Genomic DNA, 64,090 nt, shown 5'->3' with positions numbered 1-64,090 from the left:
GAAAGTTTGTACGTCTGTCTGTTTGTTTCTTACCTATTCACGTCTAAACCGCTGAACCGATTAAGATGAAATTCAGTATACAGATAGTTTGAGTTCCGGGGAATCACATAGGATAATTTTTATCCCGAGAAATTGCATAGTCCAATAGGTAGTAACGAAATAATTATTGTTCCAGAAACCATGGCGTTGATGTACCTTCTCCTACTGCTGCCAGCATTGGCCCTGGCTCGCATTCAAGTCGGTGTGACCGGAACATACGAAGAACCAGCCTCCGACATGAATGTCAACTACTCCGGCGACCAGATCGACATCATCTCCGACAAGGAAAGAGACAGCTTTGGTCTCTCGGACAGCAAAGTGAAGGACGGGGTCAAAAACTACTTCGGGGAGCGCCCTGATGATGCCTACCTTCGTAGTCCTACCCCTTGGGGAGATCTGTACCAGAGTAACGGCTGGAGCCAAGTCGCCAGGACTTTGACACCGAGAAGCGGAAAGATTCTGAGCATCAACTCCAAACCTTTGATCGTCATGAGACAGGTTTTTGAAAACAACAGCACTAAGGAAGCTACCTTCAACGTGGCCATTACAACCGCAGTAGATAACACTGTATCCTCATCCTGGAGCAAGAGTGGCGAGCTGACTGTTTCCCAGGAAATCAACTACGGCTTTGACATCGAGCTCGTGAACATGGGAGGTTCAACTACCTTCAGCTACACTTCTGGTTGGGGCCAGAACACGGAGAAGATTCAGTCGGTAACAATCGGAACTACTTCTGCTCTGGAAATTCTTCTGAAGCCTGGTGAATCTGTGGTTGCTGAGCTCCACGCCACCAAAGCTGTCGTCGAAGTTGAAGTGGAGTACGAAGCCAGTTTGGACGGAGCTGTTGCTGTGAACTACAGCGACCGCTACAAGGATCATTACTTCTGGGCGTTGGGTATTAACCCTGTGATGTCTAGCGCTGGGCTTCAACAAACCATCGTGTCCAAGGAGGTGATTGAGATCGACTTCTACGCCCAATCGAAGGTCGTGGTTCGCGATGGCAAGAACGGCAATCAACTGATCAAACTCGCTTTGTAATTTGACGTTGGAAAATAAATGTGTGTTAGTAAACTTTTTTTAATTTGGTGGTCACCCCTTATTAGTTGCACAATAACTAAAGTAACAGTGTTTTTTCTAACTCATGTGCCAATGCGCCAATTAAATGTCTTAGCCAGGTTGCATACATTTCTATTGTATGTATTACTTACATACTGGCCGATTTTCTCTCAGTTTGATTTTCTCGTATAAAAATGGGAAAGCGCAATCAACAAGTACAAATTACTATTAGTGAGGAATTACAAATAAAGTAGAATTACTGACTTAGCAAAACATATGAATAAATTTTGAATTATTAAGGCATTAGAAAGGAAATACATACCATAAACTAACATAAATAAAATAAAAATAAAAACTCTTGATATGTCTGAAATTTTCAGTGTACGAGTAGGTATTAATTAACAACTTGTATAATTTTCTGACGGTTTTCTGTGTGGTCGCGTCTCAGTGCAATTTAAGAAAAACGAACGGGAAGTCTGTCAAATTAACACTGAAATTGGAAAGTAAATTTCTGATTAACTCAACTATTTATCTAAATAATTATACAATTTAACAGACACCATGAAGATACAATGCGAATAAAAATTAAAGTAGGAACCTACCTTTATTTGAACAAACATAATATAGTATAAAAAGAAAAGTATTAATCAATTACTAGATAAAAAATATCTAAACCCTGTATCTCTCCTACCCGGGGCATCGTGCCAAGTATGCTTGCGGCATTCCCTCCTGCATGGCTAAGCTCAGTCTCTGGGCGAAAAAGACCATTCTATATGCCAATTATGACTTCTTCTACATGGGTTATTTGAAAAATGAATTAATAAATAAGAAATAAAACAATATTTTATTTATAAAACACACTGTTTAAAAATGCTACTAAATAAGCTAAAACATGCGAGTGCCTTACTTGAACTAAATTATTTTTACATTAAAATAGAGACGCATTTTATTTCAATAAATTATTCGCACTAAAAGTAATAAATAAAACTATCTGTATTAATAATATGACTATGATTTGGTTTTATTTAAAAAAGAACGTTGACAAACTATACGTTTACTTACTTATAATCGATTTGAAACTTTAAACACAAATAGGTTTGTAGTTTTATAAAAATTGGGTGAAATCAAATACAATTGGAAGATATATAAAATGCATTTTTTTCAAAAACAGTGAAATTTTAGTAGGCATTTCATTCTGGAAGCCATGTTTTTTCTTATAAAATGAAGCGAAACAGAAGTCAAAATCTTTAGTAATACGTGATATCTTTTATTTACTTAATTATTCCACATTAATTTACTCATATTGTTGAAACATGAAAATAAAAACATACCCCAGCAAACAATGGGAGATTAATTTTATTTACATTTTAAATTTGTATTTATTATACTTAAACGAATAGTAGAAGATCCGAACTAGAAAAGATCTTTACCGGTCTGATAATAGAATGTATTTTGCTAAAAAAATCCTGAACAGGCATTTTTTTAAATTATTAAATGCAGACAAACCCTAAGTATATCAACGTATTCATAATAAAACAGCGCTTACGTTGATATACAATTTGTTCTATTAAGTATCTAATCAAGTGTCTAACTGGCATCGACATAACTGTTTAAGTTTATACCTGGCAAAACAGTAGTTCGTCCAGGTAAACAATAGCAAACCCAACGCCTACATATTCTATAGGTTTCTTTAAGTCAATATAAAATTTTCTTTTTATCTCGATGATGCAACAAAAATTTATTAAAAATATATTTTTTTAAAACCCGACCACAATTTTTAAAAGCCGACTCAAAAAGTGGCTTCTGGAAAACGTATTTTATAACTATACTGAGTTCTTCGAGTAACCACTCGCACTATAGTGTAATAATAACACTTAGTAACATAAGTAATAATTAAAAAAAACATTTCATTTTCATTTCATTTGAATAATTAAAAATAGCCTGTCCAGGATTTTTTAACAAATCCATTTCTAATATACTAAATTTATTATAAAATTGGTTTCATTCTGTTATCAGACCGGTGAAAATCTTTTAAAGTTCGGATCTTGGACCAGAAATGCTTGATTAAACATTTCTAATATGGTTTCTGTGACATACTAGATGGCGCTAGTATCGCGAGATTAAGACTATCTTCAATCGGACCTCTCTATACTAACGACATCTAGCGATATTTCATCTAACAAGAACCTCTCATTGATGTAACGGCATTGAATTCAACCGCCTACCCACTGAGTCTCATAATAATTCTGGTACAGTACACTTCGGCCAATGTTACATTAACTACAAAAGTCACTTTGTATACAGTACAACTAGAAAGTTAATGTCTCTCAGGGCTCGTCGGTGTTTCTGTTTTCCTGTAGATTCAAAGGACAAAGAAAAGAAAACCGTTTGCTCTTCGAGTTTCGAAAGACATTAACGAACTAGTACAGCAATGTCTTTCAACAATTTTTTAGGGTTCGTGCTCTCATTGTTCGTTCACTATTACCTTTCATATTTATTTCGTTTTCTGAAATTTTTATTTTAAATAGAATATAAAATGGTTATGTACAAGGAACAAGGGAGCATTTGCTATACATATTTTTTGCAAGCCCCTAGGCAATATGTAGCGGCAATTTTTCCAAAATAGGCATAAGTTTAGCCACACATGGGCATATTTTGCAACCAGTCGAGGTGGCTTAGTGGGTTGATCTACCCCTCTCAAGCAGAGGATCGTGGACTCAAATGTAGGCTCGGAACTTTTAAGTTTTTCGGAATTCTTCCCACATTTACTTTTGAAATTTTCATCACACTTGCTCGTAAACAGTGTCGTAACATGCAGGCTACCTTAGTTGCAACCCCCCAAATAAAACCCTCGACCTTAATGTGTTTGTCATGAAACCCGTGGTCGGTAAATGAGTCATTGCGCGTACAAATTTTCTTGTCATGAAGCCCAAGGTCGATAAGTGAGTCGGTGCCGTACACATGTCTTGTCATGAAGCCCAAGGTCGGTCAATGAGTCAATGTGCATACTGATACTGCTGCGCGCGCTGCTGCAGGACCACATGCACACGCACGTTGCGGCGCATGCCGAAGGAGGGGGAGGGCGACGCTGCCAAGAGCACAGCCTAAGGTATCGCCAATATTTGGAACAATTATATTTTTTCTTTTACAAATATAAAATTTTACTTGCAAATGTGATGAAAAACATTGTATGTCGCACGGGCGGTACTATAATTACGAACATCGACTCATTAAAGCCCTCAGTCTTCGACTTCGGGCTTCTAATAGACTCTCGTTCGTAATTCCTTATTTACCGCCCTTAAGACACAATGTACTATTACACGAGCTTTTCGGTGAAGAAAAACAACGGTGTTTGTGAAGTTTGACTGGTCATACAGCCTATAGAGACTAGAGCGGCTGCAGCGCGAACTAGTAGTGTTGATGCCTGTAGTCACTTTGCCAGTAGTGTTTTAGTTGCCTGTAGTCACTTTGCCAGTAGTGTTTTAGTTGCCTGTAGTCACTTTGCCAGTAGTGTTTTAGTTGCCTGTAGTCACTTTGCCAGTAGTGTTTTAGTTGCCTGTAGTCACTTTGCCAGTAGTGTTTTAGTTGCCTGTAGTCACTCTGCCAGTAGTATTGCTGCTGGCAGTGTTGTCACGTGTTTTGGTAGAGCAGATGTAAAGGGTGGTCGTAAAGCAAGTAGGAAGGTAGCAAGTCGTCGCGGTGGTGGCCTAGTGGTTTGACCTATCGCCTCTCAAGCAGAGGATCGTGGGTTCAAACCCCGGCTTACATTTGAAATTTACCACGAGCTTTGCGGTAAAGGAAAACTTCGTGAGGAAACCTGCACTAACCTGCGAAACAATTCAATGGTGCGTGTGAAGTTCCCAATACGCACTGGGCCCGTGTGGGAACTATGGCCCAAGCACTCTTGTTCTGAGAGGAGGCCTGTGCCGAGCAGTGGGACGTATATAGGCTGGGCTGGAAAGCAAGTAGAGCGGTTGCGGCGCGTGCTAGCAAGTAGTGTTGTTGCCTGTAGTTAGTGTGCCAGTGGTGTTGTTGTTGCATGTAGTCACTGCCCGTGTTGTTGCTAGCAGTGCGGTCACGTGTGCCGGTAGTGTAGATGTAGAGGGTGGTCGTAGAGCGGGTAGAGCGGCTGCGGCGCGTGGCCGGGCAGGGCGTGCGCGGGCGCCGCGTCGCTGTCCTCGTCTGATGAAGAGTCTAGCTGCTTCTCGTTGGGGTTGCCGCTGAAAGAAAGAGATGGATGATGAGTGACTGTAGAGAATAACTCAAAGTCAGAGTCGAAGTCAAAATACCTTTATTCAATAGGCTATATGCCTACTACACCGGTTCGGAAAAACCTCTATTGAGAAGAATCCGGTAAGAAACTCAACGATGTATTTTTTTGAAACAGATTAACAATGTTACAAGTTAATCATTTACATCCTATGAACTAGGTACTTTTTTAACACAGTAGGCACACTATTTTAAGTAAGTGATCGCTAGCGGATCTGAATTATTTCTAAATATGTCGAGTGACCTTGTGCGTACGATTGGACTAAGTCACCTCGATAGCTGAGAGCAGCAGGGCTACTACGAAACTCGAAACTCTTCTTCATCATCTTCAACATGGTAGCAGAGCTTTTAGTATAAAAGAAGTGAAAAACAAGTAAGTCGTAAATATGAGTAATAATATCGTAATACCAATTTTTGACGGAACGGATTATGCCAATTGGAAAATTCGGCTATTGAAATTTCTTGAATTTAAGAAATGTAAGGAAGTAGCTATTAGAATAAAAACTGAAAAAGAAGATGCTACTAAGTGGGATGAGATGGATATTCAAGCTACAAATTATATATACAGTGCGATTACCAACCAACAGTTGGAATACATTAGCGAGCTAGAGTCAGCATACAAATTATATTAAAATTCGACGAAATGTATTTGAAGCAATCTACAGCATTGCAAATTGTATGCAGAAACAATTTAGAAAATATAAAACTAGCGAAATATTCCGATGTTAACATTTTCTTCGACGAATTCGAACGATCTGTCAACGATTTGAAAAAAGCCGGCGCCATGATGTCGGAAAGTGAAAAATTAAATTATATGTTAAAGCATTGCCCGGAAATTACAGTTATATTGGTGATTTAATAGATGTTTTGCCAGAAAAAGATAGAACCGTCGAATATTTAAAAAGTAAAATAAGAATGAAGAAAATCCAAAGTGTAGACGAAGAAATGCCGGGTACCTCGAACGCTTTTAAAGTAGAATCTGAGAACAAACATACATGTTTTACGTGCGGAAAAGATGGGCATATACAAAGAGACTGTTGGCACGGACACCGAGGTCGTGGTCGTGGACATTATGCTCGAAGTCGTGGTCGTGGACGTGGTCACTACAATTTCGGACCGAACAGAGGCAGAGGAAATTACTATAATACGGAATACTATAAAAAGAGCTTTCACACATGCGTTGTGAACAATTCGACGATTAATGAAGATACTCCTCTTAAGCCAGGACAAATAAATTGGCTTTTAGACAGTGGATGTACAGACCACATAATAAATACCGACGAATACTTCGATAAATATGTAACATTGAAAGAACCAATAAATGTCAAGGTTGGTGATGGAAGAATATTGAAAGCGACAAAGGTTGGAAGCATTAAAACTTATTTTCCTGTTTATGAAAACAGAAACAAAGTGATAATAGACAATGTATTTTACGTAAAAGAGATGAAAGCTAACTTATTAAGCTATTCGAAGATAACAGATAATCACACAATAGTTTCGACGGATATTTAACGAAGATATATAACAAGAATAGAGAATTGATTGCAATTGCGAAGAAAGATGAGAGACTCTACAAAATAACCAGTTTTGTCTGTAAGGAAATAGGCGTAAATACAGCAAGTTGTATATGACTTTGAAAGAAAAGCTGCACCGAACATTTGGTCATATAAATTTCAATTATCTTGACATGATGTGTAAAAATCAAATATTAGATGGATTACCTAAACAAATAGAAACGGATTATATGAAGTGTGCTATATGCGTCGAAAATAAAATGCACAATTTGCCATTTAGCAATAATAGAACAAAGGCAGAAGATATATTAGATATTGTACACACGGATGTTAACGGACCACATAGAGCTACAGGATATCGAGGAGAAAAATATTTCTTTGACATTCATAGATGATTATAGCAAGATAGCTAGAGTGTATTGTATTCAATCAAAGGAACAAGTGTATGAATGCTTCGAAGAATATGTCAATCAAATGCAAAATATTACAGGTAAAATGATCAAAGAACTAAGATGTGATAATGGGAAAGAATACATAAATAGCAGAATATTTAATTTCGCAAGAGCAAAAGGAATAATGATTAAGCCTTGTCCAGCATACGTACATGAGTTAAATGGTACAGCAGAAAGATATAATAGATTATTAATGGATATGGCACGATGCCTCTTAGCTGAAGCAAAGGTTGATAGATGTTATTGGCCAGAAGCTATTAAGACCGCTGCTTATTTAAAAAAACCGTATAATGACAAATACCCAGAAAGAAAGACGCCATTTTGAATTATTTTTTCATGAAAAACCAACTGCAAAATATTTGAGAATGTACGGTAGTAAAGTTTATGTAAGAGTACCTGAAGAAAAAAGAGTATAAAATGGGACAAAAAAGCGGAGATGGGAATTTTACTAGGATATACAGATGTTGGATACAGAGTACTAATCAACAATAGAGTTGTCATTGCAAGACACGTGGATATAATTGAGGAAGATGTTAAGCTTATTGCATTTGATGATAATGAAGAAGATAATAATATAGATGAAGAAAAATGGGAAGATTCCTAGATAGAATTGAAACAGAAGACATGGTACCGAATAATAACGCCAGAAGAACCTCAAAGAGACAAATAAAGCACCACACCGTTTTGATGAAGAATTTGGCTACTATTGTATAACTGCTAATTATTGTGATGCGATGATTCCAGATACTTTTCAGGAGGCGACTACGTGTGACGAGGCTGATGAATGGAAAGAGGCTATGGACCGAGAGATGAACAGCCTAGTAAAAAACGATACTTGGACCTTAGTAAATGCACCACAGGAAAAAGAGGTACTAGATGTAAAATGGGTTTACAAAAAGAAGTCCGCTGATCTTTATAAAGCCAGGTTAGTGTTAGAGGGTTTCAACAAACCACTAATATTGATGATACGTATTCACCTGTTGCTAGGATGCATACTTTAAAATTACTGCTATCGTATTGCTGCCAATTTAATTTACATGTACATCAAATGGATGTAGAGACTGCTTTTCTAAACGGTAAAGTTTTATCAGAAGTGTATGTCAAACAGCCTCTTGGTTATGAAGACGGTACTGACAAAGTATATAAACTGTATAAATCTCTTTATGGTTTAAAAGAAAGCCCGCGAGCTTGGTACGAATGTTTTAATGATTTTGTAACAACTATTGGTTTTCAAAGGAGCCGATATGACTATTGTCTTTATGTCAAAACAGATGATAACTGTACTGTATATATTTTAGTATATGTCGATGATTTATTGATAGCTTGCAAAAATGAGCACACGGTTGCTATAATTAAAATAAATTAAGTAACCATTTTAGAATGAAGGACTTGGGAAAGGTTAGGAACTACATAGGTATTGATGTAGAGTATGACTATGCAAAAGCTAATATTTTTGACCTTAAGCCAGGAAAATACATAGAGTCGTTAGCAAAAAAATATGAAATTGAGAATTCTAAATTATTTAAAACCCCTATGGAGATTAATGCCAAACTTGAGAAATGTGAATTACTAAATGATGATATTAAATACAGAACTTGATTGGAGCTTTTTATACATTAGTTCTGGTACTCACTCGACCAGACATTGCCTTTTGTGTCAATTACTTGAGCAGATTTCAGAACTGCTATGGTGAAATTCATTTCAAATATGCATTGCGTGTTTAAAAATATTTGTATTTGACTAAAAATCTCAAGCTCACATATTATCAAATTTAAAAAGCTACTATATGGATTGTTACGTAGATGCCGATTGGGCCGGAGATATAGTAGACCGTAAGTCTACTACTGGTTTTGTGATTCGATTATTTGGTAATGCTGTGTACCTGGAAGTCAAAGAAACAAATGACTGTGACAAAATCTTCCACTTTTGCTGAATACATAGCGTTGTCAGAAGCTGTAACTGAAATAAGCACTACGAGTATACTTCATGATGTTTTTATAACGCTTCATGCTCCTGTAAACATTTATGAAGATAATTCAGGTGCTGTAGCTATTGCTAAGTATGGTAATTTCACAAAGAATTCGAAGCACATTGAAGTGCATTTCAACTATGTTCCGAGAATGTTAAGAATGGAACTATTGATATCGTTAAGTTGATTCAGAAGATAACGTTGCAGATATTTTTACCAAAGCGTTAGGAAACATTAAATTCTTTAAATTCAGGCAATTGTTAAATATAACTTGATTTGAATATTGCCCATACTTGCAATGTTTAACAATGTTAATTAGTGTTGCCATATTAAAATATAAATCTAAGGAGGCGTGTTGAGGTTGTAAACCTTTGTAGATTTATATTGGCCGCTTACACTTTAACTATGGTTTGAATATGTCTAGTTTAGCTGTCTATCGATATGTGTCTTAGTTCGTATTGTTATGGAAATATAATGTTTTAATTATAAATAATCGTCTTCTTCATCATCTTCAACACTTATATATTTATACGAGAGCGAGAGAGGCGGTACGATACGAACTTCGAGTTTCGAGTTTCGTAGTAGCCCTGCAGCTTTCGTTTATATTTTGTCAAGGAAATGTCATTATATTGAAAATATGAACATCTCGTTGAAGATAAACCAAAAAAATTGTAATCGATTCATAAATGATAGATCTAAAGCAAAAAAAAACTAATTTAAACCTTTTTTTAATTCTGTTAAAAAAGGCTAATCGTAAAGTGATTTTTCAAAAGATTTCTATGTATTACGGCAAGTTTATCAAATCGCGTGTAAAATTCTTGACCCTTTAAGGGCCCTTTTTATATTTGGATGAAGTGATCGTCACGCGCTATACAAACAAACGTACCTACCATGATATAAAATAACAAATGGATAAGCCATTACGAAAATGATTCGTAATATAGTTTTCACTTCATGCTCGTAAAGTTCGTGTTTATGTAGGATCTAGGCGACATAAAATCACTTTTTATGCACAAGTGCATAAAGTAAAATCTTCGTCTAAGACCAAGGTAATCAATCAGGTGTCAACAGCCACAAACAAAAAAGTTTATACATATCTTATATAATAATTTCTAATTTATTAAAACTAAAAATCATATATCAATAAAACTAAAAAATATAATATATAATAATGCATGAAAAATAAAAGGTATGCAGTGAAAAGCAGAGTGTAAAACTCGAGCATTAAACCCATTTTCCCCTCGACGTGTCTATCCACCCTCGCCGTGCCGGCTCGGGTGGCTATATGTACATATTGGGTAAAATGGCTCGTTTTATACTCGTCACAAACACCGTAACACGAGACGAGAGTTTAACCCCGACACGTAAAGAGGGGTGTTAGAAGTTTCAAGTCAATATCTGTCTGTCTGTGTGTGCCATCGTAGCTCTCAAACGGATGAACCGATTTAGGTAGGTTTTTTTTAAATTAAAGGTTTCCTTGCGGTGATTTCTAGCTATATTTATTTAAAATCGGTTTGTCAACTTTTCTAAGTTGGTTATTTATTCTCTTGCGTAAATACAAAAGCGACACAAATAAAAAATAAACAAAGTTTTTTTAATACAAAAATCATATTTCAAATAGCATCAAAAATGCGATTTTTGCTGTAAAAAACTTTTTTTTCTTTCGCTTTTGTGTTTAAGCAGCGATATATCCTCCTGGGCTCTGACTTTTTTTAAGAGACGTACACATACCTAGTACTAAAGACCTAGACGTGGTTCACCCGCTTTGTTATTTTGGACATTATTTGAAATACTTAAAATGCTTTATTCAGTGAACTTTTTGTACTTCATAAAGTACATTCGTGCCGTTATTCTTAGTGTTAATTGGTCTTTCATAAAGTACGCGAGGGCCCACGAGGGAGGATATACGTAGATATACATGAAACTTGAATAGAATTTCTTCATACAACCTAAAAAAAAAACAAGCTAATTTTTTTCTCCGTCTGACTGGGGCAAAGGAACTGGCTCATGCATACATGTTTATTGAACGTTTGGGCTCCACAGAAAACCAGCGTTGCTGCACATAATGTGCGGCAACACATGCTGAGTGGAGACCCTTTTTGGTATCCTGCCGTGTCACCACATAACATAGTAAAGTTTTAGTGCTAGTTTTAGTCTTAGTTTTATGAGGTACTTTTGGAGCCAAAATAAACCTTTCTTTCTTTCTAAATGTATCTTTTGGAAGTAAAATCCTCGAGTTCAATTCAATAGTTTGTTTGCCAAGCCACTGGTAAAGACTATAGTATAAAGTATAGTATATTATACTAGCCACAATAGTTATCCAATGAGGCAGACGGACGCTGACAGTCCCTAAGTAACCCGACACCGGCTCGGCGGAGCGAGAGCGGCTGCGCGGTTTTTACCTTTTTTTTTATTAAAAAAAATGTAATAGATTTTGTTTATGGTTGATCGAAATTTCGAGAAGCTGATTAATTAAGGTTAGATCAATTTGATTTAGATGAAGAGATGTTAACATCAAAATTTGCGATTTTTAATGGCAATGTCACAGTCAATTACAAAAAGTTCTATGTATGGCTGAAGTTACAAAAATTATGTATGTGTGTACTGTGTATGTATACACGACCTTAATGTTGAGTTATTAGTGTATAGATATTTTTGTATCTTTGACTGTACCTGTCGATAAGGTAGAACTTACAAAAGTTATGTGAGCATTTGCATGAAAAGTTATGAAGTAAATTAAAAATTTTGAGAATCACACGAAAAATAGTCCTTTATAAAAGAAGTAATGGCCGGACAGAATAATCTTTGTTATTTTTTAAGCCTTTTAGTCAACATAACATAATTTAGGAAGCTTACTATTTATCTCGGTCTTTACTATACGTAACAGAAAAAAAATTACGGCGCTTGTTCCGTTTTCTTTTAAATTTCGGATTTAGTCTAAGATTTAGCTTTACATGACCTAAATGCTAGTCAGAAACGTAAATATATGCTTACTAGCTTTTGCCCGCGGCTTCGCCCGCGTGTAATTCAGTTATCGCGCGCTGTTCCCTCGGGAACTGTGCATTTATCCGGGATAAATAGTAGCCTATTTATGTCACTCTTGGGCCCATAAACTATCTCTATGCCAAAAATCACGACGATCCGTCGCTCCGTTTCGAAGTGAAAGACGGACAAACATACAAACACACACACTTTCGCATTTATAATATTAGTATGGATGTAAATCAAATGTATTTCTATCTCGCTCTATGTCTATGGCCCAAGTCCGGTCGAACCCAATTTTGTCAAACTTTTTTTAAATAGTCCTTCGGCAAAAGTCCGACGCTTCCTTCCACATCATCAGGCACAACAGGATCCGGGGATTATGCCTTTTTGCACATCGAAAAAAAAAACCGGTTATAATGAAACGTCAATAACTACTTGTGTCATACGATACTTTGAAATGTAAAGCGATATTTTTTTTGTGATCGGAACCTTTGTTAGAATTAAATGAAGTTTTAATTGGTAAGGTTGTTGCTTTGTAGCTATTATTTAAAGGTTTTTGTACCTACCTACATTAATTATAAAAATATCTCTGATACTAACTAATTTTTTATGCGATGTGAAATAAATATATCGTTTGCGAAACTAAACGCTTAATAAACGTAACTAAACGAAGTTTTCGTTTCATAAACAATAGACAAATGAAAACCGTATTTGTTACTATAACTCTTATAAACTTATATAAATCTAAATCTAAAAGTACAAGTAATTCAAATGCAATCTATTTAAAATATTAAACACCCCCTTTTACGATGACATTAATATAATATTGTTAATAAAATGCGTATTATAAAAATAATCAAATAAACAATAAGACCAAATGCGGCCCTGTCCGCTTTTACAAACGCAGATGTGGCGGTGTCAGGTTACATAGCACCGTCCCGCTTTTCTGCGTGGCACGCTCTCGCTCTCTCGCGCCAAACACTTGCTAGAGGGGGATTGTGTTCGGTATTTTTGCTATCTAGTAGAATCTAAAAATTAGGTAATATTTTTATTGAAATATAGTTATTTTAAATATTTTTGAAAGTAACTTAAATTTATTCAGTCAAATAAACATAATTCAAATACATATTACAACTGTTAGTTTAATAATAGTGTTATTTGCGTAAGTTTTAAATCGTGACAGTTAATAATATAGTGGATATATTGACTCGCTTGGTCGAATGATCTAACCATACTAATATTAATAAATAAGAACGTTACTCTATCTGTTGGTCTACTCATTAGTTTTTCACGCTTACACCTTAAACCGAAATAGATGAAATTTAGTAATGTGGAAATATTTTAAGATCCTGAGAATTTTCATAGTTCCCACAAGGTATCACGCAGCCGAAGTCGTGGGCAACATAACATCTAGTTTAACATATGAGTTATCATTGTTATACGAAATATCACTTGCAATGTAAATTAAAAATAATAAATAATTTTTATTATTTTCGGTTTACTAATGTTTCGGCGAATAACGTTTGGCAACCTGTTTCATTTCGCAACTTTTCATTTCATTAATATTTTGATTGAATTGTGTTCCAATGTTTTCTTATTTTTTTTATCAAATTTTATTTTAATCTGTGACAATTTCATTTAATTTTTTTTTTTAGTACCAAATTTTTAACATTGTAATGGACATCTCGCATTTATGGTCAATGACATGTGCTCCGTAATTGTCATGTATATCGGAATAAAGTACCTTTAAATAGTTTATAATATGGCTCAAATTGTAATATACATGATGTGGATGTACTTTCTAAATAAATAAATATTTCTGAAACTGTAAATATTTCAGGATTTTTATAAAACTAACCTAACCTAACCTAAAGGGTTCTACACGATGGCCCTGATATAAATCCTGAAATATTTACAGTTTTACAGCCTTATTCATAAAAGTTAGAGCCTCCTTGAAGGCTCCTTGAAGGCCCGATGCTAAAAAACATGATTCATAAACGTCTGTTAGCGCTAATCAGTCGATCAAGGCTCTGCTAAAGTTAGCGGACCGTAGACCCTCCTTTATCTGCCTGCTAAGTCACAAAATGGCCGCCACAAGTTTGAACAGCTGACTTTGACAAGAGCAAAAACCATACCGAAGATATTTTAGTGAAGGGTGAAGTTACGCAAAGATTAAAAAAAAACCAGGAAAAAATATTTTCAGGAATTTGTATTTAAAAATCCTCTAAATTAGCAGCAATAAATTAACAATAAGTATGAAAAAAAAAATAGGATGATTAACACAATTATGGCTTTTTGCACAACATAAACATGCGGATCGGAAATGGCGGGAAAACAAACTTCTCGCTTTTTATTTTTTTTCCTGCAAATTTGCTGTCACTGCTGTCAACTTTTTTTTTTTAATTATTGATTAGGCCATTTTTGTCTTTGATTTGTCAAGGTGGCCAACATAACGAGTCTAATCAGTCTATCAGCGGCTCAACAACTAGCAGACTGCTAGCAAGCGTTTATGAATCATACTTCTTGACAACCGTCTAACAAGCTTAATCAGTCTGCTAAGTAACAGACCGATCAAACCTCAATTAAGGATTTTTTATGAATAAGGCTGTTAGAGTTTGCGAAATGAAAAGTTGCGAAATGAAACAGGTTGCCAAACGTTACGTTGCGAAAAGGCAGTACTCGATTATTTTCAATAACTTTCTTACAAATTAAAAATAATGATTGGTTTTTTGGAGTCTTTTTGTATTTTTTATTTCAACTCCAAATTTGTTATTTTTACGGTTATCCCGTGGAAACCATATCGAAAATACCAACTGAGACATGGATGCACAGAAAAACCAGAAAAAGAGACCTGTCATCCATAGAAACCAATTATTATTTGATTGCTTAGTAGCGACATCTCTTGTCTGGGTGAGCGGTTAGTTCCGTGAGGTCTCTCGATGAGAGCGAAACATAGATGTCGCTAGTGCTGCTGCTTAAGTAGCGTAGTAGAAAAAAGATAAATACTCAAAGGTGTGCATAGGAGAAATTTGTGTCTAGACTCCTGTCCAGCGGTGGTGTAGTGGTATAGCACGTAGCACGGATTGCTGAAAACCTGGGTTCGATTCCCTGGTCTCTTTTTCTGGTTTTTCTGTGCACCCATGCCTCAGTTTGTATTTTCGAAATTAAAAATAAAATCGAAAACTATGTTCTCAATTTTACGTCCTAGTTACCACAAATTAAAGACCTGCGCGAAACAAAAGACTAACGGGGCACAGTTAAAAATAAACCTTAACGCTTCACCTTTATAGTTCACTTTATTTTAGCGCAAACGTTACATTTTATATTCTTGGGTTTATATTTTGAACCTTACCGTTTGAGATATAGGGGTGAAAATTGTTTGTAAATAAAATAAAGGTATCAGGTTACTCGGTAGAGGGCAAAGTAAATGGATAGACAAACAGATATAGGATGTATATGTGTATCTATGTTGTTGGTACGAGCTACATAAAATTTTATATGTCTTGTCTAACTCTATCTACTGCAGATAATAAGGCCAGCCGTAACCAACATAGTATTGATTAGATTTTTTTTGCAAAAATAACCTCCAAGCGGCATTCATTAATTTTTGTCTCTTTAAATATTACTATTATAATTACGTTAAAATTAGTTCGCCAGTTAGATTTACAAAAATTATCGGACACATCTTTCCTTTTGTCAATGAGGGCTAAAAGACAGGCGAAATATCGCTAGATGGCGTTAGTATCGTGAGGTTTTTTTTGACATTACGGTCTTGCTTGCGATTGGCATTTAGTTATTAGCCAATGAGGGCTATCGCGTATGAATTCGCCACTAGAGGCGCTAGTGTAGCGTGAGGTCTCCGAAATGTCAAATCTCATAGTTTTTGGGTGAGCTACGCGGGTTTATTTATAATTAGAATAATTTTGTGAATATTTTGCAATATCTGAAATTAATTATGGCAAATATGCGTTCCGGGGCAATGAATGTCTGTGTTTTGAGACAATTTTGTCTTTCGGAAACCTTTGTCCTCCCTTTTTTCCGAACAAAACGGGGACTATGCAACACTGTGGCATGCTCGATATTTTTATGGCACGGTTTTAAGGCGTATTAAATATGATTTTAATCTAAACTTTGTTTTCACGCCCGTAATAACAGACTTTGAAAGCCATACTGAAAAACCTCACGCAACAGTGCGCCATCTAGTGAGACAAAAAACGATAGCCCTCATTGTGAGCAAGACCGTAACGCCAAAAAAACCTCACGATACTAACGCCATCTGGCGATATTTTACCTGTCTTTTAGCTTTCATTAAACAAAAAAATATGGACATCATAGCCGGTTAAAGATCCGTGTGACGTCACACCTACGTACACTTTTTACTAAGGAGTGATATCACAGACCCTCACTGACGCGTTTAATTGTTTTTTTTGACTGAGAGAAAAATCACGTTTCATAAGTTTCTGATAATTTAACTTATAATTTGATAAAATATTTTTACCAAATTATTAATTTCCCAACTTTTACATGTGGATCAACGATTTTTTGTTTGGTGGTACAGTCACCAGCACCAATATCTGACACAACAAGCGTGCTTAAATATCTGATTCGACTCTATTTCTAGGGCCGGAAGGACGTGTCAGATATTTTTGCACGTTCCGCTGTGGCAGATATTAATGCTGGTGACTGTACTTCAGGAGAAAACTAACCTAACCTTACATACAAGGTGGGCCAGGGCTGCTACAGGTAGCAGGAGCAAAAAATTAAACCACAGCTTCCACTCTTCATCTTGAGCTAACAGTTCTACAACTTTTGAAAATAACTTGTATTATGATTTTATTTATGCGAAATCTGTCATTTTGTTACGTGACAGGCGTCATTTAGGCTATTGGATGCCGTACATTGAAAATTCCAATTAATTTGTTTGGAATAAACATAATTACTTAATTTTTGAAAGTTGCAGAAATAAAGTAGTTCCGTTTGAGTAGCAGAAGCCGTGTTTTAATTTTTTGCTCCTGTTACAGGGCCCACCCGGTATAGGTTTCTAGTAGAAATCATTGATGATAGTTTACAGTTTCAGAAAAAAATGTTTTTCCTGAAACATTTGGGAAAAATATTTTCGGCGAAAGTCAGGATCCCATTAAACGCGTTACACTCCTTTCGGATGCGCCGGAGTCGGCTACAAAAACAATAGCCGTGCCTTGCTTGTTGAAGCAAACCGAACCTTTTTTCCCGAGCCCGGGTCTTCCGTGCCAGTGAACCGGCAGTGATGGGATTGTCCACTAAGATGCGGTCCGATTTTAAAGATAGGTTCTGGGAGCTTGAGGCACTTGTCCCACCGCCGACGATGAGCGAGAAGCGAGCAGAGCGAGTAACTAGAAACGAGTGGGCGAGCAGTGAATAGCGAGTGTTCGAGCACGACGGGCGATTACTCGCTCCACTCGCTCGAGCCGGGCGGCCGCCAAGCTAACAGCGCTGAGCGAGTATCGCTGAGCTAGTTTCATAGCTCAGCGAGTTTTATAGCTCTTGTCGCTGCGACAAAAGATGTAAAGCGAGTTCTCGCCGGCAGTGTGAACCGCCAGCGATCAACTATTAATATATATGTCTCTTTTACTCACACAGGATCTTATATCTTTTGTTCGTTTCTTGAGCGAGAAAATAGTCGATAGCCAATCGTTTCCTCGCCGGCGGTGAGACAACTGCCTGACTGTGAGCGTATATAGTTTTAAGATTTCGTTTTCAATGTTACACTGGTGTGAGTGAGATGTTATTATATTACCAGTGTTGCCAGATGGGTTTTAAGTTCCGTTACGCGCAGCTTTTAAAAATAGTACGCAAATTCAAGTTTGAGTACCCAGTACAATATTTATTGACAAACTGTGCTTTATGCAGCTGGTGCATAAACAAACACCTAAAAAAAAACAGCCAAGTGCGAGACTGACTCGCGCACCGCGGGTTCCGTGCAAACTTTCACTTGTCCAATTTTAACTCACTTTTAGTTTAGGTCACTTGGCCGGATCCGGTTTAGTTTGCACCCACTGTTTGCACCTAGTATCAATTATATGTTCGATTTTGGTGAATTTGTAAACTAGCTTGGCCATTGTCTGTCAGATTTGTCAGTGTCACTTGCTTGTCAGTGCGACAGCCACAGATAACCTATAGAAGTATTAGTAGTTTACATTTTTTGGGTGCGTTCCTAAATAATATAAATCGGAAAACCTAAAAAATATATTTCTGTCAAGTGGAGTAACAGCTAGGCTTTCAGGTTCTAAAATATAAAAATAGTACGCAAATCGACCGATGAGTACGCGAATACGCAAGACCATAAAATAGTACGCCGTGCGTACTACTGCGTACCCATCGGGCAACGCTGGTTATTATTCCAATTTTATAATGGAAAGTATTTTTTTTAGCAGCAACTAGCTTTTGTCGGGGGTAGGTACTTCGTGATTTTCGGGGACAGAACCTAGCCTATGTTCTTTTCAAGGTCTCAAACTATCTTCATATCAAATTTCGTTTAAATCAGTTCAGCAATTTAAGCGTGAAGAGGTTACATGCAGAAAGACATACTTTTGCATTTATACCTAATATTAGTAAGGGTATAGAAGTGGTACGGTCAAACCAAATTGGTCTTCTACACTACATATTAATAAAATATTCAAAATGATCTTACCTATCTTTATGTTCGGCTTGCCTATCACGTTGTCGCCTGTTTTTGAACCAATTTGAAACCTGAAAGTTGTAAATAACATTTTAAAAGACTACTTAACTGTTTATTAATGTTAATTAATCTTAATTATGAAAATGTCACATTTTGCCGATTGCTAAATACTGGACTACTAATGAATAGATTAGATTAGATTTATTTATTACCTTTTGAAAAAATACATTAAAAACACATGTCAGTTAATTACAAGAAATTCACAAAAGGATCGTCAAAATGTATACAAAAAATAAATCATATTACAATAAATTGTCAGTCAAAAATAAAAAAATAGAATTTAGAATGTCAAATTAGAGTTCAATTCTAGGTATAAATCTAAGTCAAATTTATGCAATAGAAACAATTAGGCTAAGGCTGGTAACACACTAATGACTCTCCTTGAGTTGTTAGTACTCATCAGTATTGATAATTGCCCATAAGATAACCCACTTGCTTGTTTGCCTTCTTATATCAAATAATAATAAAAAATACTAATTTATTTTTGGTTTTTGGTTTTGCCCATCACACATGCAAGTTTTATACCTAGGAATGGAATGAAGGCGCAATTTTGTGATAAGGAGGCGATCAATTTTCATTTATTTCTGCGCGGACGAAGCCATAAGTTAAAGCTAGTTTGTCACTAATGTCACGGTCCGCCAGTTCGAAGAGTTCAATCATACCTAAATACCTAAAGTAAATATTGATCAGCGACCAACTACCGTTGGTAATAAGACACCGCGCGTTCGAGGAAGCGGTGTCAGATAACCGCTGCGGTGTGCCCACCGGTGGGAATGAGTGGGACAGGGTGAATATTCATCATCATCATCATCATATCAGCCATAGGACGTCCACTATTGGACATAGGCCTCCCCATTAGACCTCCAGTTGCCTCGGTTGGAAGCGGCCTGCATCCACCGTGAACCCGCGGTTTTAACCAGGTCATCGGTCATCTCGTTGGTGGACGTCCTACGCTGCGCTTGCCGATCCGCGGTCTCCACTCGAGAACCTTTCGGCCCCAACGACCATCTGTTCTCCGTGCTCTATGGCCTGCCCATTGCCACTTCAACGAGCTAATTCGCTTGGCTAGGTATGTCGGCGACCCTTATTCTTCTACGTATCCCTTCATTTCTGGGTGAATATTAGAGCGTTTTTATGTAGCTAAACGTCATTGCATTGCCATCCCACACCACAAATAACAACGGAAGGACAAGTCGTAACAACTTTGATCAATTAACTAAAGAACTAAAATAATAATTTGCCACCCCCGACCGATAAAGCTACGTTTATGCATGAAATAATGTGCGTTCATGCAGTTCTCTACCTCCACACTGCAAGAACTCACACAAATCAGAGAAACTTATCAGTCACCACCACCACACTACACTGACGCGGTTCGAACTCAATCAGAGCTCATCTTCAGAGCAACGCAACTGTTTCACCATGCTACCAGATGTTAGACTCAAACAATTTTCTTGCATAAACGTAGCTATCGTAAAGTTGCGGGTGAGCAAAGTAATTAATTGTTTTAGTTCATTAATATCGATAAATTAAACTTTGATCAATATTTCGTTTACCTAATCTATATTTCGCTTTCATAAAAAGTTAATTCAAATCCCGAACCCTCTAAGTATCATCTCTTTGAACTGAACAATATTCGATGAGAATGTAATTTTTCTAATATATATATAACCATTATGGTACAGCCTCTATATGCTGATGACAGCCATGCTGTAATGCATACTTATTTTATTTTTATTTTTTTCCATCTAATGTATTTTTATGTGTATCGAATATGTGTAAATAAATGTTTCTCTCTCTGTCTCTCTCTCTTTCTTATGGTATTTAACTTCACATGTCAGGCAAAAATATATTCTTTGTATATGAGACTATCCCCACTAGGACGTTTCGTACGTAACCAGCCGCCGCCGTCGCATTGTATGCGTTTGACATTCCGTTTGACACGTTCCTATTACGCTCATGATATGATACGGGTGTGTCGTTTACCTGTACAGTGGTGAGGCCGGTGGTCTCGGCGAGTTCCCGCTTCTCCCGCGGTGAGGGGTACGGGTTGTGGATGTACCAGTCCCGAAGAACTGACCGGGATTTTTCCTGCAAAAGACTTTAGTTGTAGGTAGTCTGACTGTACTTTCGGTTTCGAGGAAATTGTAGTTTATAGTTTTGGTTTGGGCAGAAATCGGCTGAAACTAAGAACGAAATCGAAACCGCACTTTTAGAGCTTCATAATCTTTGTCATAATGTATTATTTTTCATAACTCTTTTTTCTCTAAATCCACTAATTGTCCAGAATTGTTATAAAACAAACCTAACCTAACCTTTACAGTTCTACAAGATAACCATGAAATAATCTCTAAAACAAAATATGGTTTCGACAAGAAAAAAATATGAATAACAAAAATTATGACAAACATTACATTATGACTTCCGAAACTTATGAGAGTAAATCCGCACCAAGACTGAGATTGTACCTTGAAGCAGTAAGAGGTCTCCTCGCCGTCCCAAATGGTGCGCGGGAGTGGGAACTTGCGCCGCACGCGGTACTTGCCGACTGCGCCGAGCGGCCGCCCGCGCAGCCTCTCGGCCTCCATATAGTGTGCTACAACAACGAAAATAGCATTAAGTAAAATCTTCGTCTAAGTAATCAGGTATTAACAGCCACAAACAAAAAAGCTTCTAAGTATACATTATTTTAATAAGTTATAATTTATATATAACTAAAAATTAATGAAATAAATCAACAAAAATAAATATTTAAAATTATATTTGCAATGCATGAAAAATAAAAGTACTTAAGTGAACATTTCACTATTGTTATTTCATCTCGCAATCGAAGTGAAAAGCAGAGTGTAAAACTCGAGCATTAAACCCATTTTCTCCTCGACGTGTCTATCCACCCTCGCCGTACCAGCTTGGGTGGTTATATGAACGTCTCGGGTAAAATGGCTTGTTTTATGCTTTTGTTGTACAATTTACTATTTGATCGGCTTCGCATCGATAGGTTTGGGGAGACCATTTCCAGTAGTTTTTTGCTGGGCTATTCTCTAAAATCAAGGTACACGAATTTAAATCATAAAATTACTCGCACGGTATCTAGAGCAAAAATGATCGCTGCTGTTCTCTCGGCGTGAGTTCAGACTGTCAAAAGAATATTGGAGATGGAGATGCAATGTATACACATAATTTCTTTCAGTCACGCAAAATGAGATTATTCCCATCTAATTCTGTGTCACAAAAAAAAAAGCTAGTAAATGTAGCGAGCGACCGCACGTTAGACAATACAGCTCAAACGTGTGCGTTTGCACACCGCGTTTTTAGTAAACGTGACGTCAACACGTGTTTGTATCAAAGTATCAAATCAAAACAGACGCTATACACACGCGAGTTGTACATATAGCTGCTCTATGGAATAACCTAGCCAACAAAAAGTTGGAAAACCCCCGACTTTGTCACTCCAAAGCTCAATATCTCAAAAACGGCTGAACCGATTTTGATAAAACATATCTTAGAACCATCGCTAGAAAACCTGCTTTCAAATAAAAAAAACCGCATTCAAATCGGTCCACCCGTTTAAGAGCTACGGTGCCACAAACAGACACATAGCGGTCAAACTTATAACACCCCTCTTTTTGCGTCGGGGGTTAGTAAAATTAATCAATGGGTGGTGAAACCGGCCATTAATATTGCTGTACCTTTAAGCCAAAGGCCTTGCAGCTTGGCGTGGTTATGCGCGCTAAAGGTATGCGACTCCAACAGCCGGTAGAGCTCCTTGAAGTTGCCGCGGTGGAACGCCACCATGGCCTTGGCTTTGAGGACTGACTCGTGCGCGTGGAGACGCTCGCACGCCGGCAGGGACCACAGGAAACGGCCGAGGCGCTCGATATTGCCAGCTTGTTGCAGGACCTGGCGACAATAATAAAATCATTTATTGCCACAGACATAAGACAGGACTACACAAATAATAGTACATTACTGTAGAGGCCGGGAAGTAGGGGGTTGCCGCCCAAGCAGATATAGACGATATGGATAGGGATGCGAGGCTGGCAACCCAAGGTTCCGGCCGAGGCTTGTATAGTGCTTTTCTCAAAAATTACATGAAATAAAATAAAAAAAACAATAAATAAAGCTGGAGGGACGTTAGTCTGGTCGCCCTGTTGTGTGGCTGCTGGCGGCGGGCGGCTGCGGGCGGTGTTGCTGGGCGTGGGCCGCGTGCGTGTCGCAGAGCGCGCGTTGAAACAAAAGACGGTCGCATTGCCGGCCAGCGGCCTGTGCCCTTAGTGTAAGTTTTCGGTTACAAAATACGTCTCGATCGCGTTCACGTTAAAATCTCAATTTGTATGCAAAGACGAACAGCGCCTCTAGCGGAACGTTTGCGATGTTCGTGTTTCCATACGAATTGAGATTTTAACGCGAACGCGATCGAGACGTGTTTTGTAACGAAAACTTACACTAAGGGCACTGCAAGGTTGTATGAAATCTCTTTGCAGGCCGCTAGAGTGACCGCGCGCACGCAGCTGAGCCGCAGCGCCTGCAGCGCGATACTTCTCGGCCTATTATTTGTAACACAACGTCAATATTTCATGTCAAGTTTGAGAAAAATCATTCATTGCCACAGACATAAGACAGGACTACACAAATAAAATACAATTACATAAGCAGGTGGCAATGGGCTCAGGCTCAGCATAAGCTGCGAGCAAAAGAAAAAAAAACTTGCAGCGCTGATTTTCAGCCTGCGCCCGTCACACAGCGTATAATTTAACTCTAGAGCCGGGTAAGGCTGCATTGTTGCTAGTTTTCGTTACTATCAAAAATATACCAGCAATATACTTTTTTATAAACATAGAAAAAAAAATTGTAATAAAAGGTAAAAAAAAAATTATTCGACTGGAGGGCAAACGAGCAAGTGGGTCTCCTGATGGTAAGAGATCACCACCGCCCATAAACATCTGCAACACCAGGGGTATTGCAGATGCGTTGCCAACCTAGAGGCCTACGTTTTTAAGTTAGGTAGTTAGTTTATAGTTCAGTTTTATATGGTTATTTTTTCTTAAATTCTTGTATTTATGTGAATAAAAGTTAATTTAGTAGAATTTAGTAGGAGGTAGTTTTTATTTTAACTGCCGAATTCAATGTAGCGACGTGTAAAGCCGCGAGTAAACACGAGTATCAACATAAACCGCGGATTGCAAAAGCTAGAGCAAGTATTAAAAATTACAAGCTAACCCTTCAAATGCTGGATCGCTTACACCATTAGCGGGGGTTGCCAGCGTAAATAATGAGTAGAATTATCACAGGTGAATTACAGTTTGGATTACTCGGGGGATCATTTCTACCGTAATTAATTATATGTGGCACGCGTAGATGGGATTAATTTACCCTAATATTTTGGTAACAAAAAAGAAGCAGTGTTAATATCTAAGATGTACAGTCACCAGCACCAATATCTGATACAACAAGCGTGCATTAATATCTGATACGACTCTATTTCTAGGGCCGGAAGGACGTGTCAGATATTTTTGCACGCTCCGCTGTGGCAGATATTAATGCTGGTGACTGTACTGAGAACGCAATTGGGATCAATTGACAATGACAATGGTCTGCCATGGTAAAACTGCCTTTATTTCTTATGTGCGTTTATTTGTCTCATTATAAGATATCGTTTTACCAAATTTTAAGCCTGAAATCCTCTTGGTTTAGAAAAAAAAGGTTTTTTTAGCCAAAGCAATGGTTGGATTTCTTTGAAATTTGGATATAATACGTACATACGTAAAATAAGATGTATTTATTAAGTATAGATTTTAAAATAACTTAATTACTATGTAAAAAGTACAGAAAGTGAAATAAAACAGGCTTCCTCTTTTATTTAAAAATAATAATTTCTCAAAAAAAAAACAGGTTTTGAACTCATTTCAAAACGCTACAAATCGACTGTTTTTTTTTCACTTCTTAAGAGAGGGAGACAGGTTATAATTTCAAGTCGATGCCATTAACCATTGAGGAGTCCCCTCCCGCGGAGACGATCCTGGCTGAACCACCAAGATGCCACCAGATTTACATAAGTATACCAACAAGTCAAACCGACTACACTGGAAGTGGGTCTAATTTATCTTCAAAGATTCGACCCCATACCTACTAATATACTAACAGGGCAAATTAAAAAAATGCTTGTAATTAGTTTTTGGTAAAAAAATCATTTTTAATACAAGTTTTTTTGCCGACTGTACTTTTTGTTGAATGTACTTGTATTGTCATCCAAACTACACTTGCATATATACCAAATTTTAAGTCAATTCCGTTAGCCGTTGAAGAGTTCCGTCCTGTGGAGACGATCCTCGCCGGACGACCAGGATGTCACTACCAGATTATTGTATTGTCACGCAATTTACATAAGTATACCAAATTCCAAGTCAATCCAACTACTGAAAGTTGGTCGAATTTTACTTGCAAGATTTGATTACAGACAGAGAGACAGACAGACATGTGTATACAACGGGGCAGATGAAACTAAATAATATCTTGTACAAAATAGATGAAGTGGCGAGCAACAGCTAGTCTATTTAATAAATACAATATAACAAAACAAAATTCACCGTCAACACCCTTTATCAGTGTAATATCTCCAATACTCCCTGCACCCTCTCAATCCCATTATGGACCCCTCAATTACTGCAGGTAACCGATATACCATTAGAGGGAGACCTCATGCAATCATTATAGAACATTCTACTTATCCTAGCTCTTCCGTTCTGCATATATTGTTTTCGGGCATTATTCGATATGTTTTTGTTAAAAAAAAACTTAAAAAAATCTTTACTTATAATTTCATACTTATAATATACATTTGTCTAGGTAATAAGACTTATGTCAATTGCAGGAAAAAAAGCTGTACGTAGCATTAGTTCTCTTTTACTATAATTAAGGTTGAGGTGCGAACTAGATCAGAATGCACTCTAGTTAAATTCAGAAGCTATGCAAAACTAAATAAAGATATAAAAATATAGATTTCGCTTCGCCTTTCAAAAAAATATACTATTTTCTGCAATTTTCAAACTATGAGCTGGCTGCAAACCTTTGCTGCAAACTTATGCCTCTTCAAACTTTTTATTTAAAAAATTACTGGCCGCAAAGACTTCGAACGCCGCAAATTGAAATTCGAAAATTAAACATGATTTTGCTTGTCATTTTGTTTATTTATCTTCACATATAAACCCAATCCTGCCGTTAATGAGGGCTATCGCGAATGAATTTGCCACTAGAGACGCTAGTGTAGCGTGAGGTCTCCGAAATGTCAAATCTCATTTTTTTTGGGTGAGCTACGCGGGTTTATTTATAATTAGAATAATTTTGTGAATATTTTGCAATATCTGTAATTAATTATGGCAAATATGCGTTCCGGGGCAATGAATGTCTGTGTTTTGAGACAGTTTTGTCTTTCGGAAACCTTTGTCCTCCCGTTTTTCCGAACAAAACGGGAACATGCAACACTGTGGCATGCTCGATATTTATATGGTACGGTTTTAAGGTGTATTAAATATGATTTTAATCTAAACTTTGTTTCCACGCCCGTAATAACAGACTTTCAAAACCATACTTAAAAACCTCACGCAACAGTGCGCCATCTAGTGAGACAAAAAACGATAGCCCTCATTGCAGGAAAAAAAGCTGTACGTAGCATTAGTTCTCTTTTCTGCAATTTACAAACTATGAGCTGGCTGCAAACCTTTGCTGCAAACTTATGCCTCTTCCAACTTTTTATTTAAAAAATTACTGGCCGCAAAGACTTCGAACGCCGCAAATTGAAATTCGAAAATTAAACATAATTTTGCTTGTCATTTTGTTTATTTATCTTCACATATAAACCCAAACCTGCCGTTAATTCGTGAGTGGTTAGTTAAATTTTGCAATTTGTGTAATTCACAGTAGGTGAAATCATAAGGCAAATCAGAGTCCGAGGTTCGAGCGAGTATCAGAAAAAAACTAATTTCACCACTTTCCTGAAAATTTCGAATCGCCCTTGACGATTTTTAACGCTTTTAAAAATATTACAAACAGAAATAATTTTAAATTTTAAATCTTCTAGTATTGGGACTATCGTTCTCAAATTTGGCCACAGACAGCACCCACTTTCGCATGTTTGTCCAGCCAGACCTCATGCTCGTTGGCACGTCCGGTTTCTATCCTAAATAAATACCAAAATGGCGACTGGTGGAGTGTTCAGGCAACACGAAACTTGCTAAATTTTGAGGAACTTGAAACGACAGTCAGTGTATTTATGTGTGTACCACGAACAGGGATTGCTGAGCCTCTTGTTCATAATTTAACTGAGTTATACGAGTTTCGATAAAAAATTGGTCAATCATACATTTACATACCATGCAATTTGCTGCTGGAATCAAAGGGAGACATACATTTAGCATACTCGTACACTAAGTGGTGTAGGGAAAAGTTTCTCTGGTAAAAGCCTACTGGTTTGACCTATGGCCTCTCAAGATCGATCGGATCGTGGGTTCAAGTCCGGACTCGCACGTTTGAGTTCATTGAATTTCTTCACAGGTGTGTGCAGGTTTCACGATGTTTTCCGTTGAACATGGTTAATTTCAAATGTTATTTTGCATAAAAAATCGGATAAGCTCAGTGGTCCGGTGCTAGATCAGACTAGAACCCACAACCCTCTTCTTGAGACTTGAGAGGGTCGTGGGTTAGGTCAAACTACTATACTAAGCTAGTTCGACTATTGGGACGTAAAGTAATCATTTTCATATTTACAAATGGCTACTATTTTCCGATTATAACCGGCTGGAACCGCTTTTAACTGCCCCTAGCGGATCCGGATCCATTTCCAATTTATCCGGAACCCCCAAAACAAACAGTCGTCATGGCGACGGCCGGATATCCGGTTACGGGGCGGAGCCTTATCTCTGAGGGTGGGACACGCCCATACTTGAATCGGTAAATTACCGGTTTTTTTATAAACCTACTTTTTTTATTTGAAACGTTTCGAAGCTGCGAAACTTGGTTTAAAAAGAAAGAAAGAAAGAAAGAAAGAAACATTTATTCGTGACATTAAAAAGACAGCAACAATAATAAAATAAAATAAAAATTGTTACGTATGCATGTGCATGTTTAAAACTTAAATTGTTCATCACCGTCATCATATTAGCCGTCGGACGTCCACTGTTGGACATAGGCCTCTCCCATATACCTCCAGTTGCTTCGATTAGAAGCGGCCTGCATTCACCGTGAAATTATGCCTTTATTAACCAAGTCATCCGTCCATCTCGTTGGTGGACGTCCTGCGCTGCGCTTCCCGATCAGCGGTCTTCATTCGAATACTTTTCCGCCCCAACACGACAAGTTAATTCAATAATTTAAGAATCGAATCTGAATTAAGTCATCGACATACTCAAGACTATGTCGATGACAATTCTGATTCGATTCTTAAATTATTAATAATATAATACTCCTGCTCCGACAAAACAGTACTCAGGCTTCCTAGAAGACCCACAGCGAATATAATAACATGTAAGTCAGCACACTGCGTCGTAATATTTTGTTTATACTTCGGAAGCTCTATGAATAGAGGGCGTGAGGGCGATGCAGAACGATTCTGGATTAAAACGTGATGTAGTAAAAATTCAAATATACCCAAAGGATTGGCTTGACACAGCGTAAGAATGGTTGTGGAGGTTGTCAGCAGTAAGACTCTACTTGGACTCTACATAGGCTAAATATCAATTTCCTCTCGCGCTTTGACAGGAGACATGTCAAAATGACAGCTAGATTGGCTTTGAAAAATAGTAGTAACAATAACGTACATATTAAGCCGAAAGGGCTGGCAGCTCTGCAATGCACGGAGCCTCGGCGCTGATTTTCAGTTGCTGCTGCTACCAAAATATATGTGAAAAAAAGAACACACCTTTTTTTAATGGCTTTCACTGTTGCTGTCTAAGCAAGACGTATTTTGCCATTGTCAATGTTGAGAGATTACAAAGAACACACCTATTTGACACCTTAAGAAATATGTAACAGTTTTATATTATGTGCTGTTTAACGTTTCAAACTTTCGTTATTCTCACTCATAGTCAAAATACCATGAACGGGACTTATCACGCTATTTTCTTCTTTTTTTTGTTAAGTCCCGTTTAGGGTATTTTGATTATGTGCTGTTTGTTTGGTAGAGATTCTGTAAAACTCAATGTGAGTGGAAACTAAGGTAAATAGTATACTTTATTTAGAAACTAAATAACATTGTGTATATTGTATTTAATATTTTCATGTGTTTTTCTGTATTTTTTTTATTTATTTTTTTATTTGTGTTAATTTGGCTGTATATGTGTGTCTTCTGTGTTAGTGAATAAATGTCTTCTTTCTTCTTTATTTCTTTCAAATGGTGATGCTTTTGTTATTTACGCATTGAATAAATAAATGATTAGATAGCTCTTTATAATTCGACAGCAATTGCAATCACAACTTCTCTGTTTTCTGTGACACATTGACGCTGTCGATAATTCCCCAAATGACGTGGCCATCCGAAAAGCAAATGGCGCTCTCGCTCATTTATCGTTGGCCTCTCTTAAAATTGACTTTTTACGACGCCTAACAGCAATTCTTCCGGGTCTATATCATATCGCCGAATGATTGGTTATCCTATTATTATTATTTATTTAAAATATGGCTTCTGTCCTATTTTAGGACAATTTCGCCAGTGTCGAAGTAAGCTCTCTTTGGGAGCGACGTTGTACGGTGATTGTAGTTTTTGCAACTTGATAGTAAAATTCCAAAACCACGTGGAGACAACTTGAGCATTAAAAAATGACAGACACGAGAGTAATATATAATTTTGTGATCACTGTTCACTGTTAAGGTTAATCGCCGCATAAAAACACTATCAAAATTATACTTCAACTAGCCAAAGAAACCAGAAATACCAAAATTAGATACTGTCTACATCCGCCATGTTCGAATGCTACAAATCGAATCCCGATTGGTTGTCCTAATGTAATATTTGTTTTATTGACAATTGTCATAATTCTTAATTACGAGTATACTGTACCACTACCATGAGTTACAGTGACCGTACTCGATAGCGACGGCGTAAATTATTTGTAGAGGCGCTGTACAATTTTCCATACGCCGTGTCGCTATCAAGTACGGTCACTGTAAACTCATGGTAGTGGTACTGAAGACATTTGCGTGGCACTCGTGATTCGATAAATATCTATAGAGCCAATCGCAAGCAAGACCTGTAAGGTCAAACAGACCTCACTATACTACCGCCATCTAGCGATATATATTTCGCCTGTCGAAAAACTCATTGTCTCATAGGCTAAGGCTCGTCTTAAGCCGCGTATCCACTATAGGCAGCCTCGGGCCGAGCGGCTGCCTCGCTCCGAGGCCGCGCAAGTGGAGACGCTGCCAAAGGCACGGCTCAGACTGAGGCTCCTTTGAGCACGGCCAAAAACCGACAAAATATGGCTCGGCTCGCGGTGCTCGACCTGAGGCTGCTCTAATGGATACGCGGCTTTAGGTATTCCTCACGCGCCTTTAAAGTGCCTTTTTTTTCAAAGAGACTGTTGCTTTCCCAGCTTGCCGAAGAGAGTGCGAATTAAGGAGGCAATTTACTTAGGGCCTTAACCTACCCACTGCGTTTTTTAAGCGCACCGTCAACGCGCATTAGTATCGATACAAACGCTATACGCACGCGAGTTGTACAGTTGTTCTATGGAGGAAAACGCGCTATCAACGCGTGTTTTTAAAACGTCGACGGTGCGTTTAAAATACGTGCTGTGCAAAGCATAGCAAAGGGTGCTCCTATTGAGCCTACCTTGGGCTTTGGACGCTAAGGGATCGTTAAATAACGTTTTCAATTGCAGTCCCAGGACCAATCCTATACCAACTCGGTGAATCATGGACCAGCGTTTTGTAGCAGTAGGTAATTAGTAGGGCCCGGAATTTTGCGTGCGGCTATTGACAGATTGTAAGCCGTGGTGGCCTCTCAAGCAGAGGGTCGTGGGTTCAAACCCCGGCTCGCACCTCTGAGTTTTTCGAAATTCATGTGCGGAGTTACATTTGAAATTTACCACGAGCTTTGCGGTGAAGGAAAACATCGGGAGGAAACCTGCACAAACCTGCGAAGCAATTCAATGGTGTGTGTGAAGTTCCCAATCCGCACTGGGCCCGCGTGGGAACTATGGCCCAAGCCCTCTCATTCTGAGGGGAGGCCTGTGCCCTGCAGTGGGACGTATATAGGCTGGGATGATGATGATTGACAGATTGTAGGGAGAGAGCACCGCTTTTTATCGATATTATCAAATCCAACTATTATGAATGCGGTTAATTTATCTAAATAAAATAACACTTGCAAGCAAATACCTACTTAGGTTATCAACTCTTTATATATATTTAATGACGGTGGAAGCATTCTACACTTCCACTGAACGTAGATATAGTTTAGATATAGTTAGTGTTTAGTATTGTAACTAAGGGACCCCATACATCCCTGTATTTCTTTATTATTATTTTTTGTATTTTTTTTTCTTTAATTGTATAATATAGTTTTTAAGTATTTTATTTGTAATTATATTTTTATGAAAAAATGACTTTCTGCCAAGTTTCTTGCGGCGCATTCTTCTTGGCAATGATGGTCTTTCCGAAAGCGCTGGTAGTTTAAAAAAATTACGTGTAAAAGTGCCCATTGCGGCCTATTTACTGAATAAATCATTTGAATTTTGTTTTTTTTTTTAATTTTGAATTTTAATATGTATTCGTATTTATAGTGATTTCAATAAGGCAATTTAAACGGATTAAACTTTCCGATAGGTATTTCGATCTTTTTTCATCGTTGATCGCTGAAAAAAGTATAGTCATAAAGTTGAATCATGGCCCAGGGTAGAACCTTTTAATAATCAATTTCACTATGATTTCCTTGACAACATATGAGATGTCAACATGACATAGTAGCACAAAGGTTCCACCCTGCCTGGGTTTTCAATTTGTTCGACTGTACGTATCATCGGAAAGTTTGAGGTTTTATTTAACAGAAAAATCAATAAAAAAATGACGATTTGTCGATAACATCGATAAAAAGCGGTGCTCTCGCCTTATCATCCAAAATTCCGCCCTAGTAATTAGTGACAATCTCGGTTAATTGGCATTGCCATATGACGAGAAAACGCTTCCAGGATCCCTATGCTATAATTAGCTGACAAGATGCGTGGCTGGATGCGTGGTGAGTCAGGATGAGTGTTGTGCAGAGCAGCTCGAACTGCGCATCTTCTTTGAACGGTTACAATTACAAAGCTGTCACATCCTCGCAGCATAGAATCATAGCACACCTCTGATAGAAAGGCAGCCTATACATATAGAATAAAACAACTGCTGTCTCAATAACACTAATAATTCGTAACCCGTCTTTTAAAAAACAATAACATATTATCTGTGTTTTATCGCTGCATATGACCAACATCGAAACAAAAAAAGTAAAAAACAAAGTAAAACCACACACGAACAAACTCACCTCGCATACGCAGGCGACCTGCTCCTGTGTGAAGCCAAAACTCGGCAGGGGAGCATCTCTAGGGGGGGTGGCCTCCCGCTGCCCCCACTCGGGGCCCCCCAGCATATCCAAATGCTCGTCTCCGGCCACTTTGACACAACAAATTAGCACCACTAAATGGTGCTAAATAAAATTCACTTCTTAAACAATGGCCAGCCTTATTTATTTGAATTTCGAATTCGATTTTGACACGCACTTAGCTGCATTTGTTTGAGGCGTTTTTATTAGTTTTAAATGCAATCGTGTTTTCGTTCACCGTTTTGTTTTCTAAAGTCTTAAAAGGCAGCTTTACAAACAGGCGAAGGCAGCAGTCCCAAAAATGTTTGAACAAAAGCGAGCACCTTGAATCGGTAATTATTTGTTTTCGGATTTCGAAAAGCGCCGAAGTTTGTTCGAATCCGAGTTGATTTTTCTTTGTACCGGTAAATAAAATCAATATTTGTTCACTTCAAATGTTATTTTTATTTTTTTTCGGTCATTAGAACCCAGTCTCTGTCTGGTGTTGTGTCCACTACACTTGTTTTTTATTATTAAATGCTTTCATTAAATGTAAGTTTTAATCGTTTTGCGACTTGTTTTTTCTCTTCTTTCTCATTTTAGTCTTGGCGGGAAAGTGACCTGCAACAAAAGAAAAAACGTTTTACTACTTCCGGTCAATGTCACAATTTTACAATAAACTATCCATCTACTCGTATCTATACTGATACATATATCATAAATAGGTACGAAAATAACTCTGCCTGCTGTGGTACTTCTTCACGCTTAGTTTACTGAATCTGATATTTCCAAAAATAATTATATTTTCCCAGATAGAGTCGCGGTCAACATAAATTTCAAACATACAAAACTCATTTCATAGTCTGGAATATATTAATCATTTAATGTGAATATCGTCTCATTAATTCGGTTTGTGATGACGTCATTAAAATGGTTATGATATATTGCAAACATCTGTTCAACGCAACGCAACACTATGTTACTTAAAAAGTTACATAAATAATGTTTTGCTAGATATTCCAAAAACTTCCGTTCTAATCGAGAGAATGACGTACAAACGAATTGTAATACAGATTCAAAAAACAATACACTTATTTAAATTTGGAGTGTCAAATAAAATGATAATAGGAATTCCTTAATATTTTCTATTAAATTCCGCTTCGTTTCCTCACTTTGTAATTGGCACAATCGTCTGTTCTAACCGAACTTGTATATTGCCACAAAAAAAAACTAGACCACCAATATATTTTTTATGAAATGACTTTTGTCCAATGGGACTCAATTTTACCAGTATCAAAGTTGAGAGCTACAGATTATCTGGCCCTATATAACGAAGTGCAAAATTCGAACTTCGTATCTTGCTGTCCCGCTGACGCTAAATTAATATTATTTCGAGTGTGAGAGGGACGGTACATACAATACGAACTTTGCTTTTCGAATTTCGTAGTAGCCTCCTGGCCCTATATTGTATAGGTACTAAGTATACTAAGAAGTGCGAAAAGGGCAGGGTCCCGATTCCAATCGAATAGGTATTTCTAGATCCGAATAACCTCGTATCCGATAAGTCAGTTATACTCGTACCTACCTACGTCAAAAACTTAAACAAAAAAAAATTAAAGACATTTTTTAAGATTATGAAAAGTCAACCTTACCTACATCCTTTTAAATGTCACTATTTTTTTTATTATATTTTTTTCGAGAAAAGATTTTTTTTTTTTTAAACTTTGCATTGGTTCCTATTGCAAAGCCACATTTTTTTTGTTTTGTTTTACAATAAATATCAATTGTGATATTTCTAGATAAATTTGCCTATGAACTCAAGAGCGGTTCTACATAGACCTCTGTTTTTGTTTTAATTACCTAAATTTGACGTTAGACCACCGTTAGACTAAGAAAAGTCTACTAATTTCGTAACGGAGTCAAAAACAAAGTTTGTGTCACTCTCTAACATTAATCACACCAAACACAATCGCACTCAAATCAGTAAAGGGGTCACCATCATTTAATATTTTAACAGAAATACCATCACGCACTGTGAAATCCGTGAATCATTACAAAGATCCACTGACAAGAATAAAAGATTTACTATAAAACTTAATATAATAAAAAGACGCAAACCAAAAAAAGACAGAATTAAAACCAGTACTGTTTCAAACTTGACACTTGACATTAAAAATCCAATTTGACTGAACCCATTTGGCGTTTAAGCCTGTTTTTAGTTTGAGTGGGAACGATTTGTATCATTATCTATCTCTTTTGTTTATAACATGAATGTGGGTGTGGAAGAGGGACAGATGGGGGCAAGATGTTAAATGTTTGGTGTTTTAAGTAATTTTTATCGACGACACGATCTAGGGGGCTGATGTATGGAGCTGACGGATTAATAGTGATGAGACGAGGTCGATAAAAATCGTTTTCAGTGCCAGATAGATGTATGAGCTGTTACAGACAAACTGCTTTCCAACTGCAATATGAAAAAACCGGCCAAGAGCGTGTCGGACACGCCCAAAATAGGGTTCCGTAGCCATTACGAAAAAATTAAGTAATATTTTTCTAAGGATTTCGTATTTTATACGGAATCTTCCAAGTTTAGGTATATTTTATACCTTAGGCTGCTATTTACTCATGAAGTACTACTAATAATTCTCAAGCAAACTTAGCCGTTATAGTTTTTCTTGAAAGTTTGATATACTTACTACCATCCTGATTTTTTTCAAATTTTTCCACCCACCGGTTTAGATTTTAGAGGGGGGCACGCTCGATTTTAATGAAAATTTGCACTTTAAAATTGAACATTTCACAAAAAAATCACTGAATCGAAAAGTAGTTCTAGCAACCCCCTAATGGTTTTAAAAGACCTATCCAGCGATACCCCACACAATAGGGTTGGATGAGAAAAAAAATCGCCCCCATTTTACGTCTATGGGAGGAACCCTAAAAAAAATTTGCATTGATAGTCCCTGAGCAAAGCCGCGACGGACAGACAGACAGACAGACAGACATGGCGAAACTATAAGGGTTCCGTTTTTGCCATTTTGGTTCCGGAACCCTGAAAACTGTAACGAAAAATGTGTTGGCAGTCTGTATTTGGCAACAAACTGCCCATTCTTTTCAGTATTTTCACATTCAGCAAAACTGCTTACGAGCTGCACCCTTGCCCAGCAGTGGCACACGCATTAGACTAAAAAATAATATTCTTACTAAAACATTAAAACTTTGAAATTTCTCTTCGATTCCCATAAACTGACTGCCTCTCGAAAATTCTCACATAATCTCATGTGCTAGAACATTTTGTCACACTGCCAACGTAGTGTCTGTGTAATGTAAACAAAAACACATACAGGCAAACCTAAATTGATCTTGGTTCCAAAAGCATAAGCAAAAATCAATGAACTCTACAAGGAAAAGGAACCTAAATGAAAAAAGAAAAAACTCTTTGTGTTAATACTTTCATTGAAACAGAATAATTATGATTATTACTTACTGCCAGCACTTTAACCGACAGTAAATTATGAAACATTCACTATTCAACGTTCATAACACCCATAAGCCTCACTCAGAGCATAAACTAAAATAACACATTCCATTTTACGAACTGGTATACCAATAAAAATACATTTTAATGAAATACGACACTCGATATCGGCACACGGCACATCACTATTACCCCACGTGGCGCGATGCTTATCGAGCACACCAGCTGTAAAACACAAGATTTATCGACAGATTACCGATTCACGATACAGTACAAATCACCTCACTATTAGCGATTTGAATTTCGAAGGCATTCGAAAAACGCCGTTGTGGGTGCGAACGGATTTGTTGAGTTTAATTATTCCGTTTAAATTTATTCTTTTGAAAGGGGTAAACGATCTATAGTTCGGATGATGGTAAGTACTTAATCTAATCACTTTTGTGATACTGATAAGACTACATATAATTGCCAGATTGTCTCAGGAACAGATGAGCGTCGACTGATTTCTGACCCAAACTTTCGCATAGTAAGTTTTCGTTGGATGACATGAAACTAGGAATTTAGCAGTTACGAGAGGTACCTTTGGTGTCTGTGGTGGAAAATATTGACGTCTTTACTTTCTAGGCTTAGTTTTTATTATTGTTAATAGTATGTTAATAAGAAAGAAATAAGAAAATCTGTCATTTATTCACAACAATATATTATTAGACTAATAATATATTAGACTAGCCGTTACCCAAAACTCCGTTCGCGTAGTGTTTGGTTATCGCTATCCCTCAGGAACTTAATTTTCCAGGATAAAAACTATCCTATGATCCGGGACTCAAACTATGTATATCGAATTTCATCTAAATCGGATCAGTGGTTTAGACGTGATGAAGTAACAAACAAAGTAACAAACAAACAGAAGAAGTATTTGTAAAGTAAAGGGCTGTCGATGGTGAGAGATCAAGTCACCTAAGATTCGCGGATGACATCGCACTGATTACGGACAACGTCGACGACATGGTGGTCATGATTGATGAGCTATGTACAATGATATTCAGCCAGCACCGTCGGTGACACTCGGACCGCTTAACAGATATTACTACGCACTTATAACTAGACGACATGAATAGAACTAGGAAAATATTTATCCAGCATGAAAAACTAACAAAACAGTCAATCTTTAAAATAACAAAAACGAAACGCGTAACAAGTAATTTTCCAAACAAAAATTCCACTAATTAAACAACAACATATAAGCAGGCATTCCAAATTCGAAACCACCAATAAAAATAATCGTTAATTTGAAATCACCAATTAAGCAAACAGATTGAAATAGGCCTAAATCCTGATGCTATCTGTGGTACATAAAAAGGGTTTTTTATAGTGTCGCCTGCGGGGGGTTAATTAATGGGCTTGTACAGCCATATTACGCTAGAGTTACGGTTGCTGGCCACTAATAAACTTTGATACATTCGAGACATGTGTTTTTCTGATAATATTATTTTATTGGTTTTGGAACGGTCGTAAAATTTGATCTGGTTAGGTACAGCGGGTTCAGCGTTGTGTGCGGCCAGGTATGATTGAAAGTCATTAACATTGTGACTCAGGCTGTATCGGAACTTCGCCTTTACCTCCGTTACTGCGGAACCGACCTCCGCTTCCTACGTTTAAAAAAAATAGTTTTTTTTTTATTTGACGACCGGATGGCCATGTGGTTAAAGAACCTGACTACAAAGCTTAAGGTCCTGGGTTCGTATGAATAATACGAAGAGGCAATATTATTATTATTATTAGTTTTTTGCAGAGTTGTAACGAAGGATTATTTGTTTAACACAGGTACAAGCGCAGAGTGAGATTCTAAACTTTAGGAGGTAACAAAGTCCCAAAACTGTTGTTTGTGCAATACAGTTTGTCCTTTCTTAATTTTGTTTAAGTATTAGTGATTTTATTCCTTTGAAATAAACATTTGTGAGGTTCTATTACTTTCATAAATCATGTATCTCCTATTCTATTACCTACTGGTGATACCATACCTGAATGGTATTCCAGGTTCCAGGTTTTGTAAATAAACTAATTTAATGACTCTACATTTTTGAAATGCTTCAAATTAACACAGGCTTGTGCTACGGTGTTTGGCTTGACTAAAATCTTTTTAATAAATAATAGGTTAAGTAATAGTATGAAATATATTAACTAAGTATAAGATATCACAAAATTTTCGAAAATATACTATTCAGAGCATTACAGTATTTACAGTCAAGTATAATATCACAAATCACGAGACGCTTTCAAAGGACTTTTTGGACCTATTTACTCGGTCGAGTGACCCGATATGAGGTCGTTTTGTCTAACGCGCTGACGTTTGCGATCGCATTCACCATCTCTTTCTAACCTCGTCTTATCATCACGCCATATGACAGAAAGAAGTAGTGAAAAGGATTGTGATACCGAGTGCGTTAGACTATAAGGGTACAGGCCCTTATAGAGACGAAGCGAGGGACCCTTAGAAGAGGACAAAGAAAACTCTAACCGCTGCCATGGGACCAAGACCTTTGAATCCTGCATCTAAACATCTTCAACTAAGAGAGCGTCTACGCATCACATCACTACGACCGCGCGTCCGCAACACTGCCACGGTCGTTACGATTTTTAACCCCCGTCGCAAAAAGAGAGGTGTTATAAGTTTGACACCATAGTCTGCCTGTCTGTGTCATCGAAGATCTCAAACAGATAGACCGACTTCGATGGGGTTTTATAGGCAAAAGTGATCTTTTGTGAAGTAAACTGCAAAATTTGCAGAAAATTAAGACAACTATTACAAGAAAGAAAGAAAGAAAGAAAGAAAGAAAGAAAGAAAGAAAGAAAGAAAGAAAGAAAGAAAGAAAGAAAATATTTAATTGCCAACAGTACAAACATAATGCAAGACAACAATATAACCAATACAAGTTAGTAGTCTGCCCTGCGGCAAAAGGAGCAAACTCAGCTAATGCTGCGCTTACGCGGAAGCTGCCAGCGCTGGTTTACAGTCTGCCCCTGTTGACACATGCTGGAATATTGTTTATAGCGGGTTGGATGGCGGACAAAAGACGGAAACAGTAATACCATACAACAATACCTAATACAGATAAAACTAATACAAAATAATTAAACTAATATTTTAAACTATAAGTGAGAATTACGAAAGTTTACTAAAACATTATAAAAACAAAATAATTAAAAAACCAGAACAAAAAAAAAAAAAAAAAAATCCTCAGCAGTCAACAAATTACAGTTGATGAAAAGTACCCATTCATCCTTGAGCACAACACCGATCACAACTAGTGATATATGCATCTGTTTGTTGTACAAGGACATAATAATATGGCAGACTCACTGAGTAGGACGAGTAAATGCATAAGTCCTATTGGACCTCCGATATTCTCCTAAGATGTTTTTGAATGGAGCTTTAGATAGGACAGATACCAAAAAATTATAAAATGGAAATACTGATAAGTAGAGCTAGAAAACGTCGAATGATACTTCCACCTGGTGAAGGTCATGAAGTCCGGTCATTATGAATCCTTTATCCTGTAGTGGATGTCTTTTGGCTAACGATGCTGATGATGGGAAGACTATGCCTTTATCTTACTTGCTAAAAGCATGGATAAACTTAATTATATAACAAAGTACTAAGTAAAGTAGCGTATTCCCTCGGCTTCATTGTGAAATAGTAGCTTAATTCAATGTTCCGTAAGAGTTTCTTAAAGTCCTACTTACTTTTATGTACCTCAGGGTATCATTACCATCGAAATCATCATATCAGGCATATGGCGTCCACTGTTGGATATAGGCCTCCTCCATAAAGCTAGTAGTACTATTAGCTGTTATTCTGTGCCTGCGGCTTTAACCCGGTCATCTCGCTGATGGACGTTCTGCGCTTCACTTGCCGATCTGCGGCAATAATCCCCAAGGTTTGTCCAATTTAGAGTGCAAGTGTGCATCGTCGGTCTGTTAAGTTAGTTATGGTACTGTTTTATAGGTTATGCGTTGTAGAGTGAGAGTGAGACTAATGACATGAAATGAACATCTACACCTTCTAGTTAATGAAGATGCAGATAAAGGGACAGTTGCCTTTAAAGAGAAAAACTACGATCACGATCAGGATACTCAAGATCAACAAATGTAGAGAGAGGTTGATCGATAGGAACTCTGCAAGGTGGCCGCTTGAAGGGGATGATGCGAGATTCCCAACAACCACTTGAAAGTGGGGAAGCTGGTGTAAGCGATTGGTTAGTTGTGCAAGTAAGTGTAGAGATAAAGACAGCCTTTTAGGTGGACATCAGAGCAGAGATAAACATAGGGGACCAACATGAAGGCAACAGCTATTATAACTGAATACGGAGAGGATGAGATTTAAAAAACTTCAGGTCGCTCTTCTTCTTATGTATTATATATTAGGCATTATGGATAATTTTGTGTTGTCTAAAATAAATAAACTATTTTCTTTTTATTATAATGAGAAGAGCAGGGTTGTAACCGTGTCTAATTCTTATAAATATTTTTCTTTTGTTTTAGCTGGACCCAAATACGCAAACTTACAATAAGAGACTTACCCCCTTATTCATAAACGACAATCAAACCTATTTTAGTTAAAATGCCGCTAAAATTCGTTTGTCCTTATCTGTCACTTCGACATTTGTATTTGTTAGAAAGGGACAAAGCATTTGTTACTTAACATAGGCTTGTTAAGTTTTATGAATAAGGGGGTTAGGCACCAGGATTATTTTTATTAAAATAAAGAAGTTAACGATAATCGTGGTTAAATGTTTTATGAATCCAGACTTAAGGTACCGTGGCTTTCAGTTCTTCAGTGCCACTTATTTGTTTATTTTCTTAGTTATTTTTAACAAGTGATTGTTTACTTCTTCTTGCATTTAATTTTCATTGATGCAATAAAATTACGTTATAAAAACTTTCCGTAATTATGTTATGTTATGCTAAGTGTGTTTGTTTTGTCCGATGCATTCATATACCCATTTTGACTATTTGGTAGAGTCGTTTTTAAGTGATATAATGTCTTAGAAAACTTAAAAATACATAAATATGTAGGTACTTTTGCACGTTTTGGATATTTTCATGTAAGTACTTTGAGTTAAACAGCATATGTACGATATTTTGGCATGGGCAGATTTTTTTGTACTTTATATAGGTAGTAGGAGAAACTATGTTCAGAATGTTTGCGCATGCCATTTCATATAAGACATGTAGCAAGTGGGATACGCCTCGACTCAGACAATTTGCGTTGTTTATTTAAATATCATTTAAAATCTTTAACACCAATGAAATGCGACAGGAAATCAACAAAATATTTAGAGCAGGCTTTTTTTAGTGGCATCAAACAAAGTTCATCCGTCGGTGGCGCACGAAAATAAGGAAGGCACAGTTCATACTCACACTGCTCTGCACCGCTAAATTAAGACCGTCCCACATCACGCCAACAAAACAGCTTTAACAAGCTAAAAGCTAAAAATAATATCCTCGCCAGTGACGAAACACAACCTATTTAAAACAATATCCATAAATTTAGACAAACACCGCGCACGCAAATCTTTCACCATAAAACACTTATTAAAAACAAACACCGTTCTAAAACCGAAAACGCTAAAAGATTCGAATGAATTTAAATGCCATTCGTTCCAAATTTGAAACGCGTGCGCGCGTTCGGAGAGCGAAAATGGAACTAGTTTGACTTGAACTTCCGTTTCGCTTTCTGATTGGTCGCCTGCAGCCGTGGGGTTTGAATGTACCAATGGGGTTTTCTTCTGTGTTTTCGCGGTAACGCCTTCCATTGGCCGTTGTGTGGTTCGCCATTTTTCAGTTTGTGAAACAATTGGGACTATTATTGTAGGCGTATTCGCTCCATCTCCGTAGAGTTGGCGATTTCAGAAATTGTGTAAGGTATTTTTGTGTCGCCCCACTGTGGCGGGTGATAGATAATAGAACACAGCTGACTTGGTTAAATCACGTGTTGTGTAATGAATTTAAGTTTAATGCTTGTTTTTATTTAGATGTTCCAAATCTCCACTATAACTGTCAGGAAATAGAGCTCGCGGAGTGAATGGTTTCCATGAAATGGCCATTTGAATAAAACATTAACTGGAAGGGAATAAAACATAGGTAGGTAGGTCAGATTAATACATGGTGTTAAAAAAAAACCTGTACTATTATTTAACCTAAATTAAAGTTATAGGTAATGAATGATAACATTGATAACTAAGCGATGCAAGTGGAAAAAAATATTATTACAGTTTACCGCTATAACACTAACCAACTTAGAAAAATTGAAAACCCCCGACAAATGCCGGAACCGATTCTAATGAGACATGAGAGATGAGATCTAAGAACCGCCGGAAGGAAACTCGCTTTCACGTGAAAAAAGGCATCGAAATCGATCTATCCGTTTGAGAGCTACGATGCCACAGACAGACATTGGCGTCAAACATATAACACCCCTCTTTTTACGTCGGGGGTTTAAAAAAGTAGAAGTTTCTTTTAAAGCAACAATGGTTTTAACAACAGCATATTTTATCTCAAGATCATTGGATTAATAGATCTTTTGTGAATTGTGTTCAAAGTGGATCTATTGATCTATTTGAGATAGTTACTTGACTGGCACTACCGATGTGCCAGGAGCGAGTCGAAATTTGCGACGTGGTTCTGTAGAAATTCTGAAATTCAGATAACACGAAGATAGTTTCAGGCCTATCTTTTTGTTATCATTTTACATTTAAGGATTGTATGTTTCTTTATAATTGTATCAGATGGTTAGTTACATAGGCTTCAAGAAAGTCTTGTTAGGTGTTGATATTTTATCTTTACGTTACGTAATATCCGCTGTAGCATTAGAAAAGTTTCTACTACAATGCGGACGATGTTTCGTGCAAAAACTAGTGCACTATAAACTCTTTCTTAAAGTCACCTGTTGCCAATCTGTATTATTTAATTTAATTTCAATTTTCAAATACTAAGGTCTCGACCCTGAATACAACTTTGTTCCATTCAGGTTTGACAGGGTTGGTCCGTGGAGGCCCAGCGCAAAAAGAATTATCCAAACGGTTTTCGAATACCACAAGGGACCGAAGAGCTAGCAGCTTCCTCGTACAACGTAAATATCAGCATTGCTATACAACTAGGAAATGCTGCCAGCATCTCTGGGTCCACGCCGCGGGCGGTTTTTTTTTTTTTCTAATTTAGTTATTAGTTTGTTTTACTTTTAGTAATAATTGTAAATTAGTTTAATTTTAATTATAATGAAATATATTATTTTATGTCATCAATGTTATGTTATAAATATATATATTAATATTATTTATAAGGGCGTGAGTTAAGAAATGGTCCAAAAGAACCCTAACCCAGCACCCCTATAACATTAAAACAAGATGTCTACCGCTAAACATCACACAAAGGAGCTCTCGAAAGCTCACAAAGCCGGCAAATAAGCGTATAATCACCATATTCAATGCTTTATGGCCAACATAACAATACCAACCTTGCACCAACACAATACATATCTACGTTGGCATCACTGAAAAGGTGTTTTTTATTAGGGTTCCTTGGTAATGTCAAAATGGGAATCCAAAAGCAGGAATAAGTTCACCTTTGTTCTTCTTTCTTCTTGTACAATAAGGAGTTTACATACATACTTACCTACCTACATAAATTGGATCAACTATTACTAATTGGCTAGATTCCTGGGTAACAAAATGACCTAGTCCGTCTGTTATTTTTTTTCTGACAATTAAACAAAAAAATACATAAATGAAGCTTCAAAGTCCGGGAGAGGGGTCTCGTATAGTAAATCCAAAGTAAAAAGTGACGTGCCGAACTATAACTGGATGTATGTCTGTGGGCTGTATCGCCGTAATTTATTTTTTAATGGACAAAAGAAAAAAAACAATGAATTATTTAAGTGCGGAACCCTTGAGTATACGTCCCCCGACACGCACATCTTTTTTAATGCAAAGAATAGGATAAAATGAGCAAACGGAGCCGCCTTTTATTGTCATGTTTGTTTTTAGGTAGTTCGAATTCCTTTTTAAATAGTGTGGCAAATATTTGAACACGTGGTCATATGAGACTGTCGTTAATGAGTGAGCGTCTTAATTAAACGTCGGTAGATCTTTTGGTAAGTATTATTTAAGGGTTACCCATTACACAGTATCATACTATGACCGTAATAGGAACGAGTCAGGCTAAAAAATATTATTTGTATTGAAAAGTATGTGACTATGCCCACTATCCGGACGACCGGATGACGACCGGATGGCTAAGTGGTTAGAGAACCTGACTACGAAGCTTAAGGTCCTGGGTTCGAATCCCGGCCGGGGCAGATATTTGTGTGAATAACACGAATGTTTGTTCTCGGGTCTTGGATGTTTAATATGTATGTATGTATTTATCTATACAAGTATGTTTATCCGTTGCCTAGTATCCATAGTACAAGCTTTGCTTAGTTTGGGACTAGGTCAATTGGTGTCAAGTGTCCCATGATATTTATTTATTTATCATGTTTCTTAACCAACTGTCACCGTCGCGTTGGTACTTAGTTCTTTTAGAAATGTCACCGTTAGCAAGAAGCAAGAAGAATGCGCCTCAAGAAACTTTGCAAAAAGTATTTTCCTAAAAACAAGCTACACGACCGTGTCAATTTTAAGAGAGTCGGCTCTATAATTTGGCCATTTTACGATTATTATGTCAAAGTCAATATAAAACAGTATATTTGCAATAATTGCAGATCCGACTCTGTTAATTGTCACGGTCGTACACTTGGTTTGGATTAGTATTTAACTCAATGTAAACAAAACAACGTCAATTTGTGTCTTAAATATTGAAATTCCCCCATTAAATTATCTAAACATTTACATTTCTGTATTGAGTTTTTTTTCTTTTTCTAGTTTGTATTACTGTATGATACGAGTACAAAAACCAAATCTGGCAGCTAAAGTTTGTTTACATTTAGTTAAATACCTATCCAAACCAAGTATAGGTAAAAAATTTGGTTTATTTTTGGTTTGTTTTTTTTTTTGGTTTTTTGGTATTTTAATTTTCGGCGAATAACGTTTGGCAACCTGTTTAATTTCCCAACTGTTTAATATTTCTGAAACTGTAATTTTTAGAATTTTTATAAAACTAACCTAACCTAACCTAAATGGTTCTACACGATGGCCCTGAAACAAATCCTGAAATATTTACAGTTTTAGAGTTTGCAAAATGAAACGTTGCAAAATGAAACAGGTTGCCAAACGCAACTTTGCGAAAACGCAGTACCCGAAAATCTTTATATGAAAATATGAAAACCATCCCGTTTTCTAGGACTTTACTAGTAGGTAGGTACATAAATAGAGCTCATTTCAAAATGGCAATGCTCAAGTTTCCAAAAAACAAGGCCTCTAGCTTGTTTTTTTACTCAAATAAAAAACAAAATAAGTACAGAAATACATCCATATCCATCCATAATATTATAAATGCGAAAGTGTGTTTGTGTGTTTGTCCGTCTTTCACGCCGTAACGGAGCAACGGATCGACGTGATTTTTGGCATAGAGATAGTTTATGGGCCCGAGAGTGACATAGGCTACTTTTTATCCCGGAAAAATGCACAGTTCCCGAGGTAACAGCGCGCGATAACCGAATACCACGCGGGTGGAGCCGCGAGCTAAAACTAGTATAACTATAAACCTCTGCCAAACTGCATAGCAGTTCTGTTCTGTGTCCATGTAACTCAGAGTTCAAGATATATTGGTTATATTAAACTGGGGTTAACAAATTGATGTCCCATTAATTTATATTAAAGGGGCGCTAACAATATGCTGAGTAATGATATAAAGACGGTTTCGTTATGGTTGTTTATGGTGTGTAGGGTTCCGTGGGAAAACAAGGTATTAAAAAAAACACCAATGACTCCACACGGACTCTTACCCACTGATAACGTTAGAAATATGGTTTTCATCTCACATACTCTGAAAGTAAGGCAAATTATATCCAACATACGGAAAACTATACTTTCGTCCCAAGGGTAAAAATAAATTTATAACAAAATTAAGAAAAACTATTATTGCCAAGAAGAATGCGCTGCATGAAACTTGACAGAAAGTTTTTTTTAACTTAGATTATCACTCGAATAAATAAATTATACCTACGCTATCACAAGCTACAGAACCCTAAATAAATGGTGTACTTGACTTCTAAAAGGACCCTAAGGAAGCGGGCACAAGTACTACTTGATTGTTAAACCATTACGTCGGTTTGTGCGCCATAGACAATTTATTTACGCTTTTTTAGACTTGAAGCTTTTTTGGGTCTTTTATGGTATCGTGAATCATCCAATTCTTAATGTGATAAAAAAATTGGCAAGTATGTATTATTATTATCATTCATTCATAGTGTAAAAAGGTGTATTTCGAACGTTTATTCCATATAATTTTCGTGGGCAATTTTTTGTTGAAATAGTAGAAGATTCCATTACAGTTTCCAGGTTATCTAGTAAAAATAATAGGACATCTAGGATAAAATGAACGCTTCTCGCCAATAAACGTTACAGTTTGGCGAGTAACACTAAATGTAACGCATGTTTAATGGTTTTTAGTTAAATAAATTAAAAAAAAAACTAAAAAATTATCCGAAAATGTCATCAAATTCGACAAACAATTCATAAAAAAAGTGACCAGGAAAATGAGGCGTTTGTAACGCAAGAATAAAGATAATTACCCAATAAAGGAACCCATTTAGTCTCACCTTGTATGGCTGCTGTCTGGGTTACTAATGAATGGGCAAAAATTTTTCCCAAAGTATCACATCTCAAAATATTTTACTCAAATTATCATTTGCTAAAACAACTTATCGCAATTTTACAGTTAGTAATTATTTTGACAAATTATTGTTTCATAAATAATTAGTAAAATGTATCGTTTGGCATAAACTACTCTAAATACTCTTCCCAAAATATTGCATGGCATAATAACATATTTTATTTAATTTTCTGGTAGCAATTTGTTTCTGTGGGGGCCGCAGTTCTAACCTAACCTAACCTACTTTTCTGGTAGCAGTTGGTTTCCGAGGATGGTTCGTGCGCGAAGTGTCATTTTGAACAAACATTTTTTTGGAATATAATATTAGCCAAAACAGAACGTTTGCTTAATAAACGTTTGTCGTAATAAAATTAAACAAAGTAAAATTATGTCAAATAATAATTTGACCAGATGAATAAAATGCGAAATGAAAATATGCTAAAGGTTCGTTTGGGAAATGAAACTACTGCGATAAGAGCAGCTGTATTTTATATAAGTAACTCGTGTTTTAACAAATAAATATCTTTATCTTTATCTTTAAGTTTTTTTGGAATTAAAATTTGGCAAAAAATATTTTGCCGAAACGGCAGTACACCCTGCGTCTATTTATACTGTTTAGGTCAAACACATTTAGTAAAGGTAGTGCCACGAGAGTTGAAGTGAATGATTACCACACAGCTACAACATGTCGTGTAACGACAGCAGGATTTTGACATTTACTCATTCATTTCATTCATTCTTCTTTTGCAATCCGTTCTTTTTGTAGCTGTGTAATCATTCACTTAAACTGTCGTAGAGGTATATATCTATACTAGATAGCTGTAATTTGGAACGATTAAATTAGTAATAATTACGCGGCACTGACAAAATGTTGGAATGAATACAAAAACTGTCTGATGTACTAATTTTTTTTTCGAAAATATTAAAGCATCTCCAAGAAAACCACGAAAATAAATGTAAAATAGCAAAAATAAAGTAAGTCCCTTGTTTTAAATTATATTTTATTTTTATTGCTTGTTGAAACAGTAGAATTATTTAATACATTTGAATAATCCTAATACAAAGCTTTCCGTTATGACACAAAAATTAGTATGGAATATTTCCGTTGTGACACACTAAATAAACATACCACCACTACGACATGAGAGTTGCAGTAACTCAACACAACTGCATTGATGACACTAAATTACCATACTATTACCAAACTAACCATGCATTTACCTATTGTATTAGTAATTTTGTGTCACAACCGGTCACATCTGTGCCAGTTGTGTCACAACTCTTTCCAGTCAGCCGAGTATATGTTAAATGCGATTAAACGTGATCCTATGTTTTAGTCTCCACCCCAACACAATATGTGTCTGTCCATCTACAGCGGCCTACCGCCGCCACTATTAAATTTAACCGCCATAAAACCAATCGACCAATTTTAACATTATTTTTGTTGTTCAGTTATAATTTTATTGCCTTCCAGCTGTGTTTAGTCTTCGGAACTTCATTCTTTCTCTTTCTAACTAAGGATGTAGAAACAGGATGGCAAGTTAGGTGTACCCCTATAGATCAATAACTCTTGTCTAAGGCTAAGTTCCAGTGAAAGAGAAGATATATACTAAGACGATGCTATTGATTGTTATTCTACACTTAGTATAGGTAGTGCCACGAGAGTTGAAGTTAATGATTACGCACACAGCTACAAAAAGAACTGATTGCATAAAAGGAAGAATGAATGAAATTAATGAGTTAATGTCAAAATCATGCTGTCATTAAATGATGGTCTTCCGAAAGCGCTGGTAGTTAAAAAAAAATGATTGCGGCCTTATAATATCGAGCAACCACAGTGTTGCGTTGCGTACTCCCGTTTTGTTCGGAAAAAAGGGAGGACAAAAGTTTCCGAAAGACAAAACTGTCTCAAAACACAGACATTCATTGCCCCGAAACGCATAATTGCCATAATTAATTTCAGGTAATGCAAAATATTCACAAAATTATTCTAATTATAAATAAACCCGCGTAGCTCACCCAAAAACTATGGGATTTGACATTTCGGAGACCTCACGCTACCACTAGCGCCTCTAGCGGCGAATTCATACGCGATAGCCCTCATTGCATGAAATCGGGTCTTTAATGATGAGTGTGCCATATCTTCTAGTGTGACGAAGCCTAAGCGATACTTTCCCAGTGAGGTTATAATTTTATTAGGGCCGCTCTACACCGCTGAGCGAGTGCGGTGTCGCGTTACCGCGCGGTGGGCCGCGTCGCTCGCGCGGCGTCGCTTGCGCACAGCCCGAGAAAGTACTGCCGAAGATCAAGATTTATGCTACGAACTTCAAAGTTCGAATTTCGTAACTGCCGTCCCGCTCACGCTTATGAGTACCTAGTATTTAAGACGAGAGTGAGTCGGGTGGGCGATACGAATATTTGCGGTTTTCAGAGTAGCTCCCTACTTCCCAGTACTTATTCCTATCCGCGCACCACAGCTATGTCTGTGCGACACATATACTATGCTATATTATGAGGAGTTTATAGATTCAACATGACTGATTACACGTCTATAGAACTACTGGATGCTACTCGGAATGTATTTCCTATCCGCGCACCACAGCTATGTCTGTGCGACACATATACTATGTTATATCATGAGGAATTTATTGAATCAGGCGTTACTTTGCGGAGGTCCATATCAATGAACTAAAAGTATTTCCTTGCTCACCCGCGACCTTACGATACCTAAGCTTATGCAAAATATTCGTGTTCATGCAGTTTCTCCACCTCCACACTGTAAGAACACACACAAATCACACAAACCCATCTATCACCACCACCACACCACACTGACGCGTTTCGTAGTTGTCGTTGTCTAACAACTGGTAGCATGGTGTACGGTTGTGTCACTCTGAAGATGAGCTCTGGTTGAGTTCGAAACGCGTCAGTGTGGTGTGGTGGTGGTGATAGATGGGTTTGTGTGATTTGTGTGTGTTCTTACAGTGTGGAGGTGGAGGAACTGCATGAACACGCATATTTTGCATAAGCTTAGCTATCGTAAGGTCGCGGGTGAGCAAGGAAATTCTTTTAGTTCATTGATATCATGAGGAGTTTTTAGCTTCAACATGACTGATTACACGGCTATAGAACTACTGGATGCTACTCGAAATGTATTTTTTAAATAGGCACCTAAAAGAAAACGAACAGGCGGGTCACCTGAATGAAATCACCGCCGCCCATGGAAACCCACGACAACGAAATTAACGTAACTATGCTTGTTTCTTTATCATGCCACGCTTCCTGTTTCTTCAAGGGCATCGCCAGTAGCAGGGAGGGGCTGCCCCCCTAGAGATTCTAAAAAAGTTGTCAAATATAAAGCAACCAAACCAAAGCCCCCCCTGGGCCAACGGTTGGCTACGCCCTTTCTATTCCGTAGTGTGGAGTGCTTGCGCTTGTAGACTTATTTCGCCGTACTTTCTTCGATCCGTACTAGTTGACACGACAACAGTTTATTCAATGTGTTGGAGGAATCCGCCTTGACAATCAACCCTACTTTATGTCATAGAGCACAGAGCTTAATTTTTATCATGCTCATGTATCTTGAACTCTAGCTTACGATCTAAGTTGAATTGACATTGTGTAAGTCCAATTATAGGGTAAACGAGAAATGAGTTCCGTACAACGGAACCCTTATAGGATCACTTTTTGCCCGTCTGTCTGTCTGTCAAGATTCTCGGGAATGTGAATTTATATCAAATACAGGTCGCTGTGGAATCAAACTTCTAAGCCAACGCAATGAAAAGATGCAGCCGTTTATGCTGCAAATTTCCGCAAATTATCGAAACTCAATTCTCGCAAGGGAATCAAAACCTACAGGGTACTTCCCGTGAACTCAGAATCTTGAAACTTGGTATGAAGGTAGCTATTAAAACACAACTAACTAGAAAAGTCTGAAAATCTTGATTTTTTATGTCTGTCTTTAAAGATCAATGACTAATATAATCTGACCCCACACTGCGTAGGTACATTTTGCTTAAGATTTGATTATTACTTTCTCAAGTAAGTGAATTATTGTTTTTCTTTTGAGAAATAGAGATCTTTAAACCGAATTTACTTTGCTGTACATTGCTGGCAATTATATTTTTGTTAGAAAGTTAACAAAGTCTAAATTTTAGTTTTTTAATGAAATTAATGTCACGGTTAAGTTACAGCAATACCTACGTTGCGTTAACCTCCCTTAAGTAACACACTGTATTATATTCGTTAAAAGCGATTTTTAGCAATCGAAAAAAAACAACAAAAGTATGACATCAAATTTTACCTGACTCTAAGTGCAAGCGAGATGGCACGAGCGAGACAGCGCGTAAGGCTTTCAAGGTGGGCGGGGCGGCCACTCCCCCCGCCTCGTGCAATAAATTATAATCACTTGTTATTTGTTTGTATATTACTTTGTTGTTTTTAAATTTTCGCAGCTTTTTCTTGTGTTCAATCAGACTACTTATGGATTCCGTGCCGTGCCTATTATCAAACCCAAATTAGAATAGGAATTAAGTCCAACATTAATCCAGTCATACTTAACCTTATTTTACCCGACTGCCCGAAAGGGAGTCATGTTTTTATAAGTTAAAGGGTCAAACCTTGTAAGTTCTTCGACTTCAAACTATAAGTACCTAGATTAAGGTTAAATAAAAAAGGTTTATGTTTTTTCCTTTCAGTCTCTTCAGCGGTTTAATTTTTTTGTTAAAATGTTTTTATTTTATAATTTTATCCCACCCTTAAGGTAGTTTTATTTCCCAAATTTATATGAGACCAACTTCAAGGTTTTATACCCTATCCAATAAAAAAAAATTATAACAAAAAATTGAACCTACTACAAAAAACCATAAAAATAATTTTCTACCAGTCTGAAGTCGGTGCCTCAGCACGAGCCAGCAGGAGTGGACCTATAGTCGTCTACCTCACGTACATACTATAGGTACGCGTATATTGGGAGTGATTGAAATCACTCCTGTTGGCTCGTGCTGAGGCACCGACTTCAGACTAGTAGAAAATTATCTTCATGGTTTTTTGTAGTCGGTTAAATTTTTTGTTATATTTTTTTTTCACGCTTTTTAGTGTAAATAATATAAGATACATAGTTTAATGTCAACTGCTCGTCACCTTTTACGAAAAATTGCCTTATTCCGATGCAGAGACGTTCATTATTGAGGAGTCCTGGTGCATCATCACATCACCCGTTCCATTTCACCATATGAATTACGATGAGCTTAAATTGCCTAGCAACTGCGCTAAAGTAATTGAAATTCAACCCGTGAAGTAGGTACTTGTTATTGAGTAGTCGCTCCATTGGTCAAATTTGGTCTTCATCATCAGTTCCACTTCACCAAATGATGATTTTCAAGGGCAAATGCACGAGTTACTCCTAAATATATCGAAATTACCATAGGTTGTGCCATAGGCGTTCCTACAATATTTGACAGAAAGAAAGAAAGAAAGAGAAAGAAAAAGAAAGCAAATACATTTATTTAACGCCATAAAAAACAAACATAGGAACAAACATAGAACAAATAAAGACGTATGTCTTAAACAGGTCCCGACTCAGCATAATGCCACGGCAAGCCGTGGCGCTGATTTTCAGTGAGGACCTTATCTAAAAACTAACTTAAAATAAAAATTAAAAATAAAATAAAACAAATATTAAATTGTATGGCAACACCGGCTTAAACAGTTCAATCGTGTGCAGTTGAAATGTTTTAAGTCACCGCCAAAAGTACACTTTGCAAATATGAATAATGCATATTACTGTTAAAATGGTTATTTAAAAACAACATGCTACATACTTGACTCTTTAAAAACAAAACACAGGTATTTCTATTAAAGTATCTTACTTGACTAAATAATACGCCAACCAACAGTGGATTTGAAGAGTTCCCTCGATTTCCCTAGGATCCATCATCAGATCCTGATTTGGTGCTTATACATGAAATTAGGCGTGTTCATACATGAAAACATGTAAGTAAGTATAATACGCGTCGCCTTGAGAACCTTGCTGAGCAGCCCATCTGGTTGCTCGCCCTCTCTCCGATAAGCTGTAAAAGCCGTCTGAGGCCAACAGCAACAGTCCGTCCAAAAAAGAAAAAAAAAAAGACGAGAACCTGGTCTGCTCCGGTTTTACTAAGGGAGGGTTATGTGTTTGACGCGTATGTATGTAGGTATGTATGTCTATTCTTATGTCCTCTCGTAACTACTCAACGGCTGAACTGGATTCGTCTTGATGACGCGAGTGACACTAGGTAGGTACTTACATGAAGAATCAAAATGTATTTATTCGAATCTGTCGAGTAGAACATCAAATGAAAGCTAATAACTAGCCCATTCTAAATATATATGAGTTATAATAGTTTTAATCTACCATTTTCATAGAACTATTAAAAAAGAGTGAAATAAAAAAAATTAAAAGATCAAAAAATCCAACAGCCTTAAAAAAGACTAACAAGAAGAAAACAATTCTAGTGGACTAGAACTTTGTTAAGTAGCTAACTTAAAGTTCAACCGTCGGGACCCATTTAAATCGTGACGCTCAAAAATTCTTACCTAATGGGTCCCGACTGTTGGACTTTAAGTTAGCTACTTAACAAAATTCTAGCCCACTAGACTTGTTTTCTTCTTGTTAGTCTTTTTTAAGGCAGTCGGGTTTTTTGATCTTTTAATTTCGTCGGTTAAAATATGGTGTCCGCCAAAATAAAATATGACCGGGGCTATGTTCTGGACTGACGCCTTTACCGTGTAATCGATGCAGTGCTGGATTAGCCCATAAGCAAACTAAGCAATGAGGGCTATCGTTTTTTGTCTCACTAGATGGCGCACTGTTGCGTGAGGTTTTTGAGTATGGCTTTCAGAGTTTGTTATTACGGGCGTGAAAACAAAGTTTAGATTAAAATCATATTTAATACACCTTAAAACCGTACCATAAAAATATCGAGCAACCAGTGTTGCGTAGTCCCGTTTTGTTCGGAAAAAAAGGGAAAAAGTTCCGAAAGACAAAACTGTCTCAAAACACTGACATTCATTGCCCCGTAACGCATAATTGCCATAATTAATTTCAGGTAATGCAAAATATTCACTCAATTATTCTAATTATAAATAAACCCGCGTAGCTCACCCAAAAACTAAGAGATTTGACATTTCAGAGACCTCACGCTACACTAGCGCCTCTAGCGGCGAATTCATACGCGATAGCCCTCATTGCTTAGGCCGCTGTTACACATCCTCGTTAGTAGCACGAGAGCATGCTACTGTCGAGCAAATGCTACCTACTAGCATGTGTGTACAGGACATGCTACTATCGAGCATGCTAGTTGATGCGGGGGTGGCCTTCCAAAAAAGAAAAACCGGCCAAGATCGTGTCGTACACGCCCAGGATAGGGTTCCGTAGCCATTACGAAAAAAACAAATAATATTTTTCTAACGATTTCGTATTGTGTACTGAATCTTCCAAGTTTAGGTGTATTTTATACCTTAGGCTGCTATTTACTCTTAAACTACTAATAATTCTCAAGCAATCTTAGCCGCTATAATTTTCCTTGTAAATTTGATATATTTACTACCATTCTGAATTTTTAAAATTTTTCCACTCAACAGTTTAGATTTTAGAGGGCGGGGGACGATCGATTTCAATGAAAATTTGCACTTTAAAGTTGAATATTTCGCAAACAGATCACTGAATAGAAAAAATGTCTTAGCTACCCCCCCAATAGTTTTAAAAGACAGTTACTCCGGCACTGAATCGATGTATTTTTCCCCCAACCAATATATGCGCTTGTCTTCCACTTCAATTAATCCGTGCCTGTCACAGAATGGCACTAAAATTACCTAAATTGGCTGCAACATACACTAATTTGCATTTAGATGAGCCAAATGCAATTTACTACTTACATTAGTTTAGCATTTCGGGGAGCCAGTGCAAACCGTGACGTCACCCAATTTTCAACTTTGGGCTTTTAGATTTACCTTTATGTCATAATTTTTGAGAATGAGCTAAAATAATTTCTTTGCTCACCCGCGACAACACAAGGTGGAGGTGGAGATGGATGGAGGAAATGGATAAACTTAGCTATCATAAGGTCGCGGGTGAGCAATGATCTTATTTTAGTTCATTGATTTATGGACCTCCGCAAAGTATAACGCCTGATTCAATAAATTATGTATAACCCAGCTTTTTATGCCGGCGATTTTTTACGATGGTACCTTGTCTATACTTAAACACTTTTCGTAAGGCTGTATCTAAGTAAAAGATTTGCATTATTATTTATAAGAGGGGGAATACGAGCATGCGGATCACCTAACGGGGAGCAATCACCGTCGCCCATGGACACCCACAACACGGAGGTGCTTTGCCAGCCCTTTTTTTTTTTATTCGGCTGGATGGCAAACGAGCAAGTGGGTCTCCTGATGGTTAGAGATCACCACCGCCCATAAACATCTGCAACACCAGGGGTACTGCAGATACGTTGCCAACCTAGAGGCCTGAGATGGGATACCTCAAGTGCCAGTAATTTCACCGGCTGTCTTAATCTCCACGCCGACACACAACAGTGTAAGCACTGCTGCTTCGTGGCAGGATTAGCGAGCAAGATAGTGGTAGCAATCCGGGCGGACCTTGCACAAGGTCCTACCACCTGCAAAGAGAGACCCTTTGAGAGACTGATAAGCTCGATTTTTAAGGATCCCTAAGTGTACCGGTCCGAAATTGCTGTACCTACCAGGAAGCCTAGAACTGCTGGGTACCTACATAGATATTTTTCCACTGTGCCCAGTCTAAAAGTTTTAAATGCATAATACGCCAATGAAATGTCTTAACGAGGTTGCATATTATTTAGATAATTTATCTTCATTTAATTATTATTTATTACCCATTTTTCTGTCAGTTTTCATTTTCTTTTAAAAACAGCAAATAAAAGTGCTTTAATTTTATGTTTAAGGGGGGGCTTCCATACAACAAACTTGATTTTTTGCCGTTTTTTTGCTAATGTTTAATGTTGTATATAATATATTGGTACGGAACCCTTCGTGCGCGAGTCCGACTCGCACTTGACCGGTTTTATTTTATTATTATGTAGCCTGTGTTATGTCCCACTGCTGGGCAAAGGCCTTGCGGGTTTTATGGAATAAAAATGCAAAATAATTATAAATAAGCAGGTACCTATACGCCGTAGAGTAAAGTTAGTCATATAAACTCAATGAAATATTATATCTATTGGGCAACAAAATGAATTAATCAAAGTCGACAGGGACAAGGATTAAATGGAAGGTTTGGTGGGAGACATTTTCGCTTCTGAGTTTGACCTTCGCTGACTTGACTAGCTTGGGCAAGTCGTCTACCGAATATAAAAAAAACACCTTGATAACAGTCTCACCGGCACCGTTTTCGAGAAATTTCGATTTTTCAGATTTTTTGAAAAATGTATACCCGCTAACTGATATTATGAAGGATTCGAGAACCTCCTGCAGGGCTACTACGAAACTCGAAGTTCGTATCGTACCGTCCCTCTCGCTCTCGTATTAAATAAATAGTATAAGTGTCAGAGGGACCGCACGACACGAACTTCGAGTTTCTTAGTAGCCCTGCTGAGCGTAGGGGCCCCTGTGCACGGCATCACCTAACCCGTCGTTAGCTACGCAAATACATTGAATCATGTTGTGCGGGTTTAGTCTAGTTTTTTTTTTTTTTATTATTGTAGCTTCGCGCTCTTGGCGCATTTAGCATTAGTCTAGTTAGTTTCAAAATTTTGCCGCTATGTTGACGGACTTTGACCTCATGTTGACCACAGACTAATGAAGTAATCATTTTTTTATTGTGTGATGAAAATAGGGAAAATTATCAAGTTCTCGACCATAATAAAGTCAAGAATATTGATTTTTTTTATTTTCAAACTAAACGTTTTCATCAAATGCTGAACATTGTGGCGATTGTAGGCGAGCTCTAATGTTGGCACGGCTCATCCCTAGCCGGAAGCCGCACCGCACTACGCGCGGGCGGCCGACATGATGCTTTTTGATTTGACGTCTCTCGCTCGCCGGCTCGCAAGCTGAGAACACTATCCAAACTAACTGTAATCAATAGTAAAACTATCTTAGAATTACAATTTGCCCAAGTCAAAATAATAGTGTATTTAATTTATTATATATAATTAAATGTAGGTGTTAAATGTAGTTTTTAATATATGTGCTACCAAACCACAACATAGTAGGTATATAACTTTTAACTTTATTTTAATTATTATATTTTATTAAATAAAAACATGTCAAGTTATACAAATTTCAATAAATCTTAGAACAGTCAGATAAATAGATACACACACAATAATCAGTCAAATAATCCGCCCCACGCTACGAATAAAATATTCGTAGGCCCCACGTCATACCTGGTGCAAAAGTACCCAATAGTCGCGTTTTTTAAAATTAGCTATTTTTTGTAATAAAAACATATTGAAAGTATAACCTTTTTGCTTTTTAAATAAAGTGACGGATAAACAATATACTCTTGACAAACACTTGACTAAAAAAGTCAAAGAAAAATAGATTAAAAGTTTTATGTCGGATTCGCGCTGTCGTCGTTCATCCACCATTACCTCTCATATTTCGTTTTCTAGAATTTTTTTACCGTACAACGGCAAAACCTACTAGACACTGGCAAAATTGTCCTCCAATGGACAGAGCCATATTTTTCTAAAAAATCTAGTCTAAGTTTTATGTCAAAGCACATGCTGGCCAACCTAATAGTCTAATTTTGTTTTGTTTGGTTAGTTTATCTGTGGTAAATATTTCTCAACTTAATCAATACCTTAAAATTGAGAAAACGTATTAAAAATCCTATTAATTTAATTAATTTATTACTGTCATATGAATTCATTTTCCACATTACTTTTTCAAAATAAGTGGTTTTCTGTGAAAGTTTTGTTGTTCCATAGACAAAACCGGTAAAGTTCCATTCACAGATTACGTCACGAAGGCACATCACTTTCTCGTCTCGCTCATAGTCGTTGACCAAGCGCAGCAAGCGTAGCGGAGATGCAAGGAATTCGCAATCTGATAAATTAATACGTCATCTCCAGTTATAGTGATACTGTAATTTAATAGTTCGTTCGGCTACAGTTTAAATAAACTATAAAATACAGTAAGTAAACCGAAGCGCTAGTGTATAGCGTTCCTGCGCCACGGATGCGTTGTTTGGTTCGCGGCGTAGCTCTATACAAATGCATAATATAACCTATTCGCGCTTTGCATAAATCAGTTACAGCGTAGCCTTGTAATTGATGCAGATGCGAAGTAAGTGGCAATAGAGTAATGCGATTATAGGAAATAGTGAAAACGTCATCGCGAAGCCATCGTTCTGTGTGCGTTTGGCGCGTTTCGACCTCCAGGGGACTAACGCGTCTGAATTTGCAGGCATAATGCCGGCCGCGCGTGGCGTAAAACGCTCGGCGTCGAAATCTAACTCCGCCACGTCAGCCAGCGTCCCCAAGAATAAGAAAAAACGAGCAGGTAAGACCTAAATGCTCCGTTGCAGTTGTTTTCTTTACCTTTTTGCCCGACGTCAATGACCTGTCAAAATATGATGGCGGGAAACGCGTCGTACTTAGCAATTCATATTTTACCTTCTTTATTCAACTCATTACTACAATCATTAAAGTCATAAAACTCGCTCTCAATAAACAGAAATATTTTTTAAATACTTCAGAGATTAACCGCTAATATTCTTATTGGATTTTGAGGTTATACACAATCTTAGATATACTAATCGTAAGAATTATATTAACACAGTGTTTTATGGTACTGAAGCATCATTGTTCTCTAACATTTTACAGGTTAGTCTCGAATTCCGTGTGAACTTATGGTGGTGTAGATAAAAAAGTTATGCTATGATAAGCCTACCATAGAGATAAACTGATGGAAAACTTTTAAGCCAGCATGTCAATGGTAACAAATAATAACAATACTACATATACATATTCATGGTTATGTAATGTTTACTTGGCTTTATCATTGAGTCACTAGCATATGGAATAACTAGTTCAAGAGTAGGTACTTTAATTAAATAATTACTCACTATATTTATATGAAAAGTTATTCTCACAATTATAAAGTCAGTAGTTCGGGGTTATAGACAAATATTTAACATGTGTAGTAGGAATAAAATCTATTGGTAGGTACCTACCCACATTTAAGCTTGTAAATTGTTTGATAATAATCAACATAAAGTTTCCAACTGAGAAAGAATTCAGGGCAGTTGAAAGATCATACATAAGAGAGTATCCCAGTACAGTGCGGTTTTGGGCAGGTTGTTGGGATGCGAGAATACCTTTTAAATATGTCAAAAATTGGGATAGGTTGTGTGACTAATTGCATCATTATAATAACTAAACCTTTAAAGCTCAAAGGACAAAATCTAAATTATTCAGTGTACTAACAAGGTATAGTTAAAGTGAGAAAAGTTTTTACATGTCAAAGCCTGTATGACATTGACATAAGATTGAATTTCACTTGGCCTGTGTAAAACCTTTTTTTACTACATCTATAGGATAACTAACACAATTGTGGACCTCTTTGTTGTCTTAAAATAATTTCCTGAAATTTCATATAACTCCATTGCTCCATACACTTTTTTGCTTTAAAGTTAAAAGTTGTGATAATATGAGAAGGACAGCAATATGTTTATTTATATAGTTAAGATGTTTCATAATCATAATGTTATGCAATAGCAAGTACCTCATGTAAATTAAATTATGGTGATCAATGTCCAATTGCTGTACCTTTTACATGTGATGAAAGTTATAACTACAATAATAATAACAAACAGGGTTAAACGGGGTTGTACTTAGACCTAAGGTGACATTTACAAAGTGCAATGATGAAATAAATAAATAATACACACAAGACCAAAAGGTATCAACAAAAAACTTGTGCTTTCTAAGGAAAAGAGGGAATTAGGCGATTATTTGCCATGGAGCATGCCAGGCATATGCCCAGAGCTATGAACAATTTGCCATTTGATTACTTTTTGCATGTATTTAGGGGCACCAGGCAATAGTTTTGATCCTGGAGGGGTGTCAAATGGTTTTAATTTATCTCTATACCAAATTACATTTAAAGTGGTTCAGCATGAAGAGGTAATAAACAACGGACACTACGGACAGAGGTAACTTTCATGATGATGGTGGTAAAGATATGTACAGTTGAGGAAACTGAATCACACACCAGGGTGGAACCTTTTTGTAATCAATTTTGCTATGATTTCTTTGGCAAATGTATGGGATGTCAACATGACATTAGTAGCACATAGGTCCATCCTGGTACATTATTCAGTTACCTTGTCTGTACAAAATGCCAAATAAATTTGATGATAATCAAGGAAAAAATACCAATTTCCCCAAAAGTCTTAAGTCCAATTTTATAATGGAAAGTGTGCTTATGTATCTATCTATCTATTTAAACAAGCAATTCTTGTATATTTATATAGTCAGAATCTCGGAAATTTCTCCAAAGATTTTAATTCAATTTGGTATGTAGGGGTTTTTGGGGATGACAAATCAATCTAGCATGGTCTTATCTCTGGAAAAACGCTTATTATCGAGTTTTAGTCCAAGTTCGGTCGCCCAGGTACTGTCCAATTAAATAAGAAAAAAAAAAAACCAACAAACCAAGAACCTCCACTTTTTCTGAATCCTGCAGAGTTCAGTGACAGATAATCCCAATCAGTTCTTCTATTTATTACATACTAAATTATGAATAATTATTTACAAGCCAACTGGGTTCTATTTCCTTATACTAGTTTTGTATGTTACAGCGTTCCAGTTGGAGATACCAACTGCGCCTAAAAAAAGGGGCTCTGTGTTCACATGTGGCCAAGGGGATGTGGGGCAGCTCGGGCTTGGAGAAGATGTCACGGAGACCACCAAGTAATGATTTTTTTACTGTTTTAATGTAATTTTGTACTTACAAATCCAATTAGAACTATCTCATGGAAGTTCAAAGAAAAAATGTTATATCTGTTTATTTCATAACAATTTTACAATTAGTTACATGATAGGAATAGCTAATATAGCTAAACTTTATTTTTAAAGATTTTAGTTGCTAGGCTGACAGTTGGTTGACAATAACTGTTGGCAATTAATTTCTAATAGCTATTTTTTCCCTTGTCCCTGTACATAACCAACTTCCATTACCAGCACTGGGAGAGGACAAATAAAATATGTGTTGCTTCAGTAGTGCTTGCTATGTGTTGGTGTGCAATAAAGAGTTATTGTTATTGTATTGTATTGTATAGTGTTATTTGCAAGGTTGAGGATATTAACGTAACAACTAGCTTTAATCTGTGCAAGCAACCAAGCAACCTTGTGCAACGTCCGCCCGGATTGCTACCACCATCTTGCTTGCTAATCCTGCCGTGAAGCAGCAGTGCTTGCACTGTTGTGTTTCTGCGTGGAGAGTAAGACAGCCGGTGAAATTACTGGCACTTGAGGTGTCCCATCTTAGGCCTCTAGGTTGGCAACGCGTCTGCAATAACCCTGGTGTTGCAGATGTTTATGGGCGGTGGTGATCTCTTACCATCAGGAGACCCACTTGCTCGTTTGCCATCCAGTCGAATAAAAAAAAATGACGAGATTAGAGCCTGCAAAAAAATATGGCAGCATTCAACTGTTGCTATTTTTTTCCCTTGAAATTTGCTTCCTTTATCTTTTCTTCAGAAATTAAATGAAAAAAAAACTGCTATGGGCAAGAAGAAATAGGTAATGAATTATTATGCCCCATTAGTGATGTGTAATACAAACTATCTCTTTTGTAGATAGCTGTGTATCAGAACTCAAAAATTTATCTGAAAACATAATTTTAAAAAAAGTTTTTTATTGACATTGTACATAACTAATATTAGGTTGCCACCAAACTACTTGTTAACGTGGTCTAGTAATGTAAGTCGCAGAGTCAGGAAAATTACTACATATTAATTTGTAAATACATATGCTCCCCCTGAAGTCATTGGTTTTGAGTTTAGATGTTAAGTTTATATCTTGATTTAGTTTAAACTACATTCACTTATATATATATATTCCTGCCTTTTTATTCTGAACTTCTTAGTTGAGTATAGATACATGGTTGTGTTTGTTATAGTAAGTCCCGAAGCTCAGTTTGCCTCTTGGCCTAGGCCTCCTCTAACATTTTCCATTGGGATCTGTCTCGCGCTACCCTCCTCCAATGATGTCCAGCCGTGAGTTTAAGGTCGTCTTCCCATCTTGTTTGTTCATTCACTTATTGCTTATTTAATTTTGCTATCAAATTATAATAGACACAATTCTATTTGGGTTTAAATAAATAATAAATAAATGACAGCAAAAATAAATTTAGTTGTAAAAATTTTTCAGCACAATTCATCATCCCAGCCTATATACGTCCCACTGCTGGGCACAGGCCTCCTCTCAGAACAAGAGGGCTTGGGCCATAGTTCCCACGCGGGCCCAGTGCGGATTGGGGCATAGTTCCCACGCTTATACTTTGATAAAATTCACTTTAGGACTGTAATAACTTAGAGATACGAAGTCAAAATAGGTAGTCAATTCACGTGGATGATTTTCCAATAATTATAAGCATCACAATCGCTTATTTAACTTTGCCACTGACTGTAGAAGGAATATAAATGATAAAGACATTTTATGGAAGGAAATAAACACTACATTAGTCTTATTTATGTGCAGATTCAAGTATGTGGCTGGCTTGGGCGACAAGATCGTTGATGTGTGTTCTGGTGGTATGCACACCATAGCACTGGACTCCGATGGCAAGGTATGTGTTATTTTAGGTCTATTTGCTTGATAAGTTTGATGTACTAGCGTGGAAAATGTCACATTATATCCAGAGGCGTCTCTAGCCCATAGCCTATGTAGCGCCCGGTCCAAAGTGTTTACTTTTAGGTGATTTAAACGGTATTCAATCAAAAAGGAATCGACTTTGATGGTGAACAATACGAAAATCTATAAGATACCTAATTAGGTAGGTACCTACGAGTACTTACCTAATTATTTGTATTTCGCAAAACTATAGGTATTCATTCAGGCAGAGAATTAGTATTCAGAGCACAAAAAAAATGTTTAAGGGCTGCATGCGGCTTGCAACCAACTCAGTCATGCAAACCATACTTTATCGAGCTAAAAATTCTGTCCCTTCCGTGTCTTTATATATATGAAGTATCCATATTTGTAAAACAAAACCTGCATTACTATTCTAAGTTAAATAGCCATTGCCACCATGACAAAATTAACCATAGACTATGTAAAACAGCGCTCCTCAGCAAAAGCATATATGGAATGGCACCAAAAGTCTACAACAACTTACCGAATAATATACTGCAACTGGGCGACATTACACAATTTAAAGTAGCGCTCTATAATTTTCTGGCTGGGAAAGCATATTATTCCGTTCAAGAATATTTGTTAGACTGCATTTAGAATTATTTAAGTATTTTTTGTTTGTTATGATTATGATGCATGTAAAGCTGTCGTTATAGTTATATTTGTATGCATATGGCGAGACATAGTGATACAATTAATCACCTATGTAACATCTATTGACCTATGTTAACAATTTTGAATTTGAATTTGAATTTTGAATTTTGAATTTGAATTTCATTTAGACGCCCTAAAATGCTTATAATGCCTAACAATCTTGTATTATGCACCTCGCACTTGAGTATTTAACTATATGGTGGTTTAAATAAATACAAGAAAATGGCTTCTTACCTTTCAATATCTTTCGTAATTCTGAAAAATGATAATTCCGATTCCTGTACCATCTTTTTATTAATGCATCCGTAAACACAGTAATGTGCCTTAAACAGATTATTTCGTTTCGAAGTCATTGTTTACGCGCGACGCGTCCAGCGTGCGAGCGAGCCTAGGGGCAACCCACAGCCGTTACCTGTTGTAAGGTGCGCCGGCCGAACATACCTAAACTGCGGAGTCAAACCCCTGTACGCTTAGTGTTTTTCCCGTTCACAAAATACGTTTCGATCGCGTTCGCGTTAAAATCTCAATTATAACGGAAACACGGACAGCGCCACTAGCGAAAGTTTGCACAACAACTTTTGTGAGTGAGGTTTGCTACGTAAACTATTTCGTCCCGTATCGTAACGAAAACGGGTACGACGCCGCACCGTGGACATGTGGCGGCTACGTATCGACGATCGAACGCTCGATTTACGTCTTCGAATGTTTTGTGAA

General features: G+C 37.0%; 3 protein-coding genes across 4 annotated transcripts in view; 2 read left to right on the top strand and 1 right to left on the bottom strand.

Annotated features, from left to right (window-relative positions):
* Positions 1–1,110, top strand: part of LOC141444281 (U-megalopygitoxin(8)-Mo12-like) — a 241,785-nt gene extending 240,675 nt beyond the window's left edge. For both annotated transcript variants that reach the window (XM_074109778.1, XM_074109777.1), the window contains exon 2: positions 176–1,110. In XM_074109778.1, the coding sequence (XP_073965879.1) occupies positions 181–1,077 (897 nt within the window). In that variant the 5' untranslated portion in view covers positions 176–180 and the 3' untranslated portion in view covers positions 1,078–1,110. The remainder of the gene's footprint in view (positions 1–175) is intronic.
* A 2,958-nt stretch (positions 1,111–4,068) lies between these two features.
* LOC141444149 (homeobox protein six1a-like) lies at positions 4,069–41,749 on the bottom strand. The gene is made up of 7 exons (XM_074109592.1): positions 41,448–41,749; positions 32,516–33,172; positions 22,692–22,902; positions 21,471–21,598; positions 20,989–21,093; positions 18,955–19,013; positions 4,069–5,315 (listed from the first exon to the last, which is right to left on the bottom strand). The coding sequence occupies exons 2-7, from the start codon at positions 32,618–32,620 to the stop codon at positions 5,171–5,173; spliced, it is 753 nt and encodes a 250-aa protein (XP_073965693.1). The 5' UTR covers positions 32,621–33,172; positions 41,448–41,749; the 3' UTR covers positions 4,069–5,170.
* A 16,096-nt stretch (positions 41,750–57,845) lies between these two features.
* The window catches only part of LOC141444046 (regulator of chromosome condensation-like), a 9,096-nt gene continuing 2,851 nt past the window's right edge, over positions 57,846–64,090 (top strand). The window contains exons 1-4 of the mRNA XM_074109484.1: positions 57,846–57,996; positions 58,269–58,364; positions 60,667–60,778; positions 62,570–62,657. Of these exons, the coding sequence (XP_073965585.1) occupies positions 58,274–58,364; positions 60,667–60,778; positions 62,570–62,657 (291 nt within the window). The 5' untranslated portion in view covers positions 57,846–57,996; positions 58,269–58,273. The remainder of the gene's footprint in view (positions 57,997–58,268; positions 58,365–60,666; positions 60,779–62,569; positions 62,658–64,090) is intronic.

Source organism: Choristoneura fumiferana, chromosome 29 (assembly GCF_025370935.1).
Source record: "Choristoneura fumiferana chromosome 29, NRCan_CFum_1, whole genome shotgun sequence".
NCBI classification, from domain to species: domain Eukaryota; kingdom Metazoa; phylum Arthropoda; class Insecta; order Lepidoptera; family Tortricidae; genus Choristoneura; species Choristoneura fumiferana.
This window is presented reverse-complemented; position numbering and strand designations above follow the sequence as displayed.

What these genes read in the sequence shown, in the direction of transcription:
- LOC141444149 (XM_074109592.1), bottom strand. Translation starts at nt 32,620, where the DNA reads ATGCTGGGGGGCCCCGAGTGGGGGCAGCGGGAGGCCACCCCCCCTAGA. An exon ending in AGGTCGCCTGCGTATGCGAG is followed by an intron (nt 22,903 to 32,515) that starts GTGAGTTTGTTC and finishes TATTGTCGCCAG; the next exon opens with GTCCTGCAACAAGCTGGCAA. An exon ending in CCGGCCTCACCACTGTACAG is followed by an intron (nt 19,014 to 20,988) that starts GTAAACGACACA and finishes TACAACTTTCAG; the next exon opens with GTTTCAAATTGGTTCAAAAA.